This window comes from Salvelinus alpinus, chromosome 38 (genome assembly GCF_045679555.1).
Source record: "Salvelinus alpinus chromosome 38, SLU_Salpinus.1, whole genome shotgun sequence".
Classification (NCBI taxonomy): Eukaryota; Metazoa; Chordata; class Actinopteri; order Salmoniformes; family Salmonidae; genus Salvelinus; species Salvelinus alpinus.
The window spans coordinates 1,049,512-1,110,459 of NC_092123.1; the positions used below are offsets into that span (position 1 = coordinate 1,049,512).

The 60,948-nt window shown below is 44.3% G+C and overlaps 6 protein-coding genes, 1 long non-coding RNA gene and 1 pseudogene across 12 annotated transcripts; 1 reads left to right on the top strand and 7 right to left on the bottom strand.

Moving 5' to 3' along the window:
• Positions 1–5,903: 5,903 nt before the first annotated feature.
• On the bottom strand, positions 5,904–23,668 carry LOC139566443 (phospholipid phosphatase 2-like). 3 transcript variants are annotated; one of them, XM_071387616.1, is made up of 8 exons: positions 23,429–23,562; positions 23,226–23,325; positions 8,009–8,160; positions 7,826–7,912; positions 7,520–7,695; positions 7,378–7,435; positions 7,039–7,215; positions 5,904–6,323 (listed from the first exon to the last, which is right to left on the bottom strand). In XM_071387616.1, the coding sequence occupies exons 2-8, from the start codon at positions 23,290–23,292 to the stop codon at positions 6,168–6,170; spliced, it is 873 nt and encodes a 290-aa protein (XP_071243717.1). In that variant the 5' UTR covers positions 23,293–23,325; positions 23,429–23,562; the 3' UTR covers positions 5,904–6,167. The 3 variants fall into 3 exon arrangements, with proteins under 3 accessions (XP_071243717.1, XP_071243716.1, XP_071243715.1); XM_071387615.1 differs by having other exon boundaries at positions 23,226–23,668; XM_071387614.1 differs by lacking the exons at positions 23,226–23,325; positions 23,429–23,562 and adding an exon at positions 8,749–8,935.
• Positions 19,873–20,375, bottom strand: LOC139566445 (uncharacterized). Its single transcript, XR_011673104.1, has 2 exons — positions 20,137–20,375; positions 19,873–19,984 (listed from the first exon to the last, which is right to left on the bottom strand). It is a non-coding gene; the product is annotated as an uncharacterized lncRNA (long non-coding RNA).
• A 1,784-nt stretch (positions 23,669–25,452) lies between the features above and the next one.
• Positions 25,453–27,933, bottom strand: spmap2 (sperm microtubule associated protein 2). 2 transcript variants are annotated; one of them, XM_071387617.1, is made up of 8 exons: positions 27,611–27,933; positions 26,953–27,034; positions 26,771–26,832; positions 26,581–26,647; positions 26,383–26,509; positions 26,113–26,269; positions 25,705–25,904; positions 25,453–25,622 (listed from the first exon to the last, which is right to left on the bottom strand). In XM_071387617.1, exons 2-8 carry the CDS (start codon positions 27,012–27,014, stop codon positions 25,581–25,583), a joined length of 717 nt encoding a protein of 238 aa, XP_071243718.1. In that variant the 5' UTR covers positions 27,015–27,034; positions 27,611–27,933; the 3' UTR covers positions 25,453–25,580. The 2 variants fall into 2 exon arrangements, with proteins under 2 accessions (XP_071243718.1, XP_071243719.1); XM_071387618.1 differs by having other exon boundaries at positions 26,953–27,025; positions 27,611–27,792.
• A 900-nt stretch (positions 27,934–28,833) lies between these two features.
• Positions 28,834–33,922, bottom strand: LOC139566442 (SH2 domain-containing adapter protein F-like; annotated as a pseudogene).
• A 3,863-nt stretch (positions 33,923–37,785) lies between these two features.
• yju2 (YJU2 splicing factor homolog) lies at positions 37,786–42,269 on the bottom strand. The gene is made up of 8 exons (XM_071387304.1): positions 42,057–42,269; positions 41,505–41,605; positions 40,773–40,917; positions 40,539–40,673; positions 40,237–40,418; positions 39,589–39,736; positions 39,329–39,500; positions 37,786–38,302 (listed from the first exon to the last, which is right to left on the bottom strand). The coding sequence occupies exons 1-8, from the start codon at positions 42,078–42,080 to the stop codon at positions 38,178–38,180; spliced, it is 1,032 nt and encodes a 343-aa protein (XP_071243405.1). The 5' UTR covers positions 42,081–42,269; the 3' UTR covers positions 37,786–38,177.
• Positions 42,270–43,929: 1,660 nt separating this feature from the next.
• On the top strand, positions 43,930–44,660 carry ebi3 (Epstein-Barr virus induced 3). The gene is made up of 3 exons (XM_071387262.1): positions 43,930–43,983; positions 44,196–44,345; positions 44,489–44,660. The coding sequence occupies exons 1-3, from the start codon at positions 43,930–43,932 to the stop codon at positions 44,636–44,638; spliced, it is 354 nt and encodes a 117-aa protein (XP_071243363.1). The 3' UTR covers positions 44,639–44,660.
• Positions 44,661–44,868: 208 nt separating this feature from the next.
• Positions 44,869–47,140, bottom strand: odf3l2a (outer dense fiber of sperm tails 3-like 2a). 2 transcript variants are annotated; one of them, XM_071387495.1, is made up of 6 exons: positions 46,992–47,140; positions 46,654–46,764; positions 46,322–46,435; positions 46,018–46,144; positions 45,740–45,926; positions 44,869–45,154 (listed from the first exon to the last, which is right to left on the bottom strand). In XM_071387495.1, exons 1-6 carry the CDS (start codon positions 47,032–47,034, stop codon positions 44,996–44,998), a joined length of 741 nt encoding a protein of 246 aa, XP_071243596.1. In that variant the 5' UTR covers positions 47,035–47,140; the 3' UTR covers positions 44,869–44,995. The 2 variants fall into 2 exon arrangements, with proteins under 2 accessions (XP_071243596.1, XP_071243594.1); XM_071387493.1 differs by lacking the exon at positions 44,869–45,154 and having other exon boundaries at positions 45,364–45,926.
• Positions 47,141–48,588: 1,448 nt separating this feature from the next.
• Positions 48,589–55,210, bottom strand: crlf1a (cytokine receptor-like factor 1a). Of its 2 annotated transcripts, none has more exons than XM_071387491.1 (8): positions 54,868–55,210; positions 52,072–52,350; positions 51,468–51,597; positions 51,074–51,243; positions 49,960–50,192; positions 49,702–49,795; positions 49,447–49,628; positions 48,589–49,289 (listed from the first exon to the last, which is right to left on the bottom strand). In XM_071387491.1, the coding sequence occupies exons 1-8, from the start codon at positions 54,923–54,925 to the stop codon at positions 49,266–49,268; spliced, it is 1,170 nt and encodes a 389-aa protein (XP_071243592.1). In that variant the 5' UTR covers positions 54,926–55,210; the 3' UTR covers positions 48,589–49,265. The 2 variants fall into 2 exon arrangements, with proteins under 2 accessions (XP_071243592.1, XP_071243593.1); XM_071387492.1 differs by having other exon boundaries at positions 49,443–49,628.
• Positions 55,211–60,948: the final 5,738 nt, after the last annotated feature.

The following is a 60,948-nucleotide window of genomic DNA, read 5'->3' on the forward strand; positions in this document are numbered from 1 at the left end:
CAAATGTATTAAAATAAATAGAAATCAAATTTACATAAGTATTCACACCCCTCAGGTGCATCCAATTTCCTTCGAGCATCCTTGCGATGTCGCTACAACTTAGTCCACCTGTGGCCATTTCATTTTTGGGGGGCATGAGTTGAAAAGAAACACACCTGTCTTTATAAGGTCCCACATTTGGCAGCGCATGTCAGAGTGGAAATTGAAAAAATATGGAACTACCCAGACTCTGTTTAGAGCTGGCTGTCCCAATGACCACTCTAACAGAACTACAGAGTTCCTTGGCTGAGATGGGAGAACCTGCCAGAAGGACAACAGTCTCTACAGCACTTCACCCATCTGGGCTTCATGGGAGAGTGGCCAGATGGAAGCCACTCCTGAGAAAAAGGCACATGAGTTTACAGAAAGGCACGTGAAAGACCGACCATGAGCCAAAAGATTCTGTGGTGTGATGAGACATAAATGTAACTATTTGGCCTGAATGCAAAATGTTATGTCTGTAGAAAACCAGGCACAGTTCATTACCCATCTAACACCATCCCTACTGTGAAGCATGGTGGTGGCAGCATCAAGCTATTGGGATGTTTTTCAGAGGGAGGGACTGGGAGACTGGTAAGGATAGAGAGAACAATAAATGGAGCCAAATACAGGCAAATCGTTGATGAGAACCTGTTTCAGAGTGCAAATGACAGACTGGGGGTGAAGATATATGTTAACAGGACAATGACCAAAAGCAATGCTGGAATGGCTTCAGTCTGTGGAAAGACTTGATTGCTGTTCACCATCTAACTTAACAGAGCTTGAGAAAATCCCCAAATCCAGATGTGCAAAGCTGATAGACATACCCAAGACGACTCAGAGATGTAATCGCCACCAAAGGTGCTTGCTTCTACAAAGTATTGACTTAGGTGTGTGAATACTTATGTAATTTAGATATTTCTGTACTTAATTTTTCAATAAATTTGCAAACATTTCTAAAAGCATGTTTTTACTTAGTCACAAAGTTTTGTGTGTAGATGGGTGAGAAACTATTGAAATCATATTGAATTCAGGCTTTAACAAAGTGGAATAAGTCAAGGGGTATGAATATTTTCTGAAGGCACCATTCCCATTTCAAACCTTTTCTTTAAAAAAAATAAACCTCAGGATATTTAGGCAAATTAGCTGGCTAACTCATTGATTCTGCTTGTAGTATATCCCTATGGCGTTTGTTTTCCAACTGACAAGAGTTATCCCACAACTCAGACAAGCCTGGACAGGCCTGCAGCATCATGGGACTTCCACTGTTGTCAACAGGATAGTGTTTCAGCTGAGTACATCCAAGTACATGTCGCTGTGGCAATACTGATGTTTTTTTAACATGCAGGTTAGAATACCTAACATAGCAGGTTAGGATAATTAACTAGGCAGGTTAGGAGAATTTGGTTAAGGTTAGGCCTAGCTAAAATGCTACAGTTGTCAACAACTGTTATCCCTAATGTGACAACTAGAAGGTGCTGCACTGGTAGCCACAAATGTACAAACCATCAGTAACATAACATTGGCTGTTCTTACGAGGAAGCGCATAGAGTATACAGCAAAAGGGTTTGCAAAGAGGGTCTTTGTCTGCAAGGACCACCCAAACAAAAAAAATGGAATCATGCCCAGGGCTTTATATCAACCGTGGTTGAGGTACAGGGAATTTATACCTGCACCCTTTTCAGCAACTATTCCCTCAGTAGGCTACAGAATCAACTCACACACACACACACACACACACACACACACACACACACACACACACATACACACACACACACACACACTTTAATAAACATTTTCAAAAATCAGTCAGATGCACAATGGGCATATTAGTTCATCTTTATGCATAAACTACAAAAAAAGCAACACAGAGAAATAAAATAAAACAAATTGAAATAAAGATATGACAACATGTGCAATGTCTTCATCACTGGGTCTGGTGGGCCATCACCCCAACAAACATTGGGAAAGTCCTAGTGAATGACATGGATGAATCCATGAAGTTGAAGGCGTCCTATCCATTCATTCCATCCGTTTATCCATCCCTCCACAGCAGTAACTCTGTGGTTCTGCATGCACTTTCGTCTCAGCAGGAGTTGTCAGATTATAAAGGAAAAACACTTCCATAAACTCAAGTTCCCTGTTCCATCAAGAAGAAACACATTTGATTGCAGCTACAGTTTCGGTTATAGAGAAGCTTATTAAGAAATACAGTGTGGATACAAACACAATAAAATACATGGCCAAAAGTAGGTGGACAACCTTTCAAATTAGTGGATTATGCTATTTCAGCCACACCCGTGCTGACAGGTGTATAAATTGAACACCCAGCCATGCAATCTCCATAGACAAACAATGACCTGTACTGAAAAGGCACCGTCATAGGATGCCACCATTTCAACAAGTCAGTTCATCAAATGTCTGACCTGCTAGAGCTGCCCCAGTCAACTGTAAGTGCTGTTATTGTGAGTGGAAATGTCTAGGAGCAACAATGGCTCAGCTACATAGTGGTAGGGCACACAAGCTCACAGAACGGGACTGCTTGTCCTCGGTTGCAACACTCACTACCGCGTTCCAAACTACCTCTGGAAACAACGTCAACACAAGAACTGTTTGTCTGGAGCTTCATGAAATGAGTTTCCCATGGCCGAGCAGCAGCACACAAGCCTAAGATCACCATGTGCAATGCCAAGCGTCAGCTGGAGTGGTGTAAAGCTCGGAATTGGACTCTGGATCTATGGAAATGCGTTCTCCGGAGTGATAAATCACGCTTCACCATCTGACAGTCCGACGGACGAATCTGGGTTTGGCAGATGCCAGGAGAACGCTACCTGCCCCAATGCATAGTGCCAACTGTAAAGTTTGGTGGAGGATGAATAATGGTCTGGGGCTGTTTTTTTTAGGTCCAGTAAAGGGAAATCAATGACATTCTAGACGATTGTGCTTCCAACATTGTGGTAACAGTTTGGGAAAGGCCCTTTCCTGTTTCAGCATGACAATGCCCCCATGCACAAGGCGAGGCCCATACAGAAATGGTTTATCGAGATCGGTGTGGAAGAAATTGACTGGCCTGCACAGAGCCCTGACCTCAACCTCATCGGACATCTTTGGGATTAATTGTAACACCGACTGTAAACCGGACATAATCGCCTAACATCAGTGCCCAACCTCACTAATGGTGGTGGCTGAATGGAAGCAAGTCCCTGTAGCAATGTTCCAACATCTAGTGGAAATCCTTCCCAGAAGATTGGAGGCTGTGATAGCAGCAAAGGGGGGACCAACTCCATATTAATGCCCATGATTTTGGAATGAGATGTTCGGCGAGCAGGTGTCCACATACTTTTGGACATATAGTGTATATATTAACCCTTTGCAGAAGTGTAATGTGTTTTTCAGAGAACATCTCAGTGAGTGACTCGATCATTGACACACTGACGATTATCAATAACATTTCAAAGGCAGCACATGGCATCATGATCTCACAGGACCTATTGTGTGCGCATGCAGGTAGGCAGGTTATACACAGCTTTATATATAATAAACTGGAGTAACTAATACAAGTTGCGTCAATAACATAAAAAAAACATCACAGTGGGCTAGTAGTGGTATTACATTCTTAGAGATACGACAGAAATAAACAGTTAGAAAGTAATTATTTATGCAACACTGTGTTTTACATTCCATATACTGTACATGCATGTCTTCTACAGACATGCTAGGTATCAGTAGGCCTAACATTGAACTCCACAGACCATTGGTCTTCCCCCCTCCTGGAGAACTACAGGATGAGCACACTAACCCACCCGATTCAGCTAATCAAGGTCTTAACGACTAGTTAAATCAGGTAGGTTGGTGGTGGGCGGGAACAAAAGCCTGCAGCCTAGTAGCTCCTCAGCACGAGGCTTGGAGACCGCTGTCTTGATGGAAGAAGTGTGAGAGGGTTAGCTCCAGTGTAGGTAACAAAGGGATCAAAGCATTATAAACACAAAAAAACAAACTCATTTACAAATACAAACTAGACTATTAGGTGTTAAAAAGATCTACAGGACACTCAAAAAAACTACAAACCCCAGGAAGACCTGGTTGATGCTGCTGCACAAAGGAAATATAAATGAATCATAAAAAAATGTAAAACTGTTGTTTCAGTGTTTCCTGTTAGCATAATTGAAATCTAGGGAACTACACAGTAAGTCTTTCTCTCTGCTAAAACTGTTTCATCCGCCATACTTTTAGTACATTGTATTAAAATAAAATACAAAGTTAAAATACAGTGCATGTGAGTGGTTATACACATCTTCTCATAAACACCAGTGGCGGCTGGTGGGAGAAGCTATCGGAGGACGGGATCATTGTAATGGCTGGACTGGAATAAATGGAACAGAGTCAAACATGTGTTTGATACCATTCCATTTATTCCATTCCAGCCAATACAATGAGCCTACACTGATATACACACTTCTCACACAGACAGCTCCACGGCAGGGGCGTAGGCATGGGTGGGCCCAGGTCCCCCCCCACTGGGAGCAAAAACCTATTTTCTTTCTAGATATTTTTTTTTACTGTTCTTTCCTTGTCAGTGTTCCAAATGGGACATTATTTGTAGAGCCCGACCGATAAATCGGTAGACCGATATTATCGGCCGATATTAGCCTTGCACAGAAATATTTTTATCTGCCTTTAATCCACGGATAAAGTGCCCATATTATATACATAGAACAAACAAATATGTCTGCTCCATTTTCAATGGTTGCCTAAAGAGGGCACTCTACCAGCTGCTCATTGAACATCATTCAGCCCTAGTCCACAATGTGAGAGAAAGTAGACATGGTGGTTTGACGGTGAGTAGCTTGCCACAGCCAGCATGAGTAAATAATCAAAAGTACACTTCACCAAGCAAGCAGCCCTGTCCTCATCACATTCTCACTTTGTTAACGTTAGCTGGCTAGCTAGCCAGCAAGGTAGTTAGCTTAGCTATCTAGCCAGCAAGGTAGTAAACTTAGCTAGATAGCTAGCAATCTGTGCTACGTATGTGCCAACACTGGACTGGCGCCAAAGTGAACACTCGTCCTTGATACAAAAAGAGGACTGATACTGTCGGGGCATATGATGTTAGCTAGTGGGCTAATTTAGTTAGTTTTCTGAAATATGCAATCTGCAATAAACAAGACAGTTGGCGCAGGTCTATCATTCAGGCCACGCGCTTGCATTCATTATGAGATAAGTAGCGAATGTTAGTTAGCTCGCGAAATTAAAACGTGTGACAAAAACCAGTGCAGCAAGAATTTGCATGCATAAACATTTCAGTCATCAGCGCATGCCATTTGCAGTTGAAATGTATAGCCAATATATTTTGTATTGAATAACAATGTTATGTAAATATGGTTTCTGTAAGAAAACATTGTCGTAATGAACAGCTAGCTTGTGCTTGTCATAACGTACTCTCATTGCAAGGTTGCCATAAAGTGTTTGTTTACATGACCTTTGACTGTTGTAAAACACTAGTAAATCTACTCACCCTTATGGTAGTTTAGCACAAACACTTTTTCATACCTCTTTTCCACTGCCATAGACATTTTTAAGTTGCACCTAAGAAGGTCAACTAAACAAGCTTTGTATTCACTGTCGTATTTATAGAGAATATAATTGCTTTTTGGTGGATCTCCTGTAACCACAAATAAAATGTTCTTAAATAATGTTAACTATAATATTTAGTTAAGAAATCATCATTTAGAGTATCTGTTGATCCTTTGAAGCACAATTTGGTCTGTTTTTCATTCAACCTCTAAAAAACAATATATCGGCAGATATATCGGTAATCTGTGACTTTTCCCTCCCTCAAAATCGGTATCGGACCCAAAAATCCAATACGGGTTGGGCTCTAGTTATTTGTCGTCTTTTTACTTAAACATGCAAACATCATCAGATATAATTCATAGACAGCTATAAAACTGCACATTTCTCTCTTGGCCCAATGGCAACATTGCAGGAAGTTAGCTCCTTTCCCCAACAACAAAGCATTTTAATTTAAAAAAATTGCCCACCCAAATTTCTGCAGGCCCACCCACCAACAAATTACTGTCTACGCCACTTCCCCACGGTTACCGTGATTGTTGTGTAGAGGTTGTTGTGTAGTTGTTAGTCTGTGTTCAGGCTGAAGTAGTTGTGTAGTTGTAGTGATTGTTGTGTAGTTGTGTGTCTGGATCCAGGCCAGGTTTGGCCTCTAGGTGCTCGTCTTCAGCCGCCTCGGATCGTGGGCAGCGAGGAGGGGGGCGGAGCTTAAAAAAATCTGAGACGTAGCAAACCTGAGAGAAAAGGATCATTTATAGTCAGTAGTGCTGAGCGATTAGTGCTTTTTGAAGTCGGTTCTGTTTCAGTTCGATTATGAAAAAAAATAAATGCGTTTTCGATTTCGGTCACAATTATTATTATTTTACATAAAATGCATTATGCATTGTGGGTTAAATGTTATTACACAGAATAAAACAATACAAGTCCCATGATGGTAGTGACTGCCCATTACTGCTCATCACTTATTAACCATCATTTATTCACATTACTTTAATAAAATATCTCGGTTGTTGTGTATATTACATTTGTTTAATTTGATGACTTTATTATTTTATGCCAAGTCATCATCTTATCTCTATAGAGCTGCTGCCTATGCTTTCTGACAAAATCACTATTTTAGTAGTTCATCAAAGTTAAGAAGGCATACTTTTATGACTGCTTAATACCAACTATCAATCACTTAGATAATGTTTTTTCTGGAAACTACAACTCCCTACTACATCGCACAGTTCGGGCTTGATCTGATTTATCTCTATAGAAACTGTGCAATGTGCGCATTGAGCTCACAGAAACCCCCCCGAAATGGAATTAAAATAATTGAACTGACATCGGTCAATTAGTTGTTCCTAAACCGAAATATTACAAACATTTCGGTTTAATTGCTCAGCATTAATAGTCAGACATGAACAAACACACACACCTCCTACAACCCCCTACACACACACTCACGTTGAGCACAGCGATGAGAGTTCCCTGCAGCAGTCCCACCAGTACGTCGCTCCAGTGGTGTTTGTAGTCGCTAACCCGTGTGTATCCAACGTACACCGCAAACGACACGAGGAAGAACTGCACTGTGGGTCTGACCAGACGAGTCCACTTCCCCTGCATACGTGCTTGCACATACAACTATACACACACACACACCACACATACACACACACACACACACACACACACACACACACACACACACACACACACACACACACACACACACACACACACACACACACACATTAATCGTCATCTCACGTGTGTATGAAACTCACACAAATAAAAAACACTCACTGCTAGAAACAGCATGCTGTACATCCCGAAGGCAGAGTGTCCGGAGTAAAACGACAATCTGGAACACAGAGAGAAACATGTTGACATTGCATCACATAGCAAGAGAAGAAAGACGGACAGACAGACAGACAGACACACACACCTGGACTCAGTGACGTTTCGAGGGTTGCCGGTACAGTTGAGTTGCAGCATGTACCCAGAACACACCGTGGGATTACACACAGACAGGAAGTTAGGGCGTGGCCTGCCAATGGTGAACTTGGCCAGGTCAGTCAGTGATTGGCTCACAGCTGCTCCAAACAGGAAGGTCCCCACCACCTAGTAGAGGCACAGCACAGGCCAATTTAACCCCTTTCCTGAACCAATGAAATTGGGAAGAGGCAGCTAGCCTATCCGAGCTAAGACCACATATTGTCAGCCCAAAACTATGGCCCGTGTTCCTACTGACCTTGTAGAGAGCTGACATGTACTGGTTAAAGTTAGAGTTGGAGTGGAGACGCTTGGAGTACACCAGATACGCTTCTCCTGTAGTTATCTATGGAGAGAGAGGCAAACTCATAGCATAGCAGAGGTAAACTCGTCCATAGCGTGCCATTTTGTACATAACCATCAAGTTGTTCATCAAACTTACTATGACTATGGAGGAGGGGATGGTGACTGCAGCCATTGCCCTGTGGGAGATGGTGTCTCTTCTGTAAGGATATCTGATGCTCTCGTCATCACAGTAGATACCCCTCTGGTACGGGCTGAACATTAACGTCAAGACCGCTGACGGAAGGGCCGCTGGGAAGGAGGGAGAGCGATAGGAAGGGGCAAGGTAGAGGGAAAGAGAGGAGGGGTGTCGGAGTGGGTCAAGGGAGACAGTATCAACATGGTGCTGAACAGGCTCTGACCGACAAGTTTAAATCTATCAGCTGGACAGGAACTGTGAACAATACATGGGCATGTGAAGGCACATCTAGGCACTTATTGGTCAGCAGTATATCAGTGACCTCCGTCCCCTGGGGAGGAAGCTGCTAGCTATCGCCACACACACACACATGCGCTCCAAAGATTGTATAGTTGACCATGCCTAGAAACTGCTTCTCCAATAGAAAGCCCCAATCACGGTTGTAGGCGATGTCATGGCAACGTTGGCTAGCTAAGCTCATAAACTTCATCGGGTCTAACGATCGTCTCGCTCCGAACTGCGCCCGAGCAGGCCGTCAAATCAAAAGCCCTCCTCAGACATAAAGTTATTCTACACCAAAATGAAAACATGTCAGTTTGTCACTTCCACACAAGGTTGGAGTAACATGTTCAGCTACTTAAGACATCTAGGTTGTGCCTTTCGATTTAGAGAATATTAACAGCAAAGGAAGAATTTCTCACTTCTCCCATTGACTTCCCAAACCCCTGTCTGTCGAGTCTGCTTCACGAAGCGTTCCTGGAAGTTTTGCGTCGTTGGGCCTCTGGGTTTAGATACTGTGTGCGCTCTGATGCTCTTGCACGTACACACATCCATCACCATAGATACGCCTAACAGCGTAACAGCCTTAAACTTTCACCACTGAGCCCTGCTGACAAGGGAGCGGACTACCGGACGACACACAAACACACACACACACACACACACACACACACACACACACACACACACACACACACACACACACACACAGAGAGAGATGAATGTCCCAAAGTTACCATGAGAAATTCCCTTAAACTGATCTCTCACAGAAGAGACCATGGACTTTTCTTTTAACCTTTCTCCTCTTTACCGCACTCAAACCTCACTCCCTCTTTCTTTCACTCCCTCGCTCTCTCCCCATAGTTCAGTGACTCACAGACTAGAGCAGAGACTGGCACCAGGATAGACTATAAAACTGTCTCAACTGACAACACAATGGTGTACAAACACACACACTCAAATCTGACAGGACAATGGTTTTATACACCCTGATGTTTTTTTCCCCTGTTTTCATGAACCCTGTCACTAGACAACATGCTCCCCTGATGCAAACTGAACTTCCACCAGTCATATACTGAACAAAAATATAAAACGCAACATGCAACAATTTCAAAGATTTTACTGAGTAACAGTTCATAGAAGGAAATCAGTCAATTGAAATAAATAAATTAGGCTCTAATCTATGGATTTCACAAGAGTGGGCAATGGAACAGCCATGGGTGGCCTCCCAATCCGGATTAGTTTTCCCCCACAAAAGGGCTTTATTACAGACAGAAATACAGCTGTTCGGTCATGGAAACCCATTTCAGGAAGCTCCCGACAAACAGTTCTGGTGCTGGCAGTTTGGAACTCAGTAAGTATTGCAAATAGAGGACAGACCATTTTTTTATGCCTTTAACACTCAGCAGTCCCGTTCTGTGTGCTTGTGTGGCCTACCACTTTGCGGCTGAGCCGTTGTTGCTCCCAGACGTTTCCACTTCACAATAACAGCACTTACAGTTGACCGGGGCAGCTCTAGCAGCACAGAAATTTGACAAACTGACTTTTTGGAACCACATTGAAAGTCACTGAGCTCTTCAGTAAGGCCATTTTACTGCCAATGTTTGTCTATGGAGATCGCATGGCTGTGTTTCTATGGGTATAATAAAGTGCATTCAAAAATTATTCAGACCCCTTGGCTTTTTCCGCATTTTGTTACATTACAGCCGTATTCTAAAATTGATTAAATAGTTGTTTTCCTCATCAATCTACACACAATACCCCATATTGACAAAGCATAAAACAGGTATTTTTTCTTTTTTTGCAAACGTATTAAATATTTAAAAAACTGAAATATCACCTTTACTCAGTACTTTGTTGAAGCACCTTTGGCAGCGATAAAGAGCCTCAAGTGTTCTTGGGTATGACGCTACAAGCTTGGCACAACTGTATTTGGGGAGTTTCTCCCATTCTTCTCTGTAGATCCTCTCAAGCTCTGTCAGATTGGATGGGGAGCGTCGCTACACAGCTATTTTCAGGTCTCTCCAGAGATGTTCGATCAGGTTTAAGTCAGGGCTCTGGCTGGGCCACTCAAGGACATTCAGAGACTTGTCTCGAAGCCACTCCTGCGTTGTCTTGGCTGTGTGCTTAGGCTTGTTGTCCTGGTGGAAGGTGAAACTTCACCCCAGTCTGAGCACACTGGAGCAGGTTTTCATCAAGGATCTCGCTGTACTATGCTCCATTCATCTTTCCCTCGATCCTGTCTAGTCTCCCAGTCCCTGCCACTGAAAAACATCCTCACAGCATGATGCTGCCACCACCATACATCACCGTAGGGATGGTGCCAGGTTTCCTCCAGACGTGACGCTTGGCAATCAGGCCAAAGACTTCAATCTTGGTTTCATCAGACCAGAGATTCTGACCCCAAGTGGGCTGTCATGTGCCTTTCACTGAGGAGTGGCTTCCCTCTGGCCACTCTACCATAACAGCCTGATTGGTGGAGTGCTGCAGAGATGGTTGTCCTTCTGGAAGGTTCTCCCATCTCCACAGAGGAACTCTAGAGCTCTGTCAGAGTGACCATTGGGTTCTTGGTCACCTCCCTGACCAAGGCCCTTTTTCCCTGATTGCTCAGTTTGGCCGGGCAGCCAGCTCTAGGAACAGTCTTGGTGGATCCAAACTTCTTCCATTCAAGAATGATGGGGCCACTGTGTTCCTGTGGAACTTCAATGCTGCAGACATTTTTTGGTACCCTTCCCCAGGTTTGTGCCTCGACACAATCCTGTCTCGGGGCTCTACGGACAATTCCTTCGACCTCATGGCTTGTTTTTTTCTCTGACATGCATTGTCAACTGTGGGACCTTATATAGACAGGTGTGTACCTTCGCAAATCATGTCCAAATCAATTGCATTTACCACAGGTGGACTCCAATCAAGTTGTAGATACATCTCAAGGATGATCAATGGGAACAGGATGCACTGGAGCTCAATTTGGAGGTAAAAAGTGTTTTTAAACAATTTTATTACATTTGCAAAAATTTCAAAAACCTGTTTTCGCTTTGTCATTATGGTGTGTAGATTGATGAGGAAAAACATTACATGTAATCATTTTTAGAATAAGCCTGTAATGTAACACAATCTGGAGAAAGGGAAGGGGTCTGAATACTTTCTGTATTATGCAGACTTAGCTGAGCCTGCATTCCTGCATTTGGGACAACGACTCAAATTGTTAGGACGGAAACACGAGCATCTCGTCATTATATTCAGATATCTGGTTTCATCCACTTGCGAATTAGAAGGGGAAATTGGCGGGTGCACAGCGCACTGCTCAGATTCTGGCTTCCCCTAAAGTAAAATGATAATTACTTCTGTCTAAATAAAATAATTCAAAATACTTTACCAGACAGCTTGACTTAGCCATAGATGATGATAATATTTTATTTTTAAACAACAGTGGATTGTTTCACATCCCAAGTGCATAGGCCTATGCCTATTTCAGAAGCAAGCAATTTGGGCAGCGCGTGTGGCAATAGGCTTAGCGTAAAGCATCTATAATGTGTCTTGAGTATAATTTAAAATGTTGAGACAAGAAGAAGGGGAGGAGTGTGAGACGGAGGTATGGGCGTCTCTCTCCAGAATGCATGCAATCAGCTCTCCACAATTGTTTGCCCTTCGATTGTTTATTTGTATCAATTTACCACTACATATAAACTCAGCAAAAAAATGAAATGTCCTCTCACTGTCAACTGTGTTTATTTTCAGCATACTTAACATGTGTAAATATTTGTATGAACATAACAGGATTCAACAACTGAGACAAACTGAACAAGTTCCACAGACATGTGACTAAAAGAAATGGAATAATGTGTCCCTGAACAAGGGGGGGTCAAAATCAAAAGTAACAGTCAGTATCTGGTGTGGCCACCAGCTGCATTAAGTACTGGAGTGCATCAGATTTGCCAGTTCTTGCTGTGAGATGTTACCCCACTCTTCCACCAAGGCAGTGAGAAACAAGTTTTGGTTTATTTCATAACCATAATTTAGGAGTTTTTTCTATTTTTTCGTTGTCTTTTGTTTTGAGTGCTCTTTGTGGACAATGCTGATTTTCTGTCCTGATAATGTTAATGGAGGGAGCGCGCACGCCTGAGCACACCAACATGCTGAGTTGATACAATGTTACACTTCATTACCCATAGCACAAATCAAGACAGATAGAAAGGGAGGCAGACAGGCAGAGTAGAGATCAATGCAATTGAAATAACCTGAATTTATCAGGATATTTTATACTGTTTTTCTTTGTCAGAGTTAGGCTTATGTATTTTACTTAGTTGATGATGGAAGTTATAGGGGCTCCCGAGTGGCGTCACTGCAGTACCTGGTTCGAATCCAGGCTGCATCACATCCGAACATGATTGGGCGTCCCATAGGGCGGCGAACAATTGGCCCAGCGTCGTCCGGGTTTGGCCGGTGTAGGGCGTCATTGTAAATAAGAATTTGTAATTAAATAATTTGCCTAGTTAAATAAAATGTCAAATAAAATAAGCCTACTGGAGCATTGGCCTATAGGTTCACTCTTAGTTCCATGCGCTCATGTATTCCAATGGATCACGGTGTAGGCTGTGTCCATAATGCAAAGACCGGTGCTCTTGCATTAATTTAATTTTAACTTCTAGATTTGTATTATTTAAATTAAGAATGTGACAATAATTTTAGAGAAACGAAAAACGTTATTTTTGAAATGAAACTTGTTCCACGAAAATGTACACAGTATTAAAATATGCAGAACTGGTAGAAATGGTAGGATAACTTGTAAGCTTCCCCAAACTTGAAACTCACAAGCTGTCTTTATCATAAAACTCATTATCAAAATGGGTGAAGGCGCAAGTGCGTGCACACAGGAGGTCCCGTGAAAAAAACGGGCCCGCCTACAAAAATCCAACGCCAGTCCAACTGATTCCTTCTGGCGCCCGCCCTGCTCACATTGTCACAAGTGATGGGCATTCCGGCTCTTTTCAGTGAGCCCGCTCTTTCGGCTCTTTAAAAAAATATGTTTTGTATTTTTTCAAGTCAAACAGTTTGCGATAGTTTGACTATGAATGGTGTTAAAACAATTCTGCATATAAATGTAACAATTCAAAACAAATACAATCTGAACAGCATAATAGAATATTGCCCCATATCAAAGAAAATTAAATAACAATTTGTAAAACTGCAGAATCCCACAAATTGAAATAAATGTAAAAAAGAAGGATGCTATTACACATTTGCATTTAAAGTATAACTTTTTAATGTATATAAACAAAGTGCATATAAATGTAACAATTCAAAACGAATACAATCTGAACAGCATAATAATAGAATATTGCACCATATCAATGAAAAATAAATAACAATGTGCAAAACTGCAGCATCCCACTTAAAACATTAAACTGGTCCCTCTTTTCTCTCTCTTCTTTATTGCCATGTTATAACCAGCAGCACACAGCAATGCTGACCATATTTAGCTTTTATGAGAGATTTGCATTCAGAAATGCAAGCTGCCTCACTTTCGAGGGGCTGATGCGGTTTCTTCTCTCAGTAATTATTTGTCCCATTTTCGAGAAGACCCTCTGAGGGAATGGATGTGGCTACTATGCAGTCTCCCTGTCATGACTTTAGTAAGCCGTGTGTAGACAGAGGCCTTGATCTTCCTCCAGCTCAGAGGATCTGTAGATCTTTGGAGGGGCTCCTCCAAACAGGATCGGACCTCCATTATGGCATCTGCTGAGGGATTCCTTCGTGCTGCATCCCCAGTTGCTCTCTCGTCAAACAGCATCCAAACAGCAGACCTTTGTGGCACTACTGCTGGTGCTTCTGCTCCATCTGCTCCCTCATCTTGCTGTTGCCCTGGTGCCTGAGCCAGCTGACTGCTGGGGCTGTCCCTCCCTGCTGCTGAGGTTATTCTGTGAAGAGCCTCATCAATCGCTCTGGCATCACTGAAGGGTAACTTCTTACACCTAGGATCAAGTGCAGTGGTTTCTGCTAGCACGTGATTATATTCTATTCTGTGTAACTTTCTGTCCGTTGATGAACACAGGGTGTCCATCAACTCTGTCACATGTCCTGTGGTTACATTTGCTTCACTCTGGCGACTGGCTGTGATTCGCTGCAGACCCTTACACAGGAGTATCATTTTTGAGGCTGTCACATAGCTGGAAAGAGAGAACAGTAACTTATTAGTTCAGGTTCATGTTTTGTCTACCGATACTACATTCTCATCTACTGCTCATATACATATATAATAGTGGATTAAATAATGATGTAGTAATAACTGCTCACTGTACCTCTCTCCACTGATCTCCACAGTGACCTGCTCAAAGGATTCCAGGACTCTGCACACCTCCTCCACCACCTCCCATTCCTCTTGGGTCAGAGCATCAACAGGTGCATTGACAATGGCCAGGGTAGAGATGATGTCATCCTTTGACTCAAGAAACCGCTTCAACATATAAAATGTTGAATTCCACCTTGTAGTGCAGTCTTGTTTAGGCCTCAGCTCAGGCATCCCCATCTGGCGTTGTGTAGACTTTAGTTTTTCAGCACCTACTGTGCTCCTGTGGAAGTATTCCACCACTGCTTTCACTTTGTCCACAGTGGGCTTCATCACCTTCAGAGCATCTCTTATAATCAGGTTGATTGTGTGGGCAAGACATGGACGATGGGTCCATTTTAAAATGTTCATGGCTTTGGTTATGTTAGCTGCATTGTCGCTAACACAACAGACCACTTTTCCATCTCCTTGCCATTCTCTGACCACTCAACAGTTCCTCTGCCAAGTTCTCTGAGGTGCGTCTATCGCTGAACTCAAAGCAGTCCAGAAGACAGCTAGACATCAAAAGATCTTCAAAAAGTGACATGTAACCGACATGTAAGAGGTGATGTCCAGCAGTCAGTGGTAAGGCAAACTGCAGTAGCTTTTCGGACTCTTTCCCGCACTGAAGCCTGTGTGCTCTCGTAAAGTTGTGGAATAAGTGATTTTGAAAGTGTTTTCCTGATTGGAATTGTGTACATTGGATTTAGACTATTGCTATAATTTCTAAAACCTCTTTCCTCCTCGATCGAAAATGGCTGGAAATCGGTGGCAATCATTTTAGCCAATTCAATATCAATTTGGCCTTGTTTTGCTACAGACATAGACTTAGGCATAAACTGGTCCTTAGAAGACTGCGTTGCTGTGGGTGGCAGAGTAGGCCTACTTGACTGACACCACTATCACTAGCAGACCCGATAGTTTCTCAAAGCTCCGCTACAGCTAGCTTCACAGTTGGGTGCACAGTTCTCATATGCCGGTGTAGGTTGTGCGTAGAACCGGCTTTATATGAGATTTTGTTTTGGCAAATTCTACACTGTACTCTAACATTGTCTACATTATTAAAATGCATCCAAATGCTACTGTGCTTCCGACTCATTTTCCAGCTGTTGTTTTCACAGCTGTCCTTCCTCTCTCTCCTCGGCTGCTAAGTGTGTGACTGTGTGAGTTGGCTCGGCCCTCCCTCACGCATCTTTGGTTCATTGGTTGACACTGCGTGTCTGATTAACAGGAACAACAGGTGAGGCTGTTAGTCTGAGTAGACCGTCAGAACGAATGTGTGCGCTTGAGCATTTAGGCCTATATTATGTATATTTTTCCTTCTTTGAATTAGTTAATTATATTCATTTAATTCTTTTGATTATTAATTTCTTAATTTTTGTATATTTTTATAAATAGATTCGGCTCTTCTGATATGCGAGCCGGGTCTTAGAGCCGACTCGTTCGCGAATGACCCACCACTAATTGTCACTCATTAGCGGCTGATGAACATCGTGACTATCTTCCGGCGCCGAAAAGAGATGGCCGCCTCGCTTCGCGTTCCTTGGAAAATATGCAGTATTTTGTTTTTTTATGTGTTATTTCTTACATCGGTACCCCAGGTAATCTTAGGTTTCATTACATACAGTCAGGAGGAACTACTGAATATACGATTAACGTCAACTCATCATCGTTCCTACCAGGAATATGACTTTCCCGAAACGGATCCAGTGTTTTGCCTTCCACCCAATACAATGGATCTGATCCCAGCCGGCGACCCTGTGCGACGCCGTAAAAGGGGCAAACGAGGCGGTCTCGTGGTCAGGCTTCGGAGACGGGCACATCGCGCTCCACTCCCTAGCATACTACTCGCCAATGTCCAGTCTCTTGACAATAAGGTTGATGAAATCCGAGCACGGGTAGCATTCCAGAGAGACATCAGGGATTGCAACGTGCTCTGCTTCACGGAAACATGGCTAACTCAAGAGACGCTAACGGAGTCGGTGCAGCCAGCTGGTTTCTTCATGCATCGCGCCGACAGAAACAAACATCTTTCCGGTAAGAAGAGGGGCGGGGGGGTATGCCTTATGATGATCACACCACGTCTCGTTAATCATAACAACACACAGGAACTCAAGTCATTCTGTTCACCTGATCTAGAACTCCTCACAATCAAATGTCGACCGCATTATCTACCAAGGGAATTTTCTTCAATCATAATCACAGCCGTATATATTCCCCCCCAAGCAGACACATCGATGGCCCTGAACGAACTTTATCTGACTCTTTGTAAACTGGAAACCACACACCCTGAGGCTGCATTCATCGTAGCTGGGGATTTTAACAAGGCTAATCTAAAAACAAAACTCCCTAAATTCTATCAGCATATCGATTGTGCTACCAGGGCTGGAAAAACCCTAGATCATTGTTATACTAATTTCCGCGACGCATATAAGGCCCTCCCCCGCCCCCCTTTCGGAAAAGCTGACCACGACTCCATTTTGTTGATTCCAGCCTACAAACAGAAACTAAAACAACAAGCTCCCGCGCTCAGGTCTGTTCAACGCTGGTCCGACCAATCTGAATCCACGCTTCAAGACTGCTTCGATCACGCGGATTGGAATATGTTCCGCATTGCGTCCAACAACAATATTGACGAATATGCTGATTCGGTGAGCGAGTTCATTAGGAAGTGCATTGACGATGTCGTACCCACAGCAACGATTAAAACATTCCCAAACCAGAAACCGTGGATTGACGGCAGCATTCGCGTGAAACTGAAAGCGCGAACCACTGCTTTTAACCAGGGCAAGGTGACCGGAAGCATGACCGAATACAAACAGTGTAGCTATTCTCTCCGCAAGGCAATCAAACAGGCTAAGTCCCAGTACAGAGACAAAATCGAGTCGCAATTCAACAGCTCAGACACAAGAGGTATGTGGCAGGGTCTACAGTCAATCACGGATTACAAAAAGAAAACCAGCCCCGTCGCGGACCAGGATGTCTTGCTCCCAGACAGGCTAAACAACTTTTTTGCCCGCTTTGAGGACAATACAGTGCCACTGACACGGCCCCCTACCAAAACCTGCGGGCTCTCCTTCACTGCAGCCGAGGTGAGTAAAACATTTAAACGTGTTAACCCTCGCAAGGCTGCAGGCCCAGACGGCATTCCCAGCCGCGTCCTCAGAGCATGCGCAGACCAGCTGGCTGGTGTGTTTACGGACATATTCAATCAATCCTTATCCCAGTCTGCTGTTCCCACATGCTTCAAGAGGGCCACCATTGTTCCTGTTCCCAAGAAAGCTAAGGTAACTGAGCTAAACGACTACCGCCCCGTAGCACTCACTTCCGTCATCATGAAGTGCTTTGAGAGACTAGTCAAGGACCATATCACCTCCACCCTACCGGACACCCTAGACCCACTCCAATTTGCTTACCGACCCAATAGGTCCACAGACGACGCAATCGCAACCACACTGCACACTGCCCTAACCCATCTGGACAAGAGGAATACCCATGTGAGAATGCTGTTCATCGATTACAGCTCAGCATTTAACACCATAGTACCCTCCAAACTCGTCATCAAGCTCGAGACCCTGGGTCTCGACCCCGCCCTGTGCAACTGGGTCCTGGACTTCCTGACGGGCCGCCCCCAGGTGGTGAGGGTAGGTAACAACATCTCCACCCCGCTGATCCTCAACACTGGGGCCCCACAAGGGTGCGTTCTGAGCCCTCTCCTGTACTCCCTGTTCACCCACGACTGCGTGGCCATGCACGCCTCCAACTCAATCATCAAGTTTGCGGATGACACTACAGTGGTAGGCTTGATTACCAACAACGACGAGACGGCCTACAGGGAGGAGGTGAGGGCCCTCGGAGTGTGGTGTCAGGAAAATAACCTCACACTCAACGTCAACAAAACAAAGGAGATGATTGTGGACTTCAGGAAACAGCAGCGGGAGCACCCCCCTATCCACATCGACGGGTCAGTAGTGGAGAAGGTGGAAAGTTTTAAGTTCCTCGGTGTACACATCACGGACAAACTGAATTGGTCCACCCACACAGACAGCGTTGTGAAGAAGGCGCAGCAGCGCCTCTTCAACCTCAGGAGGCTGAAGAAATTCGGCTTGTCACCAAAAGCACTCACAAACTTCTACAGATGCACAATCGAGAGCATCCTGTCGGGCTGTATCACCGCCTGGTACGGCAACTGCTCCGCCCACAACCGTAAGGCTCTCCAGAGGGTAGTGAGGTCTGCAGAACGCATCACCGGGGGCAAACTACCTGCCCTCCAGGACACCTACACCACCCGATGTCACAGGAAGGCCATAAAGATCATCAAGGACAACAACCACCCAAGCCACTGCCTGTTCACCCCGCTATCATCCAGAAGGCGAGGTCAGTACAGGTGCATCAAAGCAGGGACCGAGAGACTGAAAAACAGCTTCTATCTCAAGGCCATCAGACTGTTAAACAGCCACCACTAACATTTAGCGGCCGCTGCCAACATACTGACTCAACTCCAGCCACTTTAAAAATGGGAATTGATGGAAATTATGTAAAAATGTACCACTAGCCACTTTAAACAATGCCTCTTAATATAATGTTTACATACCCTACATTACCCATCTCATATGTATATACTGTACTCTATATCATCTACTGCATCTTGCCATCTTTATGTAATACATGTACCACTAGCCACTTTAAACTATGCCACTTTATGTTTACATACCCTACAGTACTCATCTCATATGTATATACCGTACTCTATACCATCTACTGCATCTTGCCATGCCGTTCTGTACCACCACTCATTCATATATCTTTATGTACATATTCTTTATCCCTTTACACTTGTGTGTGTGTATAAGGTAGTAGTTGTGGAATTGTTAGGTTAGATTACTTGTTGGTTATTACTGCATTGTCGGAACTAGAAGCACAAGCATTTCGCTACACTCGCATTAACATCTGCTAACCATGTGTATGTGACTAATAAAATTTGATTTGATTTGATTTATTTGGTCAACCTTAATTCGCTAGGGCAAGCACTCACTCAGCCACTTTGAAGTGTACTAACTGGTATTTACTTTGAAGTCATGTTGACTTTGTAGAGTGCTAGGATAACAGTTAGATAAGACAGCTCTCTGGAGAGTAGTGGTTAGGGTGAGGATGAGGTGTGCATGTGTGTAGCACTCTGCTGCAGTGCCAGAGAAATAAACACACACACAGAAACATAGAATTTTAGTAATCTCCAGTTTTATTCCAGTAAGGTTTCTGCTACAGTGTTACTGTAGCCAAGGGTTGAGTTGAACCAAGATCATATTGTTCCTCTCTCCAGAGAGTGGGCTGAGCTAGATTTGATAAAACAAGGAAGGAGAAAGGGGAGTGTGTGAATAAATAGATGAAAGATTGAAAACCAACACTATTAAGACAATGTGGTAACAGTGAATCTGGAACCTTGCGGAATGGCATATATTGTAACAGAACTGGTGACGACCCGTACCTGGGATCCAGTGGTACTGGAGATGTTTTAATGAACCCAAAGGAAAACTGATTCAAGCATTCTCTTCGGTATCTTCGGGAAGAGGTTAGTTTGTAGCACATCTTGACCTTCCTCAGAGATGTAGAAAGAACAGCGATGTTGCACAGACTCAGAGGGCTGTGCGTTTGTGTGTCCAGTGGCAGATACAGGAAGCAGAGTCCATAGTCCGTCTTCTTTAACCCCCCGCCCCACACAGTTATCTTGGCCGAAGGGGTTGGTCTTCAGTAACAGAATGGACAGCACGGTCAGAGAGAAAGAAGAACAGGGGATAACATTGTTTCACAATCTCATCTGGTTGATAGAAAGTCCCAGATTCCTCCCAGAGAAAACAAACATGGAGGAATGTCTGGTGAGATATGACACATGATCAACTTCCTCCTGACCTCTGACCTCACAGGAAGGAGGAACCTAAGAAGTGTTCCTGTTATTCTCCAGACTAGACGCCAAAAAACTCCACTGTCCTACTAGTCACATCCAAAAGCTACAACACACACACACACACTGATTAAATCTAGACAATAGAGATGCCAATAGGGAGACAGTGCAGGAAGAGGATCAGTACTCTATGGCTGTAGTAATCCCGCTGTACTGTCAGAATCCTGGTTATTTTCCACACAGGAAAGGTCAACCCCCCCTTCCCTCTCTCACACACACACACACACACACACATAGTTGGCACAGAGAGATGGTGTGTGTGTGTGTGTGAGAGACAGTAAAACAGCAGCTGAGTATCTTCTCTAACTCTAGTTGTGCGCAAAACCCAGAAAATCAAACAGATAAATAACAAACTAACCCATCAACAGTTGGTATCAGTCTATAGTTTGATGCAGATGCTCTTCTAACCCCAAGTCACATAAATAACAGTAAGAACTTAGAGCAACAGCACCTGCCTTAGAATGAACATGATCATTGTCTGCCAATCAGATTCTTCCAGAGGGTGTGTACAGGTCTTACAACAGTAATCTGTCCCATTCACACAATCACCAGTCAATATTGAACGATCTAAAGGTCCAAATTAAATTATGGATATGTTAGGCCCTTTTGTTATTATGCATATAACAGCAGAGTGCTTGGTTTGGGTGGAGTTTGGTTGGTATTTTTGTTAAAAGAGTGTGTTGCAGAAATAACTCAATGTGCCTCTGTGTGTGTGTGTGTGTGTGTGTGTGTGTGTGTGTGTGTGTGTGTGTGTGTGTGTGTGTGTGTGTGTGTGTGTGTGTGTGTAATGTTTCTTTGTCTGCAGTGATAACAAGGCAAAGGACAAGAGGCAAAGGAGAGGAGAAATTAGTAAAACAGAGAGAAAGAGGATAGAGAGAGTATAAAAGAGGGATGGGAGAAAGAGAGGGATGGGAGAAAGAGAGGGATGGGAGAATGAGAGAGTGAGTAAAAGAGGGATGGGTGAATGAGAGAGGGAGAGAAAGAGGGATGGGTGAATGAGAGAGGGAGAGAAAGAGGGATAGGAGAATGAGAGAAAGAGGGATAGGAGAATGAGAGAGGGAGAGAAAGAGGGATAGGAGAATGAGTAAAAGAGGGATGGGTGAATGAGAGAGGGAGAGAAAGAAAGAGGATTGAGGAAAAGCTTTGTCAGATCAGATCAGATCCAGTTTGTCGACTCGGCACATTCCTACTATATTAATGACACAGTGAGGAAGCTGGGCTAACACACACACGCTAACAAAACACACAAGTATGCACACACACAACCCTGTATCACTCTTATCTGAACTGGGAATAAAAAAATCCCAGTAGTTTTCTTGTCGATAATTACTGCTACCCCCAGAGACCACTATCTATTTATCTATCTAACTATCGAGAGAGGAGAGAGAGAGAGAGAGTGGAGGCAGGAGAGATGAAAGAAAAAATAACCAACTGGAGCGATTGAGGGAGGAAATAATGAAAGAATAAAGAGTGATTTTACTGTCGTCAGACCCCAGGCCAGACACGCAGCCCTCTGAGACTGTCAACAAACATGGTTACTGTCGTCAGACCCCAGGCCCAGGCCCAGACACACAGGCCTCTGAGACTGCCAACAAACATGGTTATGCCACAAGGTGATGTCGTCTGTTAACAAGGACCATCTTACCTCCACTTAACTGTTAAACAACCCTACTCACTCACTAACTACCATGAGAGAAAGAGAGCAAGGGAGTGGGGGAGGAAGATAAAGAGTGGGGGATAGGGGGAAGAAAGAAAGAAAGGGACGAAGAGGAAAAGAGGTGGATGGAGTGGGAGATAAAGGGGGAAGGAGACTGTCCACCCAAATGTCTATTCTAAACTACAGATCCTGTAGTATTGAGAGTCCAGTACAAGTCCGAACATGCAAACCCAGGCTCTACACACACAAACGCAGCAACCAAACTGGAAGCTACAGGGCAAAGCCCAACAAGCAGGACACTTTCCATGGAATGCCAGTCAAAACAGGTGTTCTGTTACAAGTGCACACACACACACTCACAAGCAATTACAGATTATTTTTTTAAATGGTCATCATAAATTAATTGTAACTGTGAAATAGTGAACTTAAAATCACAGTAAATGTGATTATGCATTTTGTGTTACTAACCCATGCTGACTGATGACTAACCTACAATCTACAGTACTTGAATCAATACAGACCAATGCTACACCACTCCACCAGGCACTGTGACCACCTGTAATGTGCTGACAGACAATGAAAGAATCCATTAAACAAGCTATAACACGAGCAATGCTGACTCTCTTCCTATTACAATACTATTGCGGTGTGTCTGTCTGTGTGACTGGCCTTCCATGGAAAGTGTCCTGCATGTTGGTCTTTGGCCTGTGACTTGTGTGTGTGTGTGTGTAGCCTGCCTATCATTGTTTACAAAGTCCCCCACCATCTCAGTCTTATCCAGCATTTACCCAATAAACAATTATAGATAAACAACTATTTTATTGATTTATCGGTGGCTAGTGCTACCCTATTGCATTGAGCATGTATAGACGGCAGAGAGCGCGAATTGGGTCCTTGGGTAATACAACAAATAGTGTTATATCAGCCATGTTGTTGGAGAGAGAAACAGGGCACTTACCGACAAACACACAGAGAACATCAACTAGAATCAGCATATTTTTCCTGTGAACTGGTAGTTCCGTCATCTTCACACTTCTCTCTCCGAAGAATTATCAAAACTGCATAAACGTTATTGGGAGAAGTTCAGTTGCAGAGGTAAGAGGAAAATAGTGTGAACAATTAGATGTGCTTGTTCTTCCGGATTTCGCTCCCGTAGCCTACCTGTTTAGGCCTACGTTCTATAGGTGAGTCAGGCAAAACCACAACTGTAGTATACACTAAACACACGGAGTGTCCTGCGCTGTCAACACACGGACATGTGTGGGTCGCGCATTGTCCACTCGCAAACAGAGATAACAGAAGAAAAAAAACGTCTGAAATCGTTTCCTCTACGGAAAGTTGATGGGCTACTTTTCCCAACTAAAGGCGTGTGTGCGTTTACACTCTCCACTACCCAGAGCTGACGTCAGAGGTTTTGTGAAAAGAAAAGTGAACCAGACCGCAGGGAGGAGTCAGAGGATGAAGAGATTTTTTTAAGAGATGAAGAGATAAAGCAGTGTTGCAGCAACATCCAGAAAACAATGAAAAAACATGCAAGATAATTGAGATGGGTCATTGAAGATGTAGGCTTTCTGATAATGTATAAATAAACGACTTTTACCCCCCACACCCATATAAATCAATCAATCACATTTATTTATAAAGCCCTTTTTACATTAGCCGATGTCACAAAGGGCTGTACAGAAACCCAGCCTAAAACCCCAAACAGCAAGCAATGCAGAAGCACGGTGGCTAGGAAAAAGTCCCTAGAAAGGAAGGAACCTAGGAAGAAACCTAGAGAGGAACCAGGCTGTGAGGGGTGGCCAGTCCTCTTCTGGCTGTGCCGAGTGGAGATTATAACAGTACCTTGGCAAGATGCTCAAACGTTCATAGATGACCAGCAGGGTCAAATAATACTAATCACAGTGGTTGTAGAGGGTGCAACAGGTCAGCACCTCAGGAGTAAATGTCAGTTGGCTTTTCATAGCCGATCATTCAGAGTTAGAGACAGCAGGTGCGGTAGAGAGAGAGAGAGTTGAAAACAGCAGGTTTGGGACAAGGTAGCACGTCCGGTGAACAGGTCAGGGTTCCATAGCCGCAGGCAGAACAGTTGAAACTGGAGCGGCAGCACGACCAGGTGGACTGGGGACAGCAAGGAGTCATCATGCCAGGTAGTCCTGAGGCATGGTCCAAGGGCTCAGGTCCTCTGAGAGAAGAGAGAATGAGAGAGAATTAGAGGGAGCATACTTAAATTCACACAGGACACCGGATAAAACAGGAGAAATACTCCAGATATAACAGACTGACCCTAGCCCACCGACACAAACTATTGCAGCATAAATTAATCATTGTTTTTGTTTCCTCAGGGCAATGCTGTGCCATAAAGGTAGGCTAAAACACAAAGGAAAATCAGAAACAGAACATGTATTAAGTGAAATATAGTAGAAACAAGCACTCTTTTCCAAAGAAAATACAAGTTGGGCATAACCTGGGTATTTCACTGCCTATCCAACCAGATTCTGGGATCCATTCTTCTTCGCTGTCACTGTCCTCAAGATGACTGTCCTCACTATCAGAGGGTATGATCCAACTGCTCCATTAGGCTCCCTTTGCTCATAGAATGTCCCTGTGTGAGTCTGTATGGGCGTTGCAGCGATGAGACAACTGTAACAACCAATTGGATACCATGAAAAAGCGGTAAAAAAAAGAGAAGAAATGTTTCTTATCATGTGCTCACATGTTTTTGTTGTTTCCTGGAAGAAGTTCCCGGCCCAAATTGATACACCATACCAACTGCCTCACCTCATTGGATTGTTGAATTTAAAAGAATTCACATGGGAGGTTGTAGGGGCAAAATGGTTTTCTGCTGCCTTAGTGCAACTATGTGCAGTAGAAGGGTTAACAGGAGAGGGAATATTCATTAAGGATATTACATCCTTTTTCAGGTTTTCTAAATCTGTCACCTACTACAATTGCACACTAAAAGATATAAGGTACACTTTTACATTCAGGTGGTTTTCGCTTTATGTTTGTAATGTGCGTTGTAATGTTCTAGGTCCGTGACAACTCCCCTTTGGTGATAGTAAAAGTCACTTCAGTTCAGTTGAATGAACAGCCCGCTGTGGAACGTCACAGCACTAAACAATCCACCTTCTAAAGCCAGCGGTCCCACTGGACCAGAACAAAGACCCAGCAACATGTCTCAATGATATTGTAGATGGGCTTTAATATGGAGCAGTGGTGATCAGGGACGTAGACATAGCTGTATAGGAGACAGTATCTGAAGAAGAGGCGGCTGGAGGTACTGCAGAGGTGTGAGATGAGATGCATTCGTCTATTTGCCCTTGCATTTCCGCAGCAGGGGCAGACAAAGCTCCTGTGATAAACAAACAGACAAACTAATGTGATTTTTATTCAATTATTTAAATGAATGAGTACATAAGAGAAACACAGCTCACCTGTAGGCGTGGCGAGGCGCTAGCGGAGCGTGCAGCTAGGGTAACCGTGTACGGGTTGTAGCCTTGGAACAGCGCCTTCCGCTGGTTGGGCTGTAAAAGGACCTGCACCCGCTCACTGGCTACTGCCTTCCTCACTGGCCCAGGCACTGGCCAGATGACTGGACGGTCCTGGGCATACTGGGGGTGGTCAGACTTAGGGACTGGGAGAGGGGAGGTGGGATGGGATGGGGAGGAGGAAGGAGACGGAGAGAGTAATGGAAAAAGAGAGCGTGTGTGCGAGACAGGTAGATAGAGTAGCAACAATTTTCAGGCTAAAAATTAACACCACATTTACTTTGCAATGTAGTTGGATGGCCGTTATTAAACGTTACTGTCTGAGGTAAATACGAGGTATCTTAAGTGTCTTACTGGCAAGGAGCTGTAGTCGGGAGGAGGTTGCAGCTGGGTGGGGGGGTGCCAGTGAGGTCTTGGATGAATGGGGCGAATAGAGACCCTGCCTCCGCTTGGGACAGGCCAACTGGCAGACCCTAGGACTGGCTACTGCAGTCTGCACCGCTGTGCTCAGCTAGAGAGAGAGAGACACACACACACAAAGAGAGGAAACAAGAGAGATAGCTAGATATGGAGAGACACGGATAGAGAGGATTATACATTGAGGTGTGTGTGTGTGGTGCTCACGGAGACCAGTAGGGGGCGGTCATATGCCCAGCCTGCGGTGGGGAGACGGGGCAAAGCCAGAGAACACACTCTATTGGATGGATAGGCACTCAGAGCTGCTACACTGACCTCCCATTGGGGAGATGATCTGGAGAGGGAGGAGAGTCATCATGCATTATACACATCATTAACATACTGTACAACATTATGAAGTGTTACCTGCTCTGTTCAAACCCAGAATGAAGCCGCTTCCTGCCACACAGCTGGGACCAGTGGGGCGTCAACTCTACAACAAAAACAGTAACATTAAAAAGGTCATTATGAAGTCAATTATCCACAACACAAACATAGAGACAGAAAGAGAGAGTGAAAAAGGGATAGGGACAGAAAGAGAGTGGGGTGATCTTACCAAACTTGGTGGTGGAGCCATTTCTTTCAGGTGGGAGTTCATCTAGCCAGTAGACTGACCGTCTGGAAGGAAAAGAATCAGTCAGTCTGTCAGTGTGTGTGTGTGTGTGTGTGTGTGTGTGTGTGTGTGTGTGTGTGTGTGTGTGTGTGTGTGTGTGTGTGTGTGTGTGTGTGTGGCAGTACCGGTCAGGGAATCGGAGCAGGTTGGGTTTGGGCTGAGCGAGTTGCACCATCCGGGTAGTCATGGATACGTGAGCTGCTGAACCTTAACAAAAAGATGGCTGTTTATTGGGGATGACGGGCTCGTGGTAATGGCTGGAGCGGCATAGGTGGAATGGTATCAAATACATCAAATATGGGATCCATGTGTATGATGCCATTCCATTAGCTCCTTTCCAGCCATTATTATGTGACATGCTCCCCTCAGTAGCCTCCACTGGTTGATTGTATTTTCCTTTAAATGTCTCTGAACACAGCACCTTTTCTTCAATGGGAGACAAGTACAAAGTCAAAGGGATAACAATAACACCTCATTATGACATGTAAATAGGCTAACAATGGCATAAACATGACATAAGAGCTGTCATGACCACTAGTAAGAAAATATTTTCAACTTTCTCTCAAATATGCTGTCAACTATGCACTGGATGCCAAGTTGCCAACGACTTTATTTACTACTACAGTAGGAATAATTCACCTTGAACAATGATAACATAGGCTAGTGAGTCAGTTCATGAGTACACAGTATTAATCAGATACGTTTTTATAAAGTAAACGCAATATCCACGATTAGCAGCCTAAAATATTTGCACACATCACGTTATTTTATCACGTCGCCTACCTGCCGCTGCCACGCGATCAACTTGGGGTGTGTTCGTAAAATCGCTCTGGAGTGCCAGAGTGCGCTCTGTGCGTTCGTAAATTTAGAGAAATGTCAGATTGTCCGTTCGTAAATTCAGAGCGCACAGTTGACGCTCTGGCCGAGGAGTAGGGTTGATCCGAGCGTTCTGACCTCACAACGGCAGTCGAGCACCCAAGCTAACTGGCTAAAGTTGGCTAGCTTGCTAGCTACTTCCAGACATAAATGAGAGAACACCTCACTCTGACCATTTTACTCGCCCAAGCAGAGCAGGCTAGGCTCATGTCATCTAGAGAGTTGGTGACTGTAACTGTGCTGCTGGCAACAATTTAATACTTTTTTTGCCGAAATTTCTTGATACATGTAGTATTCAACAGGTGTTGTGCGTTCATAAATTCATTAGCTAGTTATTCTGCGCTCTGATACACTCAGACTAGAGTGCACTGAAATCTGAGTAGGGGTGCGTTCGTAAATGCACTCTGGTTATCTACTCCAAATTCAGAGCACTCTCGTTTGTGCCAGCGCACTGAATAACTGATGAATTTACGAACGCGCAACACCCATTGAATATTACCGGTTGGTAGACGTTGGCAAAAAAAACTATGAAATTGTTGCCAGTAGCAGTTAGTCACAAACGCTCGAGATGACATCTAAAAAACGTCATTTGCTCTGCTATGGCGAGTGAGGTGTTCTTTCATGTGTCTGGAAGTAGCTAGTAATCTTGCCAACTTTAGCCTGTTAGTAGTCAAGCACCCAAGCTAGCCAAAGCGTCCAGCGTGCGCTCTGAACGCTCCGAGAGCGAAACAAATTTATGAACGCCCAGAACGCAGTCTGAGCGCACACTGGCACTCCAGATTGAATTTACAACCACACCCTAACTAGCCAAAGTGAATTTACGAACGCACCCTTGATGTTTATCCTTGTTTGCGCTGATACTGACCCCTGGTGGTTGCTATGGTGACGCCAGTGTCTATATCATCCGTCATGTCACGCAGAGTGATGTGAAAGCCATTCATAATCAGGACATTATTGAACGCACATGCTGGTATTTTTTCGATTTCTCTTGCAATTTCAATTTAAACACTAGCATGCCAATTAGAACGAAGCAATGATATTAGTATGGACAATGGAAAGTAGTAAATATATTTATCTGAACAACCCTTATCCCTTCCCTCTACCTGTGTATATGGGGTTAGACTTAACAGTTTTTTAAAAACAAAATCACACTTTATTTTCATAGAACACGAGAAAACCTTACAAACAGCACCACAGTAACAAACCTACCTATTATTCTTTAGCTTTCATGATCAAAGTCCAAAAAACATTCACACTTTAACACACAACTACACTGAGTGCACAAACATTAGGAACACCTGCTCTTCCCATTACATTCCGACTAGGCGAAAGTTATGATCCCTTATTGATGTCACCTGTGTCTATGAAGTGGAGGAGACATGTTAAAGGAGGATTTTTAAGCCTTGAGACAATTCAGACATGGATTGTGTATGTGTGCCATTCAGAGGGTGAATGGGCAAGACAAAATATTTAAATGCCTTTGAACAGGATATGGTAGTAGGCACTCCGGTTTGAGTGTGTCAAGAACTGCAATGCTTTTCTGTGTGTATCAAGAATGGTCCACCACTCAAAGGACATCCAGCCAACTTGGGAAGTGTGGGAAGCATTGGAGTCAACATGGGCCAGTATCCCGGCGAACTGAGGCTGTACAGAGGGCAAAATGGGGTGCAACTCAATATCAGGAAGGTGTTCCTAATATTTTGTACACACAGGGTATAATACCAGCATTCATTCATATAAGTACTGAAAAAGCTTTCAAGCACACATTTCTATAATAGCTTTCCACTATAGCGATGTAGCGTTCTACTGTATAGCACTATTGGATGAAACTCCCACCCTGGTACAGCTAGCTAATCAATGTGCCAGACGGATGATCGATAACACTCTATTGACATACAGTAACCTGCTCTGTTACAGCATTTTCCTTTGGCCATATAATACAGTAACCATTGTGGTTTCCACCAGAACCATGTTGACGCGCTAAGAATAACATCACACAGTTCCACAGCAGCCCTGTCAGCATCTCCGCAGACGACAGCACCTTCTGTAATAGTATCACAAATAGCCGTGTCCCACTCTATTGCCTATATAGTGCACTACTTTTGATCAGAGTGCACTAAAGTAGTGCACTACATAGGCAATAGGGTGCCAGTTGGGATGCAAATAATGAGTGGAGAAGGGTCAGAGGGTCTGTACTATGACAGGGTAGAGCAGAGACAGGTGTTCAGCTCCTCTGATAGGTAGTTTGTGCTTGGTGTAGTAGTGGATGACCTCTGGTACAGAGGAGAATGGAGGACTGTTCTCTCCCAGGACGTAACGACTCTCTGAACTCCGAGTGAACTTCATATGCATGAAGCCCTGACAACTCCTGAAAGACAGAGGAGAGAGAGAAAAAGAGAGAGCAGCGTTATAAAATCCTTAACACCTTATTAGGGCCTAGATAAATATGGAAAACACATTTACGATGATGTGATTGGCATAATGTAGAACATCAGGAAGGCTTCCTGAGTTGTCCAGTGGTCTAAGGCACTAGAGATCCTGGGTCGAGTCCAGGCTCTGTCGCAGCCGGCCGCGACCGGGAGACCCATGGGGCGGCGCACAATTGGCCCAGCATCGTCTGTTTTAGGGGAGTGTTTGGCCGGCAGGGATGTTCTTGTCCCATCGCGCACTAGTGACTCCTGTGGCGGGCTGGGTGCAGTGCACGCTGACACGCCAGGTGTTTCCTCTGACACATTGGTGCGGCTGGCTTCCGGGTTAAGCGGGCGTTGTGTCAAGAAGCAGTGCGGCTTGGCTGGGTTGTGTTTCGGGGGACGCACGGCTCTCGACCTTCGCCTCTACCGAGTCCGTATGGGAGTTGCAGCGATGGGACAAGACTAACTACCAATTGGATACCACAAAATTGTGGAGAAAAACAAACTAACCAAAAAGATAACACCAGGAGAATGAGAGAGGGAGAGTGTGTAAAGGTACCTGAGGGAGAGAGAGTAGTCTTGTGGGCAGGTCTGGCTCTTCCTCACCAGGTAGGAACTCTCTTTGCATAACGTCAGTAGAGTCTCTGCCTCCGCACGACTCACAGCACCGTGGTACCACCTGCAAGGGGGACATATTACTGTGTGACGCATAGCAAGGGACACAAAATTGTGACACACGGCCAGGGGGAGCTTCTTAAATTATACTGAGAGTCAGAGGTTGAGGGGAGGAACTTACACCTGTCTCTCCAGGGGCAGGCAGGGGTCCACTCTCTCACCCAGGATAGGGGTGTCACCAGGCCTCCGAAGGCTGGCTGGGGCTGTGGGGCTGGTCCTGGGTAGTTTGGCCTGGTCTGACTGGGCTAACGACTTCTCCCACTCTGCCCCCTCAAACTTCACTACAAATGGAGAGTTTTATTAGCCAACTACTTAAATACCTGGGCAACAGGTAGCGGTTAAGAGAGTTGAGCCAGTTACCGAAATGTCGCTGGTTCGAATCCCGAGCAGACTAGGTGAAAAATGTGCCCTTGAGCAAGGCACTGAACCCTGATTGCTCCTGTAAATCGCTCTGGATAAGAGCGTCGGCTAAATGACTAAAATGTAAAACTGCAGCATCTACTGAGTGCCTCCTACACCAGAATAGATCAGAGCACTGGTGTACTTGCTAGAGCTTTAGAGATGTATTTTAGAGCCGAACAATTCAGTGATGCTTTCCTCTATTAGATATCTACCTGCTAGAGCTTTGGAGATGTTGTCCTTCTTCCATTCCCAGGGCTGGTCGTACTCCTCTGCTGGTCTCTCATCGTCCTGGGGCAGCCTGCTCTCTCTGACCTCTCTCTGGAAGAGGAGGAGGAGGAGGAGAGGATGTAGGAGGATGATGAAATCAAAACAGAGAAGAAGAAGAAGATTGTTACCTGTTCGTCCCTGAGGAACTCTCTCCCCTGCTGCTGTGGTGGCGCCCCCCGGTGGCGATGTCGAGTCCTTCATCGTAGGGGTCATCATAGAGTTGATCTCCGATCCCAACCACAACCCTTTCACTGCCCACTCCTGGCTGGCCCCGCTCTGGGCCCTGCTGGAGCTCTACACACACAATCAATTCATTAACTGTGAGTCTATGCATCTCAGTAGTACGTCAGTCATTTTAGACAGCCAGGCGTGAAGTCCAATGTGTGGGTGTGTAGGCAACAGCTAAAAGGAACCAACCTGTGATGACCCTCTGGGCTTCAAAGGGTTCCATGTAGCTGCTGCTGTCCCCTGGACGGAGACTGAGACCTAGGATAGGGTTAGGGCTGAAGGCTACCAGGGTAGGACTGGTGATGGGGCTGAGGCCCAAGATAAGGTGTGGGCTAGGGTTAGGCTCCCAATCTGCTCTAAGCCGTGGAACTGGTCTGGCATCAAACGGGTCCGAGTAGTCAGTGTCAGAGTTCCCTACTGCTGCAGGAGCAGAGGGAAGCACCTGGAGAGAGTGATGGACGGTGGGTGGGTTAGAGAGGAAAAAGGGTAAAAATAATTTTAAAAAATACTAAAGAGTCAAAGCCATAATGAGGAGAATCATGTGGATACAAAGAACATGAAAGAGGGAGATCAACAATAAAAACAACAACTGTCAAGCCATACCGGTTCCTGGTGGATGGTGACGGGGCTCAGGGGGATCTTACTGCGACTGAACTCCTGAGAATCCACCTTGATCAGCCTGTGTTTGGGAGACACCACCTTCACCTGGAATACATTATAACAACCTTTAAAGACATGTAATAACATGGTCATAACACCTGTAAAGCCATGTGTTTGATACTGTTAGATCCACCACATTCCAGCAATTACATTGAGCCAGTCCTCCTATATCTCTGCCAACCAGCCTCCTCTGCTGTAATAACAGCAGAAGATATAACATTTCCCACCTCTGCATCGTTGGGAAGGACAGAAGCGAAGGCGGGAAATGCATGCAGGCTTACTGTCCCCCTGCAGCCACCGTAGCAGCCATTTTGTGGTTTCTCTGTGCTCTGGTAGGGGTCTTCAAAGTCCAGGTCTTTCTGGGCTCTGTAGGCCCTCAGGATCTCACTCTCTGTGTAGTCAGGACGTGGAAGCTGGGGGGCGTCACGACGGCTGCCGAAGTTCAGGTAGTCCTTTAACCACTTTGCCATGGGTCTGAGGGAAGGAGAATAAAGCAGAATATTACATCATATCTAACTAACACTGTCAACACTTCCAATAATGTGCTTACCGTGACAATGGAATCAGTAAAAACAATACACACTGGCATTCAGTGGACGCTTATCAAGCTGGGTGTGTGAGGGAATAAAACACTGGGTCTGGCAGTCAGTCATTGGACAATGTAAGTGATCAGGGTAGGTCAGACAATTTATCTAAGAGGAATATTAACGTTCTAATGTAACTAATTACATAACTTGGTTGGTATGGGTGCAGTGGACATGAAAGGAGGAAAGACTGGCATGATAGACCTGAGCAGGAAAAACTCTGGGCCTTAGTTGTTTAAAGGCCCATATATATAACATATTGAGCAAAAGAAAGGACTTTTTCAATCACACTAGCTAACGTTACCTATGTAACCTTTGCTTTGTGACATGAGGATCGGAGCTAGATAAAGCTAGGTAGCCGAACTGGAATTCATTCATCAAACTAACGTTTGAGAGAGTAGCAACTGTTAGCTGGCTAGATATTGTACTGTATTTTCAGATAATTTTATTTACAAGGCTATATTTCGTTTGAATCTGGAAAGCGACAGACAAGCTAGTCAGTCATGGATCTAACGTTACCTACTACGAATGTTTGGCCATTGTCTGGCTAGTTATAATCAGCTGATGTTAGATAGCTAACGTTAGTCATGTTTGGTGCAACATTGAAGACATAACGTTAACTAGCTAACGTTAGCTATGCAGCTTATATTTGCATAATAAAAAACGATACACTGTCAATACTTACGTTTTGATGGAAATCGGGGCCGTTAGCCAATGACGTATTTAATTGTGTGTCCACCCCCCATGAATTCACAGAAATGTCATTGTAGCTAGCTAACGTTAGCTAGTTAACTTGCCTCGTCTTGAGCTGAATAAAACAAGTTTGCCTGCCACGAACGTAAATTAACTACACTACGTCAGTCAGTCCGTTTAAAACAAAGATTAAATGCATTTTGTAGGATAGTATTTCAGTTAGCTAGCTAGTTGGCTAACGTTACAATTTCTATCTAGCTAACTAATTCGACTAGTTTAGCCAGAAATGGTTAGCTCACCAAGCTACAAAAACAACGGTTAGCTAGCTACAAGAAAGTATTCTTCGGTGGGGTTTAACGGCGGTTGGCATCCAATATTAATGGCCCATTACCGCCACCAAATGGACTGGAGTATAAATCCATTATACTTCGTAATACAAAAAAAGTATTGCCATCCAACCCTTCACTCATTAAAAACCCACCACTCCATTCCACTATTTTGAACCTATCTGATCCTATACCAGGCAGATGGTCTGGGAGGACGGGACACTACCATTCAACACACCCTATTCTGCTTTAAAATCTTGTAAACCCAAGTATGTCTCTGCAGCTGCCACCACAACACCTATTTTCTGTGATTTTCCATTCCATTCCTGCAGGACAGTTGACAACCATAGCAATAAACACTGAAAAGCCAACCTTACTGAAGCACATTGCATTCGTAGGCCTATCACTCTGTACTGGCAAAATTCTACAACTCTTAGGAGCCTCTTAGGATCCCTTACCCTTGACACATCTTCCTCTACTTTCTTCACTGCCTCAGCATACAACACATTCTGTACAACTCTGACCCTGGCAACTTCAACCTGCCTCTCTGACACTCTAGACTTCTGATCCCCAGTAACATGAGCACCCCTACAGTTAGCCCAATATTGGACTAAAGGAGCCTCACGTTACTCATTAGTCCAAGGACCTTACATGTTCTGTTAAATTGGTGAATTGGCTCTGGAAGCCCAAACAGACAAATACTCCATCTAAATGTGAATCGATTCTCAATTGCAGTATTGTTCTAGAAACATAAATACTTCTACTTTCATATCACAAATGCAAAAATATACACTTACTATCCACTGTTTTACCAGTTAGATTATTATTTTTTGTCACATGCACAGGGTCGCATTTGTAATTGCAGGGTACAGTGAAATGCTCACTTTTGTGTCTGTAAGTATACAGACAAGGAGGCATACAAAGATATGTCAATTGGTGTTGGTATGTTATGCAGATCACATTTACCATCCTCCCCCCTTACTTCTTCAACAAATATCCCATAGGCCTCTACATTATGGACAAGGTATGTGTATGAAAAGCATTATCAAAAGTTATTTTATATTCAGCATATTCTTATAGACTACATATTCTTACCTCTGTGGATTGTGTCCATTTTCTGTTTTAGAAAGATTTGCACAAATATGAAAAGATAGATGGTATCATCATAAAACAATATCAATTTACATCATACAAGACACAAACTTTACCTAAAAATGTAGGAAATCTTAAAGATGTTCAGTTGGGCAGTTAGGTTCCTGCAATAACCCCCACCAACAAGGAGGTTCCACCATGAACCCGACCTCCTATGGGGTTCTTGGAAGAACCTATCGGGGCCCTTTTGAGTTCCAAGAACCCTAAGGTTCTTCCAAGAACTTTGAGGATCTTAGAAGAACCCTTGTTGAACCCCTAATTTTTTGAGTGTAGGCCGTATTTGTACTGTTTAACCATACAATTGTCCTGTGTGGGGCGGCAGGGTAGCCTAGTGGTTAGAGCATTGGACTAGTAATCGAAAGGTTGCAAGTTCAAATCCCTGAGCTGACAAGGTACAAATCTGTTGTTCTGCCCTGAACCCACTGTTCCTAGTCTGTCATTGAATATAAGAATTTGTTCTAATCTGACTTTACTAGTTAAATAAAGGTTAAAAAAAACAGTATCTTTAACACAGTTGCAGCTGACAGTATTTGTGGCATCTGTCTTCTGTTGACACACGGGTGTTCGTAGTCCACTCTGTCATCTGTCTGTTTTCCATAAACAAGAGCTGTATCACATCGCCATGTGGGAATCTTAACCCTAGCCCTATAAAGTTGTATCAATTAAACCTCTTTTTTTTAATATGAAAGATAAGGTCCTTATGCTTCCAAAACCATACCGCAAGCGACGCGTGTTAATGTTCAGACCGAGCTTTGTCGTCCTTAACAACACTCCCCCCTACAGAAGACTCCTTTGTCTAATGACTCTTATGTGTAATGGAACTGATAGTCATGACCAAGGGCTACCCTACAGTTAACACATGCTGCTTTACTGATGCTACAAAGTCCTTTGTCCCATGCCCTCCTGCACACATAGGAATCTCCCTTCTACACACTGCTGCAACATGACCATAAGCTTGGCACCTGAAACACTGTAGTGGGTTCGGCACAAAAGCTCTTACAGGATAACTGATATAGCCTAACATGACTTTGTCGGGTAACGACTCAGAATTAACTCAAAAGGACAGACAGTGACTCTTCTGTTTCACCATGCTCGCCACCGGTCTGCGTTGCACCAAATGGCAGGCGTCACAGACACCGGGAATCATCTATTTCAGTTGCTCCACCTCCACCCTTACCTCAGTAATCACACCTTTCAACGACACCCTGTTTCTGAGAGCAAAACTAGTAACAAGTCTTGTCCCCAGCTCCCTCTGGGTGGAAGAAACACAAAAAAATCATCACAAGTCCACTTCGGGTTACCTTCACTGATTCAACAGTATCCCAATTCCGTCAGCCAAAAGGCAGGGGTCCACTTTCTCCAAAAATGTCACTTCTACTGGACCAGAATCATCTTTATCATGACAATCAGTGTGAGGCAAGGGCTCAGAGATCTTCACCACATAGTGATAAGTGATATCTGAGCGAAACTGAGAATGAATGGGCCAACATTTCATATTTTCTTTACTGACAAAAAAACAAAAACTTTGGCGTATATTTCTAATATTTAACGCAGGCTGTCTTTGAATGTTTTAGCTAAATATATATATATATATACACATTTAACAAAAACTCCACCTACAGGGCACGTGCCAGCCTGCCAGGAGAGCTCAGCAGCTCAAATAAAGAGCATGCCAAGCCCCTTTCGGAAAGGTACCCTACCATACCGGCAGATGACAATGTTGATCTGGCATGGAGTGTCATCTTTCATTCCAAACGCATTAGTAGCCAGCAATACATTTGAACTGCCCCAACCACATCCGTTTCAACAGAGCCACGGCACGATGCAAGCGTGTCACAATGAATGTGCAGGCAGAGAGTTGACATGCTGTACAGCATTGGAGACGGGGGCCAAATCTCCTTTTCCATGCCAGATGAGGTGGAAGAGAACATCTGAATTTTCTAGTTCCTCAGGACAAGTGGGGAGTATGACTGTGAGAGAGCAGTTTTTGTTGTTGTTGCCATTGTTACAATCACTTGATTGTTGTTGAGTCAAGTACACACCAGTGCCTGTTTAGTAGCCAATTTAGTGTGATAACTTGAAGTTCAATCAAGGAGCATTTTAGGAAAAGTTATGCCTCTGTCACATTGCTTTCATGTTCTAAACTCACAAAAGCCGCCTACTACAGCTGAGAATTTTGGTCTTTGGGTAAAGTCGTGTGTACATGAAATGATCAAGTAAACTCTATTCTTTGTGGCAGGTAGCCTAGTGGTTAGAGCATTGGGCCAGTAACCGAAAGGTTGCTAGATTGAATCCCTGAGCTGACAAGGTAAAAATCTGTTGTTCTGCCCTTGAACAAGGCAGTTAACCCACTGTTCCTAGGCCGTCATTGTAAATAAGAATTTGTTCTTAACTGACTTGCCTAGTTAAATAAAGGTTAAATAAAAATGTGTATTTCTATCTGCAACACAGGCCTACATTTACAACCTCCACACCCAGTGTCTCTCCAGGACCAGTTCAGAGACCCCTGCCCAATAACACACAACTGTAACAAACACTTAGCTAGGACCTAAAGTACATTTTTATGACTCCAGAAAAGTCAGACATTGTACTCAAATCCGTTTTTTTTCTCAGATTGGGTAGGGCACAAGAGAAAATAGTTTAGAATGTGCCACAGTGCAAGAAAACATTTAGTGAACCACTGATTTAGGGTAAAATATGTATTTAATGAAAAGTCAAAACATGACATACACCTTTACAAAGTTGGAAGATGGACATTTCAAAATGTATTTTCTAAAATCACAGGTGAAAACTTATTACATTGGGGGTAAGGGTCACAAAGCAGGATGATACAATTCAGCCCTTTAACTCTCCTATATACCCTGAAACAAATACAGTAGTTTTAAATCACAGGCATCAAATTGCTTACCCCTTTCTTACACCTAATAACCATCCTTGTGTTGTGATCTTGAAAATCCCAAACCGTTCTGGGTTGTGTGGAACAGGTGAATTGCCCAACATCATATCAACACAATTCCATATCACGAAGTTCAGACAGACTGAGCATTTTGATTAGCCAAAGCGTCGCCAGCCTTTCTCATTCACTGTTGTTGCTGTCATCACTGTCGGAATACGCCCCCAGGAGGCTGAGCGACGACGACCCATTCTGTGCTGTGATTGGCTTAGTAGCCTCCATCGGTACGATAGCAGCTGCCTTTGAAACTGCAAAGCAGGAAGTACCGAGGTAAGAATGACAGAAATAGCAGTAAAAGTATCTTCAGCCATACAACACGTAGAGCAGAGTGACTTCCTGCGGTGCTAACAGACAAAATACTGCTACAATTGTCTCTTCTCAGGCTGCACTGTCCATTGAGGCATTGGTAAGAGCCAATAATGACAGCGTTGACAGTAATGAATCCTGTTGTTATTGACTGCTGTAAAAGGCGCCCGCATGCTTTACAGCTGGAAGAATTCTTGCATATATTATGGCTATGTTTTGGTCTGTTTTCAGTGAGGGTTGCCCCCAGAAAAGAATAGTGTGCGCCCGAACAGCTGAAGTTCAGAGACTAAGTCTACGCCCCTTCGTCAGTGATTGGTCAACAGTAGAGATTCTTCAATAAAGTCTTTGTTGTTATTCAACGAGTCGTCTCGTTTTTTTATGCAAATGTTTTCATTGAGAAATACTGCACCAAACATCTTAGTTAGATGTAAAATTGCGCGACTAAGATCTCCTCGTCAAAATTACTTCGGTCGCCAGCTGTACAGTGTTTCCTCTGACACATTGGTGCGGCTGGATTCCGGGTTAAGCGAGCAGTGTGTCAAGAAGCAGTGAGGCTTGGTGGGGTCGTGTTTAGGAGGACGCATGACTCTCGACCTTTGCCTCTTCCGAGTCCATACGGAGTTGCAGTGATGGGACAAGACTAACTACCAATTGGATTCATCACGAAATTGGGGAGAAAAAGTACAACAAAATTTAAAATAAATGCCAGATTTCTTGAGTTCTATTTTGAGGAAGTGTACACTGGCTACAATGTCTCAAAATGCACAAAGTACTATTACTGTTTTTTTCTCATTTTTCAAGCAAAGGTCTTTTAAAGGAGTATGTATGCAAGCACACTAGTTCGGCTAAGCGCCTCCCGAACTGAAGCATGCTGACGCCTTAAGCAGGAAATCACCTCGGTGTATACGAAGTCATTTCGATATTGCAGTTTCTGCCATAAAGCTTCTGTTAAAGCCTCCATAGCTCACCTGTCTGTGTGTTAGAGCCTGCAGGAGTTACTGTGGTATCAGGTTTAGGGACAGAGGTCGCTGGTTTCTTTCTTACCACCAGTGATCCCAGTGCCCCTCCACCTCCCAGCCCCCCCACACTTCTCTCCCAGCTCTCCACCTTGGCCTTCTTCACCCCCCCCACTGACAGGCCCTGCAGAAACAACACACAGGACATAAGTAGGCATGTTGGTTAACATGTATTGTGAGGCCTGTGTGTGTGTTTGGTCTGTGTGTGTTACCTGTGTGTCAGTGAGTCTGTCTGTGGTGAGGATGTCAGTAGGTCTGTCTGTGCTGGGTTTCTTTGGTCTGCTGCTGCTCTCGCTCTCCTGGTCTGAGTCAGAGTCAGAGTCTCTTAACCTCTTCACTAGAGCTCTCTCTAGCATCTCCCTGTAACACATACATAACCATTTTGTTATTTTGCTTTTCTTGCACTATTTCAAAAAAGAAATTGCTTAACAATTTCCCTCATCATCATCCCTCTGTCTGTACTCACCGTGTCTCCCTCTCGTCCTCCTCCCCCTGTCTGTACTTACCGTGTCTCCCTCTCGTCCTCCTCCTTCTCCCTCTCGTCCTCCTCCTTCTCCCTCTCGTCCTCCTCCTTCTCGTCCTCCTCCTTCTCCCTCTGTCTGTACTCACCGTGTCTCCCTCTCGTCGTCCTCCTTCTCCCTCTCTCTGTCTGTACTCACCGTGTCTCCCTCTCGTCCTCCTCCCCCTGTCTGTACTTACCGTGTCTCCCTCTCGTCCTCCTCCTTCTCCCTCTCGTCCTCCTCCTTCTCCCTCTCTCTGTCTGTACTCACCGTGTCTCCCTCTCGTCCTCCTCCCCCTGTCTGTACTCACCGTGTCTCCCTCTCGTCGTCCTCCTCCTCCCTCTCTCTGTCTGTACTCACCGCGTCTCCCTCTCGTCCTCCTCCTTCTCCTGCTCTTTGGTCCTCTGCTCCAGCTCTTTGTATGTTCCCAGCATTCCTTCAAAGTCCACCGAAGCCTGCCTCTGGTTCAACTCCTTGAGCTCCTGAAGATTCTCCAGAACCTCCATCTCCATCTTAGAGTCCCGCGTACGGTTCTCCAACACCTAGAACAGAACATCATCAGCACGGCTCTTCAACACAACATCGTTACGGTTCTCCAGAAACCTGGTAGAGAACATATCATCAGTCTGTCAGGTTCTCCAGCACTGTTTCTCTAGATATACCTTCATAGGGTTGTTCAACTCTTCCTCCTCTCTGTCCTTAGTTATCTTCTTCTCTTCCTCCTCTAGAAGTTTCTCCGCCTGGAAGTTCCTTGTGGCTCCGTGTTCCATGGCATAGTCTGTGTTCTCCGGATCAGTCTGCAGACAACACACACTGGGTGAGTACACACACTGTTCTAAGACGTAGTTTGTGTTTTATGACTCAGTTTACAGACACACGTGCAGAAACAAATTTACCTTAAAGGTGATCTCGGCCAGGCATCGTGTACACTTGATGTAGAAGCGGAAGATGGGCAGTCCCATGTAGAGCTCATTCATCACAGTCTCCTTACGGGCGTTGAACTTCTTCCCCTTGTAAATGTACTCCCCACAAGTCTTACACCTGCAAGGCACACACGCAGGGACAGGGTCAGAGCACACACACGCAGGGACAGGGTCAGAGCACACACACGCAGGGACAGAGCACACACACACGCAGGGACAGGGTCAGAGCACACACACACGCAGGGACAGGGTCAGAGCACACACACACGCAGGGACAGGGTCAGAGCACACACACACGCAGGGACAGGGTCAGAGCACACACACACGCAGGGACAGGGTCAGAGCACACACACGCAGGGACAGGGTCAGAGCACACACACGCAGGGACAGGGTCAGAGCACACACACGCAGGGACAGGGTCAGAGCACACACACGCAGGGACAGGGTCAGAGCGCGCGCACACACACACGCAGGGACAGGGTCAGAGCACACACACACACACGGACAGAGCACACACACACGCGGGGACAGGGTCAGAGCACACACACACGCAGGGACAGGGTCAGAGCACACACACACGCAGGGACAGAGCACACACACGCAGGGACAGAGCACACACACGCAGGGACAGAGCACACACACGCATTCATTCACTCACACCTCATGGTACCTGTTTCTGGGCAGGGTTGTAGAGTGTTGACATACCTCATGTTGAAGGGAGCCATCAGCCGGACCACATACTGCCTGTCTTTAGGGAGCTTGAGTTTGGGTATTTTAGCCGGGTCGAAATCTGGCGGGTAGTATTTCTACAGGAGAACGAACACAGTCAGCAGTGTAATTTAACTACGAAATATCTGATTCACATTGCCTTTATCAGTCAGTAGCTACAACAACGAGAGGAAAACATACAAGAATTAGACAAACACAATTCACATAAAGAGATGACAACATTCAACGTTTACAGCAAGAGCCTGCTCTATATCAGTATATCCTCATAAGGAACGATAGACAGGAAACATAGTTAGTTAGTTACAATGAGTACGACTACTAGCTACATAGCTAGCTAAGCGTATTGAGCTAGCTACTACTATTGTGCTACTACTATTGTGTAACATTGAAGCAAAAAGTGTTTGCTTCAATGGCCAAGCCTGATTAGCAACACGCAGCTTGCTAGCAAACATTGCATTCGCTAAACAACTGCCCGTTTTCAGCGAATTGAGAATAAATCAAGACATAGTAAATAAGAATTGTACTTACGTTTAAAACTTTTCTTTCTGACATTCTTAATTGGAAATAAAACCTAACTTTAGCGACGAAATGGAAGGATAAACTGTGATAATGTTAGCTAAAGAGATCGCTAGCCTGCTGTAATGCGATGTTTGAGAAAAGCAGAAAATCCTTTCCGCTTCCGGGGTAGGTCCAGCCTTCATAATAAAAGTCGCTCATGTAGAAAAACACGCATTTAATATTACTCAATCTATAAATATTGTTTAATGATTTATATTTTAATTTAAAATGTGTCCATGAACGTGGGGTTGAGTCCCTACTACGTTATCTACGGAATAGAGTGTCAACATGGATCTGCATCACAGCAATATTATAAATTATGGATTACATTTGCCATCATAAGAGAGAGGATTTCAGAATGACATCCATTAATAAGAAAAACGTAATAAAATATTTTTGTGAACTGAGGGAACGGGAATAGAACCTGAGTTGCTGGCGTGAAAGGCAATCACGCTACTGCATTTTTCCAACAGGGTTAACCTACTTGGTGGGAATTGTAAGGTGGCTCTATTAGCGAGGATTGCGACAATATAAATGTTGTTTATAGCGTGAATAAAAACAGACCTGAAGATCTTTTAAATGGCTCATTGTGATAAGGCTTTTATTTCATACAGGATACCTGAAAGCTATTGAGCAACTGAAACATTTGCCAGCGTGTTTTTTTTTACAGCAATACAATTCATTTCCTGTATTTAACATCATATGCTTGGTCAATTTTATTTACATGTTTTTATTTAAACTTTAAGTAGGCAAGTCAGTTTTGAACAAATTATTATTTACAATGACAGCCTACACTGGCCAAACCCGGGACTCCCAATCACGGCCAGTTGTGATACAGCCTGGAATCGAACCAAATAAATAAAATTGACCAAGCATATGATGTTAAATACAGGAAATGAATTGTATTGCTGTAAAAAAAAAACACTCAAGCATGAGATGCAGGGCCTTAGACCACTGCGCCACTCGGGAGCCCGAAAGAGCACACTGTGATTCAAGCATTATCCACAGACTATGCATCCATATGATTTCACCCGTGTGTGCAATACTGTACGGTCAGTCAAATGATCCTTACAGTTAAAACATTTTCTCTACTTGCTGTGACAACCTTTAATATGTCTCCCCAGAGCTGCTGTCTGTCTGAAGCATTTGCCACAGTCATTACAGCAAAATGATTTCTTCCCTTTGTGTATCATGGTATGCATTATCAAGCCTGTCCTATAAGGAAAACATTTGTCAGTCTCTGCACTGATATGATTTCTCCCCTGTGTGAGATCTCATGTGCACGGTCAAATTTCCCATCTTGTTGAATCACTTGCCACATTCTTTACAACTGTCAGATTTCTCCCGTGGGAGATATTGTATGGAGGGTCAAGTTTTCCTTACGGTTGAAACATTGGCCACAGTCTTTACAGTGATAAGGATTTTCTCCTGAGTGTAGCTTTGTATGTCTGATTAAGTAAACCTTTGTGCTGAAACATTTGCCACAGTCTTTAAACCGATAAATTTTCGCTGCATGTAATTTCTTATGTCTAGTAAATTCTGCCTTCTTGTTGAAGCATTTGCCACAGTCTTTACACTGATAAGACTTCTCCTCTCTAGACCCGTGTGTACTTTTTATATGCATGGTCAAGTTTCCTTTGTTGCCAAACCATTTGCTACAGTCTTTGCACCAATAAGATTTCTCCCCTGTGTGAGATCTTGCATGGCCAATTTAAGATTCCTTTGTTATTGAAACATTTGCCACAGTCTTCGCAGCGAAACGATTTTTCCCTTGTGTGTATCCTCATATGATTAGTCAAGCCTATATTATTGTAGAAGCCTCTACCACAGTCTTTACATCGACATGGTTTCTCCCTTGCAGAACAGTCTGGATTTATTGACAGGCTGTGAGTCACTAGTTGGTTCTGGTACTCTGTAGCCCTCTCCATCAGCTTCTGTTTTGATCTCTTCAGTTGTGATGATAGGTAGAGTGTCCATCTCTCTGTACTCCACAGTTTGGGTTTGGTCAAGATGTGAGGGCTGGGGTGGGTCCGCCTGATCCAAGTCACTATTTACACAGGGAGGATAGAATATAGAGTCTTTGGTATCAAACTCCAGCTGTGAAGCCAGACCCCCGTGAATGTGACCTTGCAAGCCGTTCCAGGGAAGCTGTTAGTGAAGTGGGCCCCTCCCCCTTCCTGGTCTGACCACACCCTCTTCCCCCTGAAGTACCAAGTCAGATACCACTGGGACAACAAGGATACCCCACATGAGATCACTGTGAGTGCAGACTCTTATAATGTGTCTGTGTGTGTGTGTGTGTGTGACACTGTCTTTCTCTCCTTTTCTCACGCTCTCTCTCTCCTCCCCCCTCTCACTCTCGATCTCTCTGGCTCCCTTTCTCTCTCTCCTTCTCTCTGTAGTTCGATCCGTTTGAGGACACCAAGAAAGTTCTACCAGGCCTGTCTCCTGGGAGGTCTTATCTAGTTCAGGTGTGTTCCATGGAACTGATGGGGCTGGGACAGAGCAGTGACTGGAGCCTACCTATCACTGTCACTATGCCTGCACACTGAACAACCACATGTACACACTGAGATAACACACACACACACACACACACACACACACACAAACACACACACACACACACACACACACACACACACACACACACACACACACACACACACACACACACACACACACACACACACACACACACATACACATACACACACACACAGCGATCCCACACATAGATCAACACAGGTCACACCCATAGATCCACAACTTGGCTTAACAATGATAATAAAAACACTCTATTTGTGACGCACTTTTCCAACATTGTGCTAAATATGCTCATTAAAACAACACAGTGGTATTTAACTCAGAACTGACTCCAGCATTTCCACAAACACAAACAATAAAAATCAGTCGGAAACAACCACCACCAGAGGAGTAATGAACTCCGAGTGTCTGATGCCCAGGGAGAAGGCAGGAGGTCTGGGGAGGTGGAGCAGGACCTTCTCCGGGCTGTGGGTCCCTGGCCCAGGCTTCTGAGACTGATCGTTGGGCCGGGTGGTCCGGCTCTGAATCAAAATTAAAATCACATCCAACTTTATTTTAAGGGAAACATCCCAATACTCTAGTTTAGAGGAAGATATATGCAAGAAAATACTATACAAAATATTCAATTGTAAATAAATAAATAGCTAAAAAGCTAATTACATTTTTTATTTATTTTTATTTATTTAACCTTTATTTAACCAGGTAGGCAAATTGAGAACACGTTCTCATTTACAATTGCGACCTGGCCAAGATAAAGCAAAGCAGTTCGACACATACAACAACACATAGTTACACATGGAGTAAAACAAACATATAGTCAATAATACAGTGAAAAAATAAGTCTATATACAATGTGAGCAAGTGAGGTGAGATAAGGGAGGTGAAGGCAAACAAATATATGTATAAATAAATAAAAATATAAAAAAAGGCCATGGTGGCGAAGTAAATACAACACAGCAAGTAAAATAAAAACTAAAAACACTGGAATGGTTGGTTTGCAGTGGAAGAAAGCGCAAAGTAGAGACAGAAATAATGGGGTGCAAAGGAGCAAAATAAATAAATAAATACAATAAATACCTACATAAATATAAGATAAAGCTATAAACCTGCATAGAGAAGGACGGCTGTCGTGTGAGGTAGACGCTGGGGTCAGTACTGTTGTAGCGTCCTGGTCCAGGGGTCATGGACAGGTCTTCTGATGGAGCGCCAACCTGTCTGCGTCCCGCCAGGCTGTAGCTGGCACTGGACGGCTTGTGGGGCACCTGGGAACCCAGCAGGTTAGGGAGGGTGTACCTGGGAGGATGATTAGAATGATATGAATGATATAGGGTCCCTCTTTACCCCCTCTCCCTATTCTCACTGTCTCTCTCTCTTTCATTTGTACCGGTTAGGGGCGGGCACAGAATCCATTATACGGTAGCGTGACCGAGAGCCAATAGTGTAGGAGGGAGGTCTGAGATGAGGTTTCTCTGGGCTGTAGGCACCTGGACCTGGAGTCTGGAAGAGGTCAGCTAGAAGTGAGAGTGATGGAGAGAGGGGGGGTGAGAGAGAGGGGGGGGGGAGAGAGGGGAGGAGAGAGAGAGAGAGAGATAGAGAGAGAATGTAAGGAATGTCCAGCAACAAATGCCCACTGGGGTAATAGAGTTTGATTGAACAATTTATCTGATTCAGGGAGTAGCTAGTCTCACCGGCGCGTCTTGCCCTGCCTAGCATGGAGTAAGAAGGGGTACCGACGCGGCCAAACCGGGTCATCTTGGCATCGATGTGGTACTGGGGTCCTGGACTGCAATCCACAGAGACCACTGTGGAGAAGAACGCACAATAATTCATAATAACAAAGATCAAAGGTGAATTTAAAGGTCAAACTTGAGGAAAATGTCAGCAGTACTTTCCATAGACTTCTGCTTCCTGCCCTACTAGCCTGGAGTGTGAATCCTTATGGAAACGGTGTGAATAAGGTCTACTACTCACCATACAAGAGAAATAGGCAAAGAGACTGAGATTGACCTCAGAGACTTACTGCTGCTGCTCATACGTCTGTGGAAGGTGTAGGCGGGGCTACTGGGCTTGGTGAGGTCATGGTTGATGTAGCCAATGGTTGGAGGGAGAGCATAGCGACCGGGGCCTGGCCCTAGCAACAAGTAATGATGGTGATGATAATGATCATGTTTATTTTCCAGTCATGTAAAACAAAAACAAAATTTTCCCCCCATACTCCTCCTACTCGTTTCTAGAGCTTCTACATTTCACTTTTCCATTGATGTTAAAACAGAAATATGACAGTGTTGAATACTGTCCCTGCCAACTAAATAAATGTTTTAATGTAAACATGTTACATAATAGATGTCTTCAACAAACCTTTCTCTCTGCCAGCGATTATCGGACGTCTCTTAACCTCCATGATTTGTCGATCTCTCTCTCTCTCTATTTTCCAACCCCCTCCTCTCTTCCTCTTTTACACGTTGTTCTTCTGTCACTCCCAGCTAGTGTTGCCAACCCTCAGAGAATGCTGAGGGACTTTCTCCTAGAGCAGTCAGTTGTGTCTGTGTGGGCAGCCCTGTGATTCGCTGGCAGCTAGAAATGCAATCACCAATCAGCACAACAATAACAAGCAGGAGAAGAGATTTGGTCTGGTTTTGATCCTCTGTTAGTCCAAACATATCCTCTGTGCGGGTCCTTCCTGCTCCACGTCTATAGACAAAACTTTTTTAGACCACTTCACTCAAAAGGTATCCCAGAATAAATTGACAACTCTACTCCGTGCACACGGATCTCTCTCTCTCTCTCTTTCCTCTCTTCTTCCTTCTCTTCCCTTTACTCTTTGCCGTTCTGTCACTGATTCACTCCCGGCACCATCCAGCCTCTTCAGGAAAAGCACAGCCTCAAAGGCTGAATTATAGATGGTCTTTACAAGCTGAGGAAACGTTATCTCCATTCTGCAGCCCTGGGTACACCTAAATCACCATCTCACTTCTCTTCTTAGAGTTCATGTGTCATTAGACGTGACTCCATGTTCATGTGATGAGTACGCTTCCCTGGCGACTGAAGACTTGCGGTAGCTATTCCAGGCTTTAGCTCAGCTGGTTAACAACGTTGTGGCACGCAGATGACCGAGGTTTAAACCCATTTAGTCACACATAGACAATTCGCTACACTTTTCCCACCTGCAGCAATCGTTACATGCCCCCTCTGTCTTTCTGGTACACACTGTGTTGCAGGAGGTATTTCAAGTCTGACCCTTCAAAGAGAGACTCAGCAATATGATATCATCGCACATATTGGGGCAACTTCCCACATAACATACATACATAAACAACAACAGAATTCAGAATTACCAAGACTGCCACTATTGTCTCTCCCTAATTTGCATTGCTGCGGTTTCTGTAAGCAGAAATCTAACCCGCAGTGCATAATGATGTCACTTTGCTGAGTCTAGCTTTAAGTTACTGTATAGGGTATCTTTACATAAAGGGTGCTGGGAGGCAGAGAGAGGTAACTAAAGACTGTGAGCAGAGCCCTGACCAACAAACACGGGTTAATTATTAACAGGCAACCGCAGGCGGCAGTAACGGGACCCTGCAGCCATGTCATCAAAATCAGACAGACAACACGGGCGTTGACCCTAAACATGCTGGGTAAACAGAGTCGGGTTGCTACCGATTATGTATCACCACAAGCTTGCCACTGTAGTGAACATGAAAATTGGACTCGTAAAATGTTCTGTTACAAAGTACTTTTAGAATAAAACAGGGCACAGGAGTCATTGGTGATGTAAGACCAGTCATGTATAAACTGGGTTAATGGAGTCATGTATAGATTACATATAGAGAACATCATTCCTGTTCCCCCAGTGTAACATCAGTAACATAAACATGACAGGCTATAAGTGCATAGAGGAACACAGCTGTGTGTCTGGGGGTGTGTGCGAGTGTGTGTGAATAGAATGACTTCCAAACTCTTTCAAACCAAACTATAATTCATAATTAAGTCAATAACATTATCAGTAACCAAACATAACTTAGTAACAAAACATAATAGTTTAAATATGATAGTACAATTCTGTAGAAAAATACATTAGCATTATGGTCAGGTTTTCCTGGGCAGAGCCATATGATCAGGAAAAACTCCTGACCCTACTTATTATTAAGACAGATCTCCACACTTACAGACAACAATGTCAGTCTATAGTCTTGTAACGGTACCCCCCCCCCTGCAGACCAGGGTTCCCAAATAGTGGGTCACAGACAGTTCCGATTGGGTCGTCATGGTTTAAGACTGGGATGTGACTAGAAACATTACTATGGTCCTCCATCTCTACTGTTCCTCCCAGTATGTTAGCTTCCACTAGAGGGTACTGTGGATCTCTGGCTTTTCAGAGCTGCCAGTATTCCCACAGTAGGAAGAAGATCACTATTCCTCCATGTCTTATTCCTCCATGTCTTGTTAAATAATTACAGCATAGGCTATCTAGGGCAGCTGTTGTAGAGACACTGTCCCCAAAATTGTATTTCTGCCCCCTTCTTCCGTCGCTGAATGGTGTATGCAAAACCACAGCATTTAGGGGACACCATTTTTCACACACATGTTGTCTTGACTTTGTTGCTGGTTGTTTAAAGGCAGGGGTGATGCGTATTATGACTTATCCCCTTGTAGGACCTGAGAGAGAGAAAAACTTATGAGGATTTCCCTGCACAAGAAAAGCTGAACGATTCAAACATGATTATACAAATGATTCAATAAGACCTGTGTGCATGCCTGTGTGTGTGGTTGTTGTACGTGAGTGCAGGTGAGTTCTACTTAGATCCTTACCTACCTGGTTGCGTGTTTTGTGGGACTTCTGCATCCAGACTCTCCATTGGTCGTAGAGTTTGATTGACATGCCGCCGCAGCCATACGCATGATTCCGTACCCAGCCGAAGAACTGCTTCAGCTCTCGACGTAACGTAGAATTGGAGTCTCCAGACTTGGAGTCACACGAACCTGATAACACACGCTCTGTAGGAGGGGAGAAAGGGGGTTAGAGTGTGTGTTTGGGTGTGTGTGTGTGTGTGTGTGTGTGCGTCCTCACCACTATGAGGTGTAGAAGCAGCAGTAGGATGGCTCCATTCACTCCAGATACCAGCCCTACGAGACCCATAGATACCTACTGGGTTACAGCGCACCTGCATAGAACACACTGGGATTACCACACATACACACACACGCACACACACACACACACACACACACACACACACACACACACACACACACACACACACACACACACACACACACACACACACACACACACACACACACACACACACACACACAGACACCGTACCTGGACAAAATACACAGTACCCGGTCTCAGGCCTGCCAGACGACATGATGTCTGGTTCCCAACGTCATCCATGACCTTCCAGTCTGAGATGTCCTCCAGCCGGTAGCGTATCTGGTACTTGGCCTGGAACAGGAAGTCTTTGAGAGCTGGGGGAGACTCCCATCGAACACTCAGATGGTCCTCCAGGTCACCCACACGACTCACACTCACACCTGACGGCGGGTCCGTTGTTACTGTGGACGGGGAGGGGAAAGAGGTAGCGTAACTCAGAACTACTTTAAAACAGCAAGATCCGTCTAAAATAATGGTTATTTCTTTCTTCTCTGAGTTAATTGGATCTGACCGTAAGAGTAAGTCATACAGCACAGGTATTGTTAGTGTGTGTTATTAGTTTCAGTGTGGAGGGAAATGAGGGAGCAGCGAGTAGTAACTCGAGTGGTGTAAAGCGTCAATCGCCCACCTTCCTAGCCCTGCCCCATCCGCAGGGTGTGTGTGTGTGTGTGTGTGTGTGTGTGTGTGTGTGTGTGTGTGTGTGTGTGTGTGTGTGTGTGTGTGTGTGTGTGTGTGTGTGTGTGTGTGTGTGTGTGTCTGTGTGACCACCCAGCGTGAGTAAAAGGAAAATGAGCTCATCAAAAGGAAGGGTGTGTCTGGTCTTCCATTCTACAAAATGCCCGTCCTCCCCCATTTGTGTGTGTGTGTGTGTGTGTGTGTGTGTGTGTGTGTGTGTGTGTGTGTGTGTGTGTGTGTGCGTGCGTGCGTGCGTGCGTGCGTGCGTGCGTGCGTGCGTGCGTGCGTGCGTGCGTGCGTGCGTGCGTGAGTGCGTGCGTGTTCCCCCTCACCCCCAAAATCCTGGGTTGGGATCTAAGTAGTAGGATGAAGATGGTCCTAGATGTTTATCTTAGGTCAGTTTTACAATTCTCCACTAATGGTTACTGTTAGGTCTTGAGTTAGGTAAGCTGATCCTGGATATGTGCCCCAGGGCAACTTTTAACTGGGGCAAGATGTAAAGCTCTAAAGCCAGAGGGTCAAAGTTCAGGCACTTACTCTCTCTCTGTCTCTCTATCTGTCTCTGTCTCTCTCACACACACACACTCGCACGTACGCACACACTCACCCACGTCTAGGATATCCAGGGTGATGACATCAGAGGTGGCTGAGCCGAGCTGATTGGTGGCTTCCACCCAGATCTCGTAGGGCGTGAAGAGGGCGAGGTCACGAGGTATGTAGCAAGAGTACGGCTGGGCGGCATTCAACTCCTCACATTCTCTCTCTCTGCCATACCACCTACACACACACACACACACACACACACACACACACACACACACACACACACACACACACACACACACACACACACACACACACACACACACACACACACACACACACACACACACACACACACACACACACACACACACACACGTATAATAGACTCAGACTGTATTAGAATGAGAATGTGTGTGTGTATGCGTGTGTATTAAGTGTGTGTAAGGAGTGTGTACCTGAGTTTGTATTTGAGTGTGTATTTGGTCTTGATGAAGGTCTCTCCCTGTCCTCCCGGTGCCCATCGACAGGTCAGGTCTTTGGTGTTTCTGGACCAGCAGGTCAAGTTGACTGGCTTCACTGGAGGCACTGAGGGAGAAGGTGGATGGTGGGAGAGAGGATATATTTTAGTCCAGAATGTTCTTCTGTCTGTCTGGGGTTCAAATTCTGGGACTTTGCCAAGATTCCATTCCACACAAGGTGTTGAACAGGGACGTCATGCTGAGATTAGGGCACTGTGACAACACTGTGTGTGTGTGTTTGTGTGTCTGTATGTCAGACCTGTATGTGTGTGTGTGCTTGTGTGTGTGTGCTTATGTGTGTGTGTCTGTCAGACCTGTGTGTGTATGTGTGTGTGTCAGACTCCATGTCCAGGGAGTAGTAAAGGGAGTAATGCACCACAACATGGTGTAATAACACAGGAGTTAACAGGACTAAAGACCCTACAGTTACTCATCCACCAGAGGATGGTACTCTAAGACTGGTATAACACTGTTAACTTTTAGCTATGTGTGTGCGCTAGATGCTGCTGCTAGATGTGTGTGTGTGTGTTGCTCCACTTACTCCCAATGTAGAGGCAGGACCCGGCTAGAACATGTCCTCCATGGTTGTGACACACCAGGTTGTCCCCTGACCTCTGCCTAGAGGCTGGCAAGCCCGGCAGGGTGACACTGAGGGCCGTAGGGCTCAACACGCTGTAAGAAGAGCTGGGCAGCCGGCGGCCATTCAGGCTCCAGAACAGAGAGCTGGCGTGGAGGCCCAGATCAGGGCTGACTGAACATGTGGCAGTGAGGGTGGAGCCGATGGGCAGGGCTGGGTCCTGGGGTAAGATCCCTGCCATCTCTGGAGGGGAGAGAGATGGGATGAGTGAACACATGGATTAAAGAATGGTTGATTGAACTGTTGATTCCCAGTAAGCAGAGGGAAAGAGACAGACGAGAGGGGAAAGAGAGAGACGGGACGGGTTTTTACTGACTCAGAAGAGAATATCCGACAAATAGGCTACTGTATTCTAGAACCCAGCAGTAACTCCCAGGTCAGTGGTGAACCCAGATTTCCACTTCCATAGACCCAGAGTGTTTATCACGTCGTCAGACCTCTACAAGTCTCATCCTCAAGCCACGAGTGTTGAACAGCTGCCTCAGATAAAGGCTATGTTGTAATTTGAGGAAGCTCTTATGAAGACGTTAATTTGACCAAAACTCCTCCTCGACAACACACACACACACACTATTTACACCAAAACATGGCAACGCTGATGCTGTAAATGTATAATCGTGGAAAGGAAGCCAGGCCGTGATTAGCCAATCAAACAACGATCCAGCTCCATAACAATCATGGTCTCACCACCGCAGTATTACAGGAAGGGCTAGGCAGAGGGAATGCCCCTGAATTAAGCAGGAGAACATTCATTCTAAAGACCTCAACGACAGATTGCAATTACACTTGTGTATTTACTCTCCTGATGGGTTCTGAAGAAGTAACTATGGGCTGTAAAATAGTATTTGTTTCTAGAAAGGAGGTCCCCTGAGGTAAGGCTGCTCATATAGATTATGGTTTAAAGGTGCAAATGCGTTTTTTTTCTGGTAAGAGTGTTCTGTGCACTGATTAGACGGCTTGTACAGAATGTTTGTTTTCGTTCATGTCTGAGACTGAGCATTGACCATTTCTGCAGGGTTTTCTTTCCATCCAGGCACAGAGCCAAGATGGTGGTCAGTTAGATCAGGTGTGCTTAGTGCTTGGATGGAAGAAAAGTCTGCAACACCCTGTTTGTTTCTCAGGGGTGAAAAGCATTGCTTTTAATCTAAGTAAACACACAAGCTGTCGAGCTAAAGCCCTGTATTACAGCACTGGTGTTGTGAAGATGAAAAATGGCCTCTGGTTTTAGACCCTCCTGGTTCTGGATGACAGTTTTCAAGGATGCTTGGAAAGCGACTAATCCCCTGGTTTCTAAAACACTGTTTACCTTTCGCTCCTGCACGGAACAGTTCAAAGGTAGTCTGTGTTTCTGTCCGTCTACAGGACAAAGGAGCCACATGTGGAACATTTGATGGAGGCCTTGTATGTGAGTGAATTGAAACAAGAAGTCATGCAACATTTAGCCATATCGAGCCATGTGATGTTTTCTGAATGGCAGTTACTTTGACTATGATGAGTGAGTGGGGGTTTTCACTGGAAACGTTGACAACAAGAACAGAACCTCAACTAGAGAGCATCAACATGACATAGAAAGGAAGGTGAGAGACCGTTCACAAGGCAACCTAAAGGTCTTCAGTGGTGAGGAGAATGCTGATGCACATCCAAACCAGGAAAAGTAACCTTTCAGAAAACGTGTATTGCTTTGTTATGAATCTATCACTGGAGTAATTGGGGGGATGGCAGCAGTGGGTCTTGCTCTTCAACCAGCAACTCTGTGGAAAGTGCAATGCACAATCTCCTGTGCCATAAAAGTCCAATACTTCTTGCTATAGAGGCAGTAGCTCACTACTGTCGCATATATTCATTTCTTCATTAATCGAAACAACTGAAAATACATAAAAAGTTCACGGTTGGACAATAATGATCTAGGCCTACGTAGTTTTATGACCTCACCTATACAAATAAACTGGACACAGACATAAAATCTAGCCGACATACCGCAGCACATCACTGTGATTTATTTACTTTACTTTGTATTAAGCTGGCGGTTAATATTCCCTGAGACCCGACCATATGATGTCACCGTGGTGTTGCCTCTGTAAAGCCCAGTGCTACATGTGTTAAACGAATTAAGAGCCGACCTGTTGAAATCCATCTTGGGACACCGTTTTTCAATAGCATGGTCAAGAATACCGAGATCTGTGTCTAGCTAGGACTAATATTTCACCATTTCATCAAATCTAGAAGGGCTAGTGAATGTTCATGGAACTGACTTCTTTTTTTATTTTTTATATTGCAATATTTTACATAAAGCAATATTGCATTATTTTACATAATGTTTGATGCTGGATACAGATCTCACATGTTATTTTATTTATTTATGAAATGCATTATAATTAAGTTTAGCCTGTTCATTTAATTTGAAATGGTTAGAAAAATAAAGTAGCCTACTAAATCTGATTCCCTGCGTTCAAATGACTTAATATTTACCTCAAATTATTATTACAATATTATGGATAATCGTTTCAAAATATGTAGGACTTGCCATTGTTAGAGCAATTATTTTGTACACTCATTCCCTATGAAACCCGCATAAACAATACCGTTTAGCCCATTAACAAGGTTTAGGACAGTAGGCTATTATCTAACAGTAGGATATATCCTACCAAACCAGATTTACAGACAACGTGTGTTATCACATGGAAGAGCTGCTGTACTTACGTGACGATGAGGACATAACAGCAGGAATGTACAGAATCAAGAAGAATAATGACAACATTTTATGGCAACTTGTATCTTCTTTCGTTCAGTCGGTAAACTCTCCACTTTTTACGCTTCTATTAATAGAGTATAATTTATACAGGTTAGGAGGGGGAAAACTGCACAGGTTCAAGTTGAATTGCACCGCAGTCCGAAGATGCGAGAAGAGGAGTCTTTCATGCCCAAGCTCGGTCCAAACCTATTATTTGATCAGTTGATAGCAAACCATCTCCGGTTCTAAAGAGTCCATCGGTAGTCGTGAGCTTTTCCAACCTCCGTTTAGTATTCTAGTGCTTCAACTTCTGTCTGTCTGCGTCTTCACACACAAGTTCATACTTTTCAAGCTCCTCCTCTCTCTTCCCACACAAACGCCAGTCATTTTTTCTTTCCCCCAGTATTTTCCTCTCTTTTTCATCCCCCCTCCCCTCCCCTCCCCATCTCTTGGCCTGTGATGCGTCAAGGAGTCAGATCCATTCACTTTCACCGAATCACTCTTTCCCCCTCTTTTCTTTCTCTCCGTCCTTCTTTTCTGCCTGGGGGGCTGTTGAGTGTTGGGTCACAGATTATTATAGGAAACTTCCTCATGATGACTTTGACTCCCACACAGTGTGTGTGTCTGTGTGTCTATGCTTGCATGCTTGTGCATGTGTGTGATATCTGAGATGGTTTGGTGGTTGGATTTGTGTTTGTGTTTGTTTTGACGTTATGGTGACAGGTGGAGAATGGGATGTATTGTGGTATCTTGCATAACCCATACCCAATGCCTTGGGCTGCAGGGAACAATACATATTATATCTTACAGTAGTACATTCTGAGTCTACACCCCTCCCCTCCCTCCCCCACCAACTAGCTGTGATTGGAACTTGTCACTTTTCCCAATTATATTAAATATTTCATCAGTCATTCCTTCCTTCAGTTCTTCTTTTATTCCTACATTCCTTCCCTTTGAAGTAATCACTGATTTGACATTGTAGGATTGGTGAGAGTGGGTGTCATCTGATGCTTTGGATAACTCACTAGATGTCTTAATTCACATGAGAGAGACGGTGATGTAAGGTAGACTACAGTCACGACATCCAGTCTACTCAATCATACTGCATTGTCTTGTAGGATAAAAAAACACTGTTCAAGTTGAACATCTATGACTATGACTAATGTTTGAAGTTGGCATCCCCCTCTTTTTCTTTCTCTTTCAGTCGTTCTCTCTGTCTCTTCCCCCCTCTGGCTCTCTCTCTCTTGCTTTCTCTCCCTCTCTTCTTTGAGTCAGTTAGTGTAACAGAGACTAAGAATGTTAACTGATTCAGAGGCAAATGTCCCACAATGCCATGCTTTCTCTCGACTCCGGGAGGCGCCCGTTGTTCCCGAGGTGATTCCCGCTCGTGGTGTGGCGGCTGTGTCCGGGAATCCCGTAAGTGTGAATTGTTGTTGTTGAATGAACAAGAACCCCGTGTTGTGTCATTTATAAGCCATTCTAAGACTGTAAGAATGAAACAGATTTGCTAAAGGGGGTGTCGATTGATCGGAAGGGACTGAAAGGAGAATGTTCCTCATCAATGCAAAAAAAAAAGTCTGTTAGTTGGCACACATGCGCGCGCACACACACACACACACACACACACACACACACACACACACACACACACACACACACACACACACACACACACACACACACACACACACACACACACACACACACACACACACACACACACACACACACAAACACACACTGAGGGTAAGCTGGTTCTGGATCTGTGACTGACTCCCTACAACCATGCTGAAACATTGAGGAGAACAGGATGGAGATGGTTCAATCCAGTATTACTGTAACAGACATGGGAAGACAGGCGTATTCCCTTTAAACCAGACCACACTGATGGGAACATGGGCCGATGGCAAAACCGTGTGGCATGTGGTTGAAAAAAAGAATTGCAGCATGTACAGGTCCTAAAGTAAACAATGATGTCAAACACTACCTAGTGCATCTCCTTAGACCCAGATTCGTGTCGTACTAGTATTTGTTGTGTCAGTAGCATCGTTGTGGCATCAGTAGCCTCTGAAACACTAGAAACCTGTCCACTCGACTGAGACCACACTGGTCCCCTACACAAGCATAGTGTATGTTGGTAGCCATCCATGCAAGTACATTACTTGAAATATAGTTTTCTGTGTTCTGATTCTGTAAAACAATATAAATAAATCAAGAAACAAACATTCTGAGCCAGAGATAAAGGTAGTTTTGCAAGTGATGCAAAAATGCAACATTGGGCTTAAAGGGTTACAAACCTGAGACATAGGGCTGCGTTCATATAGTAACAGAAAAGTTTGAGAGATTGTTTCTCTTCCAAATTCTACAAATATGGACAACCAAAAACTTCAATAGCTACTTTGATGTTCCTTCTACACATCAAAAGAACAGACAAACAAAAAGGTGTGGTTGATGAGGTCAAAATACTGCCGTTGACAACCATTCATTTTGTTGTAAAGGAGTAAGATAGGAGGTTATCGCTCCAAGTTCAGCCAGAAAGGACAACTAAATAAAGTAGGTTAGATGTTCTTCATACATACTAAAAACACTAAATAGTTGATCCTTTCAAAAATATATGTTCAAATTTGCTATTTTAGATCAAATTACTTAATTTCAGATTCATATATCATTTTACATTTTACATTACATTTTACATACATGTTAATGCTTTGGATTCATTTAAATGTGATTTTTTATAGATTTTCACAATTTTCTTAACGTAAAGTTTTCATACATTGAAGCCCAATGTGGCTTTTTGCAAAGTTTCCAGAAAATTGTTCTATAAACTTGAAAATTACAAGTATTACAACTATTTACAAGTATTTAATTACAACTATTACAACTAATTACAACTATTACAAGTATTTCTGAAGGGGAATAACATGCTTTCCTCATTTGGTTCTATGCTTGTGTCTCACAGGGGAAAGATGATTCCATTAAGGGGCACATCAAAATGAATCCAGTACTGTAGATTCCAGTACAATAGAGTATAATATATTGTGATGATACATGTATTATTCTCCTCTGTGTATAGACCCCGCAGGAGGTTTTAGGAGAGGTTGCAGCTAGAGCCCTCTAATCAGGACTGGGAACCACTCCAACTCTATCTGAGTACAAGATGATGTACCAGGGGAGAGACAGAAAGAACAAGAGGGAGGAAGAAAGAGCGATGGAGCAAGAAAGTGAAGGGGATAGAGAGACAAAGAGTTGGAGAGAGAAAGGGAGAGATAGAAAGTAAGAGAGAGAGGTAATCAGAGAAAAGCAGAGAGAGATCATGTCCTCTCAACATACCTAGAGGCAGCCCCAGAGGTCCAATCCTGCCTGATTAGGAGAATAATGTTGTTTGAAGACCATCAGTACCTGGTTATGAACCAGTTCCATCCAGAGACACAAAGGAGGGCTACCCCGTTCTGAGGAATTCAGAGGGATTGTGCATATGTGTGGGGATTATACCCCTGGAAAAGGAGAGAACCAGTCAGACTCTCTCTCTCTCTCTCTCTCTCTCTCTCTCTCTCTCTCTCTCTCTCTCTCTCTCTCTCTCTCTCTCTCTCTCTCTCTCTCTCTCTCTCTCTCTCTCTCTCTCTCTCTCTCTCTCTCTCTCTCTCTCTCTCTCTCTCTCTCTCTCTCTCTCTCTCTCTCTCTCTCTCTCTCTCTCTCTCTCTCTCTCTCTCTCTCTCTCTCTCTCTCTCTCTTTCTCAATGGTTTCCCTGAAATAATGCATGACAGATGTATGTCAACCTCTTTCTTCTCCCTCTCTCTGTCTGTCTCTCTTATGGCAGGGCCTCCAAAACATGCCAACGTAACTTATGTTTCTCCTTCTCTGTCTCCCTACGTCTCTCTCTCACCCTCTCTCCCTCTGTTCCCATCTGGACCCAATGTGTCGGTCTACTCTATGCCATCAACAATCAAAAAAAGCAAAACACTACATTGAGGAGACGGGGATCAAGGTTTTGTCTGTAAATCCCTCTGGTTTTATGGCCTGAATTACAAGTACATGTGAAGTGCATGTTTATTTGAACTAGCTGGGTTGGATAGATTGGATACTGGCTGCTTTCACCCGTAGGCTACTCCCCAACCCAATAATGTGGAGCTACAGTACGACTGGGAGGGCCTGCTGCTCCATTTCTATCCATTGGAGGGCAGTACCTACAAGCTTGTTCTGTATGTGTCAATGGCTGTATATGTAAGCAATAAGGCCCGGGGGGGTGTGGTATATGGCCAACATACCATGGCTAAGGGTTGTTCTTAGCGCGACACAACGTGGAGTGCCCTTAGCTGTGGTTATTGGCCATATGCCACAAACCTCCGAGGTGCCTTATCTCTATTATAAACTGGCTACCAACGTAATTAGAGCAGTAAAAATAAATGTTTTGTCATACCCATGGTATACGGTCTGATACACCACAGCTGTCAGCCAATCAGCATTCAGGGCTCGAACCACCCAGTTTATAACAGTGCATATCATACTCAGCGTGGTCCTCTGTAGCTCAGTTGAGAGAGCATGGCGTTGGCGCCATTCTACTCACGTTAGGCTGTCAACCATGTCCAATCACCATCTCCATGTCCATGTTCAAAAAGCCAATCAATGTATAGCTTCTCATTCTTTGGGAGAAGGACACAGCCTATAGCGTCGCACACCTATGGAGGGGTGCAAAAGATGGAGGAGTTATAGGTTGACATAGCCAACCACCTGGGAAAAAAGAGCGGCATCCAGAGAGTGCACGATTGAGACAGAACTGTAGCTAGCCAACCTTCTGAAATATCAACTTTTCATACCACAAGGTAAGATTAAAAACATGAATGATACTGCAATTGTGATATTAATCAGAGCCAACTTGTTTTCCAACAGTATAATTTATGTAGCAACTGCAGACTTGTGGCTATCAATAGTTGCTGCGAAGCTTAGATGCCTGGCAAGCTAACTAGCCTGCATGGTAACGTTAACGGTGACGTTTCAGTAAAGTTACAGTACAGTTGCTCTAGCATAGGTAAGAGAACTGTCAAAGTTTTTCAGATCTAAAATATAATGCAATCTGCTAACATTACCAAGGTTAAGTTATTGCCCATTTTAGTAAATGCTATTCAGCTAGCAAATTTCGTTAACTATCTAGCTAACATGTAAAATCTTGTCTAATGTTAGATAGTAAATCACATGTTAATGATTTGGATTCATTTTGATGTGATTTTTAAAGTTTTTACACTTTTCTTACCATAAAGTTTTCATACATTGAATTCAGAGGCTACATATCGGATGACTGTCATTCATATTCCATTCACCCAGTTCAATGTAACAGCAATAGGTTAAGGCTACTATATGATTCTCAAATTTTCCCAATACCCATCGTGAGGTTGCTACAACCTAGCCTATGAATGAAAGTTTACAACGTAGGTGCACACAGGTCGAGAGAAAAATTTGAGGTGACAGACAGTAACACATTCAATAGCGCCTTGCACAACGTTTCCTGCATCTAGCTGATCTAGTGTGTAATCATTAGTCCAACATTTGCAAACGAGAGTTTGTATTGGACAAATTCTGGTATGTTTATCCCTGTTCCATGCTTCCATTTAAGAAAAAAAAGATCTACAGAATCGGCGGAACGAATACACCCCTGATCACACGTAAACACGGTTCACTTTCATAACAGCCACGTTGTATTCCTTCTTGCATATATGCCCTCCCCTCCTCTCACCTTTTCCATTCGCTTGTGGACTTCAATGCACAACACATCAGCTGTATGTGAGGCTGCATTCATCATAGCTGGGGATTTTAACAAGGCTAATCTGAAAACAAAACTCCCTAAATTCTATCAGCATATCGATTGTGCTACCAGGGCTGGTAAAACCCTGGATCATTGTTATTCTAACTTCCACGACGCATATAAGGCCCTCCCCCGCCCTCCTTTCGGAAAAGCTGACCACGACTCCATTTTGTTGCTTCCAGCCTACAAACAGAAACTAAAACAAGAAGCTCCAGCGCTCAGGTCTGTTCAACGCTGGTCCGACCAATCTGA

What these genes read in the sequence shown, in the direction of transcription:
- LOC139566443 (XM_071387614.1), bottom strand. Translation starts at nt 8,887, where the DNA reads ATGGTGATGGATGTGTGTACGTGCAAGAGCATCAGAGCGCACACAGTA. An exon ending in TTGGGAAGTCAATGGGAGAA is followed by an intron (nt 8,161 to 8,748) that starts GTGAGAAATTCT and finishes CCTCCTTCCCAG; the next exon opens with CGGCCCTTCCGTCAGCGGTC. An exon ending in CGAAACGTCACTGAGTCCAG is followed by an intron (nt 7,436 to 7,519) that starts GTGTGTGTGTCT and finishes TCTGTGTTCCAG; the next exon opens with ATTGTCGTTTTACTCCGGAC.
- spmap2 (XM_071387617.1), bottom strand. Translation starts at nt 27,014, where the DNA reads ATGACTACCCGGATGGTGCAACTCGCTCAGCCCAAACCCAACCTGCTC. An exon ending in CTGCTCCGATTCCCTGACCG is followed by an intron (nt 26,833 to 26,952) that starts GTACTGCCACAC and finishes TTTTCCTTCCAG; the next exon opens with ACGGTCAGTCTACTGGCTAG. An exon ending in TCTGGGTTTGAACAGAGCAG is followed by an intron (nt 26,510 to 26,580) that starts GTAACACTTCAT and finishes CTCCCTCTCCAG; the next exon opens with ATCATCTCCCCAATGGGAGG.
- yju2 (XM_071387304.1), bottom strand. Translation starts at nt 42,080, where the DNA reads ATGTCAGAAAGAAAAGTTTTAAAC. An exon ending in CAGAAAGAAAAGTTTTAAAC is followed by an intron (nt 41,606 to 42,056) that starts GTAAGTACAATT and finishes GTTCTCCTGTAG; the next exon opens with AAATACTACCCGCCAGATTT. An exon ending in AGGCTCTAACACACAGACAG is followed by an intron (nt 38,303 to 39,328) that starts GTGAGCTATGGA and finishes CCTGCTTTGCAG; the next exon opens with TTTCAAAGGCAGCTGCTATC.
- ebi3 (XM_071387262.1), top strand. Translation starts at nt 43,930, where the DNA reads ATGGTTTCTCCCTTGCAGAACAGTCTGGATTTATTGACAGGCTGTGAG. An exon ending in TGACAGGCTGTGAGTCACTA is followed by an intron (nt 43,984 to 44,195) that starts GTTGGTTCTGGT and finishes CTGTGAAGCCAG; the next exon opens with ACCCCCGTGAATGTGACCTT. An exon ending in ATACCCCACATGAGATCACT is followed by an intron (nt 44,346 to 44,488) that starts GTGAGTGCAGAC and finishes TTCTCTCTGTAG; the next exon opens with TTCGATCCGTTTGAGGACAC.
- odf3l2a (XM_071387493.1), bottom strand. Translation starts at nt 47,034, where the DNA reads ATGGAGGTTAAGAGACGTCCGATAATCGCTGGCAGAGAGAAAG. An exon ending in AGGCAGGGCAAGACGCGCCG is followed by an intron (nt 46,145 to 46,321) that starts GTGAGACTAGCT and finishes TCTCACTTCTAG; the next exon opens with CTGACCTCTTCCAGACTCCA. An exon ending in TCTGTGCCCGCCCCTAACCG is followed by an intron (nt 45,927 to 46,017) that starts GTACAAATGAAA and finishes TCATCCTCCCAG; the next exon opens with GTACACCCTCCCTAACCTGC.
- crlf1a (XM_071387491.1), bottom strand. Translation starts at nt 54,925, where the DNA reads ATGTTGTCATTATTCTTCTTGATTCTGTACATTCCTGCTGTTATGTCC. An exon ending in TGTTATGTCCTCATCGTCAC is followed by an intron (nt 52,351 to 54,867) that starts GTAAGTACAGCA and finishes TCTCCCCTCCAG; the next exon opens with AGATGGCAGGGATCTTACCC. An exon ending in GTACTGTGTATTTTGTCCAG is followed by an intron (nt 49,796 to 49,959) that starts GTACGGTGTCTG and finishes TGTTCTATGCAG; the next exon opens with GTGCGCTGTAACCCAGTAGG.